The sequence below is a fragment of the Tamandua tetradactyla genome, chromosome 16 (genome assembly GCF_023851605.1).
Source record: "Tamandua tetradactyla isolate mTamTet1 chromosome 16, mTamTet1.pri, whole genome shotgun sequence".
Classification (NCBI taxonomy): Eukaryota; Metazoa; Chordata; class Mammalia; order Pilosa; family Myrmecophagidae; genus Tamandua; species Tamandua tetradactyla.
The window spans coordinates 7,907,630-7,979,718 of NC_135342.1; the positions used below are offsets into that span (position 1 = coordinate 7,907,630).

At 37.1% G+C, this 72,089-nt stretch overlaps 1 protein-coding gene and 1 pseudogene across 1 annotated transcript; both read right to left on the bottom strand.

Moving 5' to 3' along the window:
- Positions 1–20,036: 20,036 nt before the first annotated feature.
- LOC143658683 (vomeronasal type-1 receptor 4-like) lies at positions 20,037–20,978 on the bottom strand. Its single transcript, XM_077130861.1, has one exon. It carries the CDS (start codon positions 20,976–20,978, stop codon positions 20,037–20,039), a length of 942 nt encoding a protein of 313 aa, XP_076986976.1.
- A 14,601-nt stretch (positions 20,979–35,579) lies between these two features.
- LOC143660146 (vomeronasal type-1 receptor 4-like) lies at positions 35,580–36,517 on the bottom strand (annotated as a pseudogene).
- Positions 36,518–72,089: the final 35,572 nt, after the last annotated feature.

Below are 72,089 nucleotides of genomic sequence, written 5' to 3' on the forward strand. Positions count from 1 at the left end.
GTCTACTAATAACGTTGGAAAGTGTTAGTATTAGATAAAATGTCACAAGACACATTTGAGTTTAAAATCTGAAGTCCTTAATTTTTTTCTGTTCTCTGAAACCGTCAATTATTACATGAACTTTTCCTTAAGATCTTCTTCCCTAATTTCAGGAGGGAAACAGTCCCACCATGATCATCAGACCACACATATTTTCAGTATGAACCCATACTATCTGCATGAAGCACATTTCACCCATTGTTATAGTTTGCCAAAGCTGCCAGATTGCAACACACCAGAGATGGACTGGTTCTTAATACAAGGGGGGGTTTATTTAGTTAAAAAATGTATTATTTTTCAGAGGAAAGGGAGCTAAATTTCATTTGAGGTTCTCTCTTACATGGAGAGGCATAAGGTTATCTCTACTGGCCTTCCCTCCAGGCTTCTCAGTTCCAACATCTTTCCCTAGGGCGATTCCTTTCTGCATCCCCAATGGTCTCGGCTTATCTGCAAGTGTTGAGATAAGGTATGCTGAGCTGCTTGGGCTTTGCTGCCTTGAGCTTTCTCTTTTAGGCTTCTCATGAATTAAATGAAACCTCACTCATTGAGGAAGTTACTCCCCCCTAGACACTGCAGATGCAATCAACAATAGATGAGATTCACAAGCTAATGTTTCAGATCCACAGCAACAGAACTAGGCACCATCACCTTGCCTACTTGACACCTGAACACACCCACCAGACCCATATTGCCAAATATTTTAGTCATTGCTGCTAGACTCTGTTTCTGCTGAGATCATTGCACTTGGTCCTTACTATTCATTATCATCAGCATAGTGGCTTTGCATAAATCATTATTACCTTCTGAATTATTGTCTGTGATTTTAGCACATCACAGTAAATCAATTAATAACTAAATTACAATCCTTAAGCGTGTTTAAATTCAGATTTTGATTCCATACCAAGAAGCACTGTCAGTGAGGGTTCCATCCGAATATATTAGCAGTCAGGGGTTGTTGTGTAGGTTGGAAACTTCCAGTCTCTCTGCACAAACTCAGCATATTTCTCTGGAGTTATTCCTAACTCTCTTGTGGCTTTAACACTGAACCAGTTTCTACTGCAGGAGAATCACTTTTCCATGTGTGAGCACCTGCCCAATGTCCTGTTCAGTCTCCTGCCCTTACAGACAATGCCTCTTATCCAGTAATACAACATACTCACTTGAGTCTATCTGCTGCCAGGATGTTGAGCTCAGTGTGACAGTCACTACAGCCCATCTAGTGTGAGAAGGAGGCAACCAGATGGTAAGATATGTGTCAGTGATTTGGCAATTTCATCTCCCTGCAGAGCTATCATTATAGACTAATTCTGAAGCATGTATCAATAAGACTGGAACTACAAAATATATAGAGGGAATTCCAAAAACAGCAAGCAAAAAGCTACTTGTCATTTTTAAGGGAACCACAATAAAATTAAGGACCAACTTCTCATTAGAGTCCATTGAAGCAAGAAGGCAACAGTATGACATATTTATGGTCCAGAAAGAGAAAAATCACCATCCAAGGTTCCTATATCCAGCAAAAGTGTCTTTAATAAGTGAGGGGAAGATTTAAACATTCAGTTAAACAGAAGTTGAGAGAATTTGTTAATAGGCATCAAGTCCTACAAGAAATACTTAAAGGAATTCTTCATGCTGAAAAGAAAAGACCCTAGAGAGAGGCTTGAAGAATAGCATAAGAATGATGATCATGAGGGGGGCCAAGATGGAGGCTTGGTAAGGTGTGTGTGTTTTAGTTCATCCTCCAGAGCAACTACTAAGTGACCAGAAACAGTACAGAACAGCTCCCGGAGCCACGGCAGAGACCAGACACACAGCGTACCCCAGTCTGGACCAGCTGGACCACTGCAAGTCTCCACAGCAGTGAGTTCCCTGAGCAGCATGCACTTCCCCAAGCCGTGGCAGCTGGTGGCTGGCACCCCTCCCTCACAGGTGGCTTCCCGGACCAGCTGTGAGTCTCAGATCAGCAAGTTCACCAAACTGCGGCAGCCAGCTACTGGCACCCCTCCCCCACAGGTGGCTTCCCAGACCAGCTGCTAGTCTCTGGACCAGCTGCAAGTCTCAGAGCAGTGATTTCCCCAAGCCATGGTGGCCAGCAGCCAGCGCCTCCCCCCCACAGGCGGCTTCCCGGACTGGCTGCGGGTCTCCAGACTGGCTGCAAGTCTCGGAGCGGTGATTTCCCCAAGCCGTGGTGGCCACCGACCAGTGCCTCTCCCCCACAGGTGGCTTCCCGGAGGGAAAGGAAAGAGTCTCCAACAGTAGCAGGGACTGAGTCCAACCAAACACCAGTGGTGGCATTGATGGACAAATTCTGTCTACTAAGGATGGGCCCCAGCTCAGGCGAAACTGATTGGGGTGGAGGTGACCTTTTGGGCTGACTGAAAGAGAGGAAAGGGGATGAAATGGAGCCTTCTGTGGCTGTTTCTGCGGAGGCTTGGTTACCTCTGGACTCAGCACAGGGATTGCACAGGCTGCAACTGCCCCAAACGCAGAGGCAGGCAGATTTTGGGGCTGTCTGCCTCCTGGGCCTTCCCCATGGGAGGGGTGAGGCGCAACTCATGTGGAGTCCCTCTCTCAAAGAATTCAGATCCCAGGGCTTCGCAATTTGAAGCCATTAAAACCAGCCTACAACCTTTCCTCTGTCTCCACCATGCCCCCAGCAGGAAGAGCCTTCCAAAGTTAAAAGAACCACAACACAGTTTGCTGGTGGGACCCGCAGACAGACAAGCACCACATATTGGGCAGGATAAGAAAAACAGAGCCCAGAGACTTCACAGGGAAGTCTTTCAACCTGCTAGGTCTCACACTCAGGGAAAACTGACGCAGGTGATTCCTTCCCCCTAAAGGAGGCCAGCTTATTCTGGGAAAACCTGGCTGGAGTCTGTAATACCTATGTAGACCCTCCTAAGGGTAGGAAGGGAAAAGGCACCTTACAAGCAGGACAAGAAACAAGAAAATAAGAACTGAAAATTTACCCTCTGTTAAACAAACTTAAGTGAGAGGCCCATAAAAAGCTGAACTGAAGGTCGATGAACAGATAGACAACAAACTCATCTAGCAAGAAAACCCTAGGTAAGATAAGTGAAAGCAATCTCCAGAATAAACTAATTAAGGTAATTAAATGTCCAGACTCCAGCAAAAAATAACAAGTCACACCAGGAAAATTGAAGATATGGCCCAATCAAAGGAACAAACCAATAGTTCAAATGAGATACAGGAGCTGAGACAACTAATTCTGAATATACAAACAGAAATGGAAAGCCGATTCAAAAACCAAATCAATAAATTGAAGGAGGACATGAAGAAGGCAAGGAATGAACAAAAAGAAGAAATGAAAAGTCTGAAAAAATAATCACAGAACTTATGGGAATGAAAGATACAGTAGAAGAGATGAAAAAAAACAATGGAAACCTACAATGGTAGATTTCAAGACACAGAGGTTAGAATTAGTGAACTGGAGGATGGAATATCTGAAATCCAAAAAGAAACAGAAACTATAAGGAAAAAAATTGAAAAATTTGAACAGTGGCTTAGGGAATGGAATGATAATATGAAGCACACAAATATACATGTTCTGATTGTCCCAGAAGGAAAAGAGAAGGGAAAAGGAAGAGAAAAACTAATGGAAGAAATTATCACTGAAAATTTCCCAACTCTTATGAAAGACCTAAAATTGCAGATCCAAGAAGTGCAGTGCACCCCAAAGAGAATAGAACCAAATAGACATTCTCCAAGACACTTACTAGTTAGAATGTCAGAGGTCAAAGAGAAAGAGAGGATCTTGAAAGCAGCAAGAGAAAAACAATCCATCACATACAAGGGAAGCCCAATAAGACTTTGTGTAGATTTCTCAGCAGAAACCATGGAGGCAAGAAGACAGTGGGATGATATATTTAAATTACTAAAAGAGAAAAACTGCCAACCAAGAATTCTATATCCAGCAAAATTGTCCTTCAAAAATGAGGGGAAAATTAAAACATTTTCAGACAAAAAGTCACTGAGAGAATTTGTGACCAAGAGACCAGCTCTGCAAGAACTACTAAAGGGAGCAGTAGCGACAGATACGAAAAGACAGAAGAGAGAGGTGTGGAGAAGAGTGTAGAAAGAAGGAAAATTAGATATGATATATATAATACAAAATGCAAAATGGTAGAGGAAAGTATTACCCAAACAGTAATAATGCTAAATGTTAATGGACTGAATTTCCCAATCAAAAGACATAGACTGGAAGAACGGATTAAAAAAACAGGATCCTTCTATATGCGGTCTACAGGAAACATATCTCAGACCCAAAGATAAACATAGGTTGAAAGTGAAAGGTTGGGAAAAAACATTTCATGCAAATAACAACCAGAAAAGAGCAGGAGTAGCTATACTAATATCCAACAAATTAGACTTCAAATGTAAAACAGTTAAAAGAGACAAAGAAGGATACTATCTACTAATAAAAGGAACAATTCAACATGAAGACATAACAATCATAAATATTTATGCACTGAACGAGAATGCTCCAAAATATGTGAGGCATACACTGCAAATACTGAAAAGGGAAATAGACACATCTACCATAATAGTTGGATACTTCAATTCCCCACTCTCATCAATGGACAGAACATCTAGACAGAGGATCAATAAAGAAATAGAGAATTTTAATATTACAATAAATGAGCTAGACTTAACAGACATTTATAGGACATTACACCCCACAACAGCAGAATACATCTTTTTCTCAAGAGCTCATGGATCATTCTCAAAGATAGACCATATGCAGGGTCACAAAGCAAGTCTCTACAAATTTTAAAAGATTGAAATCATACACAACACTTTCTCAAATCATAAAGGAATGAAGTTGGAAATCAATAATAGGCAGAGTGCCAGAAAATTCACAAATGCATGGAGGCTCAACAACACACTCTGAAACAACGAGTGGGTCAAGGAAGAAATTACAAGAGAAATTAGTAAATATCTCAAGGCGAAAGAAAATGAAAACACAACATATCAAAACCTATGGGATGCAGCAAAGGCAGTGCTAAGAGGGAAATTTATTGCCATTTACAATTGCAACTAAAAGAATAAAATACTTAGGAATAAATTTAACTAAAGAGACAAAAGACCTATACAAAGAAAACTACAAGAAACTGTTAAAAGAAATCACAGAAGACCTAAATAGATGGAAGGGCATACCGTGTTCATGAATTGGAAGACTAAATATAGTTAAGATGTCAATTCTACCTAAATTGATTTACAGATTCAATGCAATACCAATCAAAATCTCAACAACTTATTTTTCAGAAATAGAAAAATCAATAAGCAAATTTATCTAGAAGGGCAGGGTGCCCCGAATTGCTATATGTATCTTGAGGAAAAAAAACGAATCTGGAGGTCTCACGCTGCCGGACTTTAAGGCATATTATGAAGCCACTGTGGTCAAACCAGCGTGGTACTGGCATAAAGATAGATATATTGACCAATGGAATCGAATAGAGTGCTCAGATATAGATCCTCTCATCTATGGACATTTGATCTTTGATAAGGCAGTCAAGCCAACTCACCTGGGACAGAACAGTCTCTTCAATAAATGGTGCCTAGAGAACTGGATATTCATATGCAAAAGAATGAAAAAGGACCCGTATCTCACACCCTATACAAAAGTTAACTCAAAATGGATCAAAGATCTAAACATTAGGTCTAAGACCATAAAACAGTTATAGGAAAATGTAGGGAGATATCTTATGAAGCTTATAATTGGAGACAGTTTTATGGACCTTAAACCTAAAGCAAGAGCACTGAAGAAATAAATAAATAAATAAATGGGAGCTCCTCAAAATTAAACACTTTTGTGCATCAAAGAACTTCATCAAGAAAGTAAAAAGACAGCCTACAAAATGGGAGACAATATTTGGAAATGACATATCAGATAAAGGTCTAGTATCCAGAATTTATAAAGAGATTGTTCAACTCAACAACAAAAAGACAGCCAACCCAATTACAAAATGGGAAAAAGATTTGAACAGACACTTCTCAGAAGAGGAAATACAAATGGCCAAAAGGCACATGAAGAGATGCTCAATGTTCCTGGCCATTAGAGAAATGCAAATCAAAACTACAATGAGATATCATCTCACACCCACCAGAATGGCCATTATCAATAAAACAGAAAATGACAAGTGCTGGAGAGGATGTGGAGAAAGAGGCACACTTATCCAGTGTTGGTGGGAATGTCAAATGGTGCAACCACTGTGGAAGGCAGTTTGGTGGTTCCTCAAAAAGCTGAATATAGAATTTCCATATGACCCAGCAATACCATTGCTAGGTATCTACTCAGAGGACTTAAGGGCAAAGACACAAACGGCCATTTGCACACCAATGTTTATAGCAGCATTATCTACAATTGCAAAGAGATGGAAACAGCCAAAATGTCCATCAACAGACGAGTGGCTAAACAAACTGTGGTATATACATACGATGGAATATTATGCAGCTCTAAGACAGAATAAACTTATGAAGCATGTAATAACATGGATGGACCTAGAGAACATTTTGCTAAGTGAGACTAGCCAAAAACTAAAGGACAAATACTGTATGGTCCCACTGATATGAACCAACATTAGTGAATAAACTTGGAATATGTCATTGGTAACAGAGACCATCAGGAAATAGAAATAGGGTAAGATAACGGGTAATTGGAGCTGAAGGGATACAGACTGTGCAACAGGACTGGATACAAAAACTCAGAAATGGACAGCACAATACTACCTAATTGTAATGTAATTATGTTAAAGCATTGAATGAAGCTGCACATGAGGTATAGTTTTTTTTTCTCTCTATCATTGTTTTATTTCTTTTTCTGTTGTCTTTTTATAAATCGATGCAAATGTACTAAGAAATGATGAATATGCCGTTATGTGATGATATTAAGAATTACTGATTGTATATCTAGAATGGAATGATTTCTAAATGTTGTGTTAGTTAATTTTTTCATTAATAAAAAAAGAAAAAAGAAAAAAAGATGAAGATCATAATGAATGGTAACTGAAAATATAAAAAGAGAGACAAACATGAGCTATAATGTTTAAAAACAAAGGATAAAATGGTTGAAATAAGTAATGTGTTTACAATAATACCATTGAAAGTTAATGGATAATACTCTTAAATCAAAGGTTTAATAAATGTTCTCAGTTGACTCTTGGGGTGAGGACCTTCTGACACCCCTAGTCCTCAAAATTCATCACGGGTATCACCGGACTTTGCTTCATTACACTCAGTCACACCCTTTTGAAATTACCAGGTTTCCCACAGTTATAACACCTTGTGGAGTCCTGTGCACTCTTGCTCCTTTATTCCCTCTGGTCCAGACTTTCTCTATCTTGCCTCCACCTGTCTCTTCCCTGCTTCCTCACTGATCTCTTCTTAACCATGTAGTCACTATTCTCCACATGACTCTAGCTTTTTGCATCTTTCTTTGCTTTTCTCTTCTCAAGAACACTTTCCGAGAAGTGTTTCTTCTTTCCAGTGGTTTGTCCATTCGCCCATCATTCTGTGCATCTTTTTCTGAATGCCAGGCCAAAACACCTTCATGTAACTGACCTTTAGCATTCTTTGTGCCACAGGGACATTAGGGTCCATTTTTGGCTATTTCTTCATCTGTTCCCTCAACCATTGCAGGTAAGCAGAGGGAGTCTCAACTTTTTCTTGAGTTACCCCAAAGGACCTATTTAGTTTCTCAGATTTGAATCTAGACAACTTTATCCCTTGTCTGGGTGGGTACTGCTTCTCCCATTCTATCCTACTGCCCTCCTCACCTTTTCCCTTGCTTCCCCTGTAAAGAGGCTATTCAAGGTGGACATAAGTTTAGTGTAGCTATGTAAAGTGTGATGGGAAAATTGATCCTGTTATTTGGCTAATTCCCCTGGATTGTCTATTAATAATTTCATTTCTTTCTTAAAGTTCCTTACTTATGTATGCATCAAAGGGCCATTTTCATAACCAATTCCCCTGGTCCAATAAGTACTTCCCTCATAGGGTATAGGGACTCAGTGGGACTGTTTTCTCTCATCCTTTTTCCCTTAGCTGGCCCCAGAAAAGGAACATTTTGTATGTCTTTCTTATACTGTTTGAACTCCTTCCTCAGTTGTTAATGGGCTATAACAGGTGGAGCAATTGGCTCCTACTGACCTAATTGAATGGAAGGATGACCTGCATCCAAGGATCAGAAGGTTAACTACAGCTGGATGTCAATTCTACCCAACTGACATATACAGTCAACGTTATTCTGAGCAAAATTCCAATAGCGTAATTTGAATAAATGGAAATCCCAGGGATTGGGCCATGGGGAAGGTACACAGGCCATAAGCAGAGGTGGTGGTGCTGGTTCAGGTAGCAGTCAGTGGCCCAGCTTCCCTCAACTGTCCTCAAGGTGCTCCAGGCAGCATCATGGTGTGGCCAGAGCCTGGGAGGAAAGTGTCCTCGGTGGGCGTGTTTGCAGCAATCCCCGCAGGTGACCCCTGGCATGGAGAGATAGCAGCAGTGGCATGGGAGGGCAGGAGGCAGCAGGGCCTGTGGAGGTGCTGGCTGAGTCGGCCAGAGCAGCAACGAGCTCTAGGAGGCAGTTTTGTCAGCCTCAGGGCTCATCTAGAAGAATGGTGTCCAGAAGGAAAACCCGAACGATGTGTCTCAGGTGCAGGAAAGTGTGTGAAGAAGGAGACATCACCTCTGCTGTGGAATCTCAGGCCTTCATTCGTTGGGCAAAGCCCAACAACTCCAAGGCGAACTGATACCTGTCTTCCAGATTCAAGCCTTAGTGCTTTTTCAGCTTCTAGACATGGGTAATTTCAAGGAACCAGAGTTTCCTGACAACTCCAATTCACAGAGCATCTCATGAAAGAGGAAGAGGAGGCAACAGAGTATCTGCACCTTTATACCTCACCAGGATTCTAGCAGGTGCCCCTAGGGAATGCGGCTCTTCTCAGTCATTTTTAAAGGAAATTAGTTTTTATGTTGAAAATGGACACTCTGGTTCCACTTATTATTATTCGGATTTTTTTTGATGGTCAGAGAGGGCAACCATCTAGAGATCATGTACATGAAGACTACAGATATTATGCATATAATCACAATGTCTTCCAAAGAATGTCACAGAATCGGGGAGGCATACTTCACGTGACTAAAAATTAGAAATACTATACTAGTTTATAGTTAGATTTACTGACACATCAATTACAAAGATGTTCTTTTCTGAGATTTTTTTTAGAAGCTAATAAATACTCGAAGTGAAATACATTTCCATTTCCCCAGGCCTGCTAAACCAAGTTACAAATAGTTACTGACTGTATTAGTTAGGGTTCTCTAGAGAAACAGAATCAACAGGGAACACTTGCAAATATAAAATTTATGAAAGTGTCTCACATGACCGTAGGAACGCAGAGTCCAAAATCCACAGGGCAGGCTGCGAAGCCAATGACTCCAATGGATGGCCTGGATGAACTCCACAGGAGAGGCTCACCAGCCAAAGCAGGAATGCAACCTGTCTCCTCTGAGTCCTCCTTAAAATGCTTCCCATGATTGCATTTAGCATCACTAATTGCAGAAGACACTCCCCTTTGGCTGATTACAAATGGAATCAGCTGTGGATGTAGCTGACGTGATCATGACCTAATCCTATGAAATGTCCTCATTGCAACAGACAGGCCAGTGCTTGCCCAATCAGATGAACAGGTACCACAACTTGGCCAAGTTGACACCTGTCCCCAACCATGACACAGACCTACAATGGGACAAAGAATTCTCATGTTCATTTCTTTTATTATCTTACATTATACAAACTTTGTACTTATCTCAAGCCTATTTAGATTACTAACATAATGAACCCTGAAAACCTAGAGAAGTTAATGTCTTTAGTTGGATTGAATTCAGATTTATGTTTGGTGGATTGGAAAGTCAGGAATTCAGAGAAACTGGATTTGAACCTGGGAATGAAAAGGAGACTAGGAATAATTGGGCATGTTAGATGACACATGAATGTGGGGAGCTACAACCTTCATTAGGGATGTGAGTGAGGTTAGGTGTTAACTAACCATGGACAACTACATTTGACAGAATCTGTACTCTTTCTCTTAAAATTATTTGCATAGCTCAGAATTTATTTCCTGAATTGGTTAAAAAACACACACAAAACAACAAACTTATTTTCAAATGGTTTATCAGTAATTGAACTTATCTTTTTGTTATTCTTTATGAAACAGGCAATTAATGTTAGCCATATGATTAAGAAAAAATATGCTTCCCATAACTTTTGATATGGAGGTGTTTGCACAAAGACTAGAAGAGAGATGAGACATTCAGTTATACTTTATGCCTAAAAGTACTTAATTACACTAGATAAACTAAAGGAAACAGAATCTCATTGTTTTATCCAAGTAAGTAGTAGGCCCTAAATTTCGGTAAGATTTAAAAAACAATATATAAGACATATTTACCATACAGCACATTAGATTTCTAATATGATGACTTGAAAAAATAATTTGGAGTACAAATACTTTAACTGTAGAAAGCATTTTCATCCATTGACTATTAATCATTTATGTGTCTAGCATTTTCCCTGGCCTTCTTTCTCTCTGCCCTCTGGTACCTTATATGGGAAAACAACATCAAATAAACACAGAATTATATAGTATTACTAACGAGAAGAGCAATAGAGTGTCACAGATTATCACAATGGGCTGGGTGATATTTCCTGAATTGGTTAAAAAACACACACAAAACAACAAACTTATTTTCAAATGGTTTATCAGTAATTGAACTTATCTTTTTGTTATTCTTTATGAAACAGGCAATTAATGTTAGCCATATGATTAAGAAAATTATTAAGAAAATGATTCATGGGATAGAATTTCAATGGGGTTTTGTTCTTAAATTTTATATTACAAGAGGAAAAAAATGGCATTTTAGATTGAAAATTAGAAAGAGCACAGTGAAGGCAGAGAAGAAAGTTTTTTTGCAGGTATCTGTTATAATAGAGAGAAAGGACAAATGTAATACTTTTTAAGGAAAAATGAAAATTATGGATTGAGAAAGTAAATCCCGAAAGTTTTGAGAATTGGAAAATAATGTGGCATTGTTTGGGGAGTGCAGTTTATTTTGTGAAAGTTGACATTGGGACTCATTGGGACATTGAAGTGGATAATTTTTTCTACGCATGTAGAAATATATGATGGGCATCAGTGAGTGCCTTTGTGGTCTAAAAGTAGAGTAAAGGATTACAACAATTGCAAAAAGAAACACCCAATCATCAAATTTATTTGGAAGGGCAATGGGCCCCAAGTAGCCAAACACACCTTAAAATAGAAGAAGGAAGTTGGAGAACTCACACTGCCTGATTTGAAAACATATTACAAAGCTACTGTAGTCCAAACAATATGGTGCTGACATAGAGATGCAAGTAATGATCAATGGAATGAAATTGAGAGTTCAGAAAAATACCCATGCATTTAAATTCCACTCAAACAGTACAGAAAAATCTCTTTAGCAAATTGTGCCTGGAGAACTGGATATCCATAAGCAAAGGATCTTGGGACTTGCCCTGATGAAACTTATTCCTGCAAAGGAGAAACCTACCTAAAATTAAGCAAGCCTATTTATAATTATGTAGGCTTAATTAAGAGCATGTTTATAATTATTGTAATTATGCCTAAGAATCACCCGCAGAGAACCTCTTGTCGCTGAGATGTGGCCTCTCTATATATATACCAACTCTGGAAATAAACTGACTACCCACTCCCACTACATGGAATATGATTCCCAGGGTGTAAATCTCCCTGGCAGCATGAGACATAACTCCAAGTGGTGAGCCTTGCCTTGGCATCATGGTACTGAAGGCCTTCTTGACTATAGGGAATAAAAGAAATGGCTATGAGATTTCAAGTACAGAAGAGATGTATTTCTGTACATTATTCTTATGGACTACATGGATCATCATATTTAGTCTCTAGTGTGTTAAAATGGAAGGAAATACGTGAAACTGTTGAACTGTAATCCATTAGACTAGATTTTTGGTGATGATTGTATAACTATATAACTTTTTCTTCTGTGGCCCTGTGATTGTGAGGACCTTGTGAATGATACTCTGTTTTTGTGGTGTATGAGCAGATAAGTAATAAAATAAAGACAGAAACCTGAATAATTAAATAATATGGGGATAAGGATTGCAGGATGTGTTGGGAGTTCTTATTTATTTGAAATTTGGAGTAATGAAAATATTTCAACATTAAGTATGGTGATGAATGCATAACTATATGATGATACTGTCAGCCGTTAATTGTCTACTTTGGAGAGATTATGTGGTGTGTGAATACAGCTTAAGGAAATTGGATTTAAAAAGATCTCATGGTAGGCAGAGATTTCTTAGACTTGAAAACCAAAGCATAAGCAATGAAGGAAAAAATGGATAAATTGGACATACTCATCAAAATTTTTACACATCAAAATTCTTTCTCAAAAAGTGAAATGGCAACCTATTCAATGGGTGAAAATATTTAGAACCACATATCTAGTAACAGTATGTTAGCAATAATATATATAGAAATCCTACATTTCAATAATAAAAATACACCCTAATTTAAAAATGGGCAAAAGACTTGAATAAACATTTTTCCAAAGAGGAAAACAAATGGATAAAAAATGCATGAAAAGATGCTCAATGTCACTAGTTATCAGGGAAATCAAAATCAAAATCACAATGAGATATAATTTCACACCTCCTAGAATGACTACTATTGAACTGATAGAAAACTACAAGGGATGGAGAGGATGTGGAGAAATAGAAACACATAACCACTGTTTGTGGGGATGTAAAATGTACAACCTCTTTTGAACACAGTTTGGCAGTTTCTCGGGAAGTTAAGTCTAAAACTGTCATAAGACCTGTCAATCCTTCTACTAGGTATACACTCAGAAGAACTGAAAGGAGGGACACGAACAGATTTTGTGCACTAATGTTCACAGTGGCCTCATTCACAATTCTCAAAACATAGAAACAATCCAAGTGTCCACCAACTGATGAATAGATAAACAAAATGTGATTTATGCATATAAAGAAACATCATTCAGCAGTAAGAAGGAATAAAATCTTGAAGCAAAAAAAAGCATGGTTGTACCTTGAGGTTAGTATGTTGAGTTTAGTAAGACAGAAACAAAATATCAAATATCATGTGACCTCACTAATATGAACTAGTTATAATAAGTAAACTCATAGAGTTAAAAATCTAGAGTATAGGTTACCAGGAGTTGGAATGAGAGTAGAGTATGGGGAGTGGATCCTTAATGTCCAGAAGTTTTAATGATGTTGAATATAATGAGTAGAAATGGATGGAGATGATGGTAGCACATTATGATGAGTGTCATTAATGACCTTAAATCATGTGTGTAACTGTGGTTGAAATAGGATGTTTAGAGATGTATATTTCACTAGAAGGAAAGTTAGAGGATAAAATATGGAACTATGTATTTTGGTTTGCGAAAGCTGCTAGAATACAATATATCAGAATTGGGCTGACTTTTATAAAGGGATTTATCAAGTTAGAAGTTTACAGTTCAAGGTCACAAAAATGTTCAACCTAAGACATCCAGAGAAAGATACTTGGCCTAAAGAAGGCCAGTGTCTGTGATGTGGGAAAGCATGTGACTGGCATCAACTGGTCCTAGTTCCAAGTTTCATTGCTTTTCACTTAGTTTAATAAGAGACTGAATTAGAAAACATTATATGTAGGTATTTGATGGGGACAATTTGTCAGGTGATATTATAATTCATTTTTTACTGACCATCACACAGGTGGGGACACTTTCAATTTAAGCTGACAATTTAGAATACTTGTTAAGATAAATTCATTTTTATATATCCATGCCTTTTTATTTGGTTCATTTTCATTTTCCACATATCTATGCAAATTTCTAATACATAATATATCTGTGTGTACTCTCCCACATCCAGCATGCAGGTCAGTGTCTGTCCACACCACTAAGACATCCTCCCCAGACCCTGTTCTTAAACATTGGCCCACTGTAAAGAAACCTGACATGGGCTCCACCTAATCTGCATGGTCCCCTATGTAAGTAACTGAAATGAGCTTCTCATCTCTAGAACAAAATAAGGGACAGGAAATGGATATCCAAAATCCCCCCACCCATATCCAACCACTTTGTCAGCATCCTACCTTCACTGCCAAGCTGACAGGAAGCAAGCCTAATGTATGCTCTCCTAATGTTCTCCAGTCTGCCTCCAAAATGCCTGGACTGTGCCATGACCTCCCTTATAGACACAAGACATGTATCCTAGAGTGAACTAAATCCAACTCACATCCTAGCACATGTAATGAAGACAGGACTCCAAAATCTGTATCCAGGATGTAAGCAAGAGGACATTACAGATCTCAATATGAAGTTGCCAGAATCCACTCCCCAAATTGAGACCCATTCCCTTCCAGAGCGTACTCCACAGAGGACTCAGAAGCCTGACTTGGGACTAGGCACCACCTTCACCTCCTCACGGTAAAACTCAACTTGGATCTAAAACATCAACCCATGTGTTCAGAAAGTCACATTCTCTAGTGTCTGGTGCCGATCTCATTCTTCCATGCAACACCATCAAATGAATCCTGTCCAGGCTGGTGCTGTGCATCAATCTCCACCTTCTAGCCATCTTCGAGGATGGCACCTCAGAATGGTGTTCTCAGCAGTGGATAACAGATGATGGAGCTCTGGATTCTTAATTCCATTCTCCTGAGATCCTTTAACTTCTATGTCAGAAATTGTTCTGAAGGACACTGTCCCTGAGTCCCAGTGAATGTTCTCTCTGAGGAACACGTGGTCTCCAGTCCCTCTCTGAGGAGAGGGACTGAGAGTGAGAAGAACGTCTGTGCAAGAGAAGACACAGAATATACCCTCGCTTAACTTGGAACTGACTGGTGGATTGAGATGGAGATAGATGCAGCAAGCAGCTGCATTTGGTGATTTAATGCTTCTTCATATGCGGGGAATGTGTTAACTGTGAAGGCCAGGTAATGTTGGGGATGGACACAAAAATGGAGCCTATGTTAATGATATATTTTATGTTTTATTTAAGATCAAAATAACTTATGAAAGCCTTGTAATATAATTTCATAAGTAGCTAAGTCAAGAACAAAAGTAAACATTAAGCTTCAATGCCAATAGGAGGCTATGATATTAAAGGGTGTTTGATGTGAAAATGACTGAAGTTTAGGAAACCCTGGGTAAAGGACCTACCACTGGGATGTGCATATTCCAGCAGTGCTTTGCTTGAGGAGATTTGGTGACAATATAGAAGTGTTTCAGTTGAAACTATTATGGCAATATTTTCTTGGCCTGATATATTTTGACTGTTTGGGTTATTAAAAGTCTTTACAAATTAGCATTTTTCTGTTATTTTCAAGGAAAATAAATTTACTTTATATATAACACAGTGTGAGTATATTTTGAATTCTTAACATTGCACTTCAATTTTAAAAATTTCTTTTCTTTGAAATGTATTTACCTTAGAGAAAATACAGCCTTGATACACACAGTTGAGTATTTGGATTATAGTTTGTAAACACAGATGCTTAGGAATGACCCAACCCTACTGCTCCCCTGTGTGTGAAGAGGGTGTCATGAGAAATATGAGATTCTAGGCCTGTCTGCATGTCTGAGCATCACCCACACCCCATATGTTCAGAGCCATCACCTCCCACCTTTCTCTCACGTGAAGCTTTTATGGTGACAAGGAACATTCACTTCCAGTGCTTTCCCAGTATGAGATAAAAAAAAAGTGGATGGGATTTCCCATCTCATTCCTCAGTATCCCGTCCTTTCCCTAACAAGCAATGGCACCTACAATTATATTTTACATTTTTTGTGAGTTTTGCTCCCCTTTATGGGTCAGTAAAAGTTATTTTTTAATCTCTTCTGGGTACAGTTTCTTTCTGGATAATACATTGGAAATATGTTCTTCCATTTTTTTTTGGTATCCTTGAATTTTATTTTCAGGCAGCATTTATTATCTTCTATGTAATCAGACTTCTAATCTTTGACTCCTACTTTGTATCTTGTATCTTCTTCAAGAAAAATTCCCCTCTGCTGTAAACCTAAAGTTTGATTTCTAATTTTTGAAGGATGTTGTCTAATGTCATATTTGGCCCTTGTGGCATGTAGCTGTTCTGCATGTAATTCATATAAGTTACAATATAATTAAATTTCCCCCATGATTATTGAGTAATCCATTATTTCCTTACAGGTATGACAAGCCATTTCTGACATTTCAGTATTTATTATGTTTGAATGCTTTTCAAGAAGCTACTACTAGAAATTGCATCAACTTCTCTGTTAAACTTAGTATGGACTAAACTGTATTAGTTTATACTTTGTGTTACAATCTCAATCCATATGATATATTATTTTGGTAAAAAATTTCCTGCTTTGTTCATTGGGAATTCTTTCACATTTGAAACTGGGTCTCTTTGATATATCTCCAATATTTTTTTTTTTTTGAGCACTTCCATAATTTCTGGCACTACAAGCTGTTCCAGGCCTGATGGAAGTTACAGAAAGCAGGAAACAGACCTAACCATTCATGGCTGATTGAACTTCACCCACCATGGAAAAACAGAGAGCCCCGTCTGCCTATTACTCACAATCTCTGAAGCACATAAAATGTTTACCCACAGACGTGTAACCACAAAATACATTGATCTTTTGTTCTTTTTAATTTTCTTGATTTCAATGAACATGCTCTATAAATATGCCACTCTACTCTGTTTAGCATGGCTCTTGGTTCAGCCAGTCCTCCAGACTTGAGTCCTTCAGACCATCTCTCTCAAGCTCTCTAACACAGCTTGCCATGATCCATTGAGGTCTGTCTGTTCCTTCTTTTCAAACATTCTCCTCTACACTCTTTCATGTTCCTTTCCAGGCTCATCTTTTATCTTTCCTGTTCCATGCATGGATTAATCTATTCCTCCAAGAAGGCTTTGATTAGACAATGGTACTATAAATAAAGTTCTGGGTTCTGAATGTAGTCATTGTTGAAAGTTGTCCCTGGTCTTAGTCCCTCTAAGAAGACAGAGCTAGGATATATACATTTACAAACGTCTGTTTATTTGTTTCTGGATCTATGCATCTGACTGTGTACAGGCATTTATCCTGATGTCTCTGACTCAAATCTGGCACCACAAGCTTCATTCTATCCTTTCCTCCATTCTTTATTTGCACTTTTCTGTGTTTATCTAGTATCATGACTTCACATGCTTTCAGGGATTGGCTTATATTGGTATATAGAGAAAATATTAATTTTATGCCTTTGCCCTTTTAAAATTTCACTTTATTTTAAAGTGAGAGAAAAATCTTCAGGGGATATCATGAATTTCCTCATCTAACAAACAAACAGACAGTAAAATTAATAGACCCATACCAAATATTTGCATTGCACCTGAACTCAACTTGAATCTTCCTGCTGGGGAATTAATAAAGGCTATCTATTTCCTTGTTTCCCTTCTCCTAATTAATCCAAGATGTCTGTTTCTACAAAGGTCACTGAATAATAAACGGTAAGAGGGGATCCAGATAGTTCATATGGGACCACTAGCACTTTAGAAAGAAAGTGAGAGAGAAAAAGAAAGAAAGAAAGAGAAAGAAAGAAAGAAAGAAAGAAAGAAAGAAAGAAAGAAAGAAAGAAAGAAAGAAAGAAAGAAAGAAAGAAAGAAAGAAAGAAAGAAAGAAAGAAAGAAAGAAAGAAAGAAAGAAAGAAAGAAAGAAAGAAAGAAAGAAAGAAAGAAAGAAAAAAGAAGGAAGGAAAGAAGGAAGGAAGGAAGGAAAGGAGGAAAGAAGGAAAGGAAGAAAGAAGGAAAAAAAGAAAGAAAGGAGGAAAGAGAGAAATAAAGGAACTTGAGGCACCCATGGAGAATTTCTCCCAATAGAGTGTAAATTTCCCTTTAAAAATTAGAATAATCCATTCTCCAAACAAAAAGACCCATAGCAAATTTTTGAGAAGTCATCTAACTTGTGCTGTGTGGTCTGTGGGTTTGCTAAGGACTGAAATAGTCAGGAAGTGATAGAATTCCCAACAGACATCAGAGAAAATTCAGCTCCAAGGGTGAGGTGGAGTTAACCTGGGTAAGGCAACGAAAACAAATGAAAAATAAAAAAACAGGCTATGATATTATCAGAATAAATTCAATTTGTTAACTCTTTAGGAAAAATTAAATCTTACCCATAATACAATAAATCTGTTATGAATAATTTGCTGATCTAAAGTTTAAAGATAAAGATTATGCTTTTAGAATGAAACAAAGGAGAACAACTCCATGGCCTTAAAATAGGAATAGATGTTTAAACAAAAGAAAATGTAATGAACAAAATCACAAATTATATTATATTAAAATTAAAATCTTCCCAAGAAAACATAATGAGGTAGACAGTGAAAGAGAGACTGGTTAGTGGAAGAGAAGAGGGAGAATGGGCACTAAGAAAGTATTCTTATATAGCATATAAAAAGATGTTTTGCTGATCATCTAAGGAAAACAAAGAGAACAAAATAGGAAAAAATATGGGCAAAATGAACTAACAGACACTAAAAAAAAGAAAGGTTTTACCCAATGTCTAATAAACTTATGAGAAGTTCTCAATCTCTTTAGTAAACAAGGGAATGCAAATAAAACCACTAGTTGCTACCGTCCAACATCTATGAGATATGAAAATGACAGAATGTTTCAAATGTTGGCAAAGATATGGAAAGAGAAGTAAATCCACATGCTGCTGGTGGGTGATAAAATTGGAACACTAATTTTGCAAAACTTTTGGTAGTGTTTCTTAAAAGTGACCTGCAAACATATGATGCAACATTTCCATACCATGTACATACCCAACAGAAATACATACCTGTGTCAGCAAAACATTTTCTCCAATTTACATGCAGCATAATTCATAACAGTCACAAACTGAAAAACACTCACATATGCAAAAACAGAATGAAGTAATCTGGTATATAAACAGGAGTTTCATGCAGGAAGCATTCAGTTCACTTATGACTTGAGCATACACCTTATTTTATATTATAAAAACATCAGAATTTGTTTTAAGAAATGGATTGTGTCACGTCAGGTTATTTTTCTTATATTGTCAAAGTAGAAGTTAAATGTATTAAATAACTTGATGCTGTGATTAGTTTACATGTGTAGGTTGTGCTCTGTAGGTTAAAAACTGAAAGATATTGCATCAGCTTCCAAAGAAAAAGGTATAATCCAGTATTATTTAAAAAATTAACAGAGATGTCAGACAGACCAATTAAGAAAATAAAACAAGCGTCATGAGGAAAAGACAATCAGATGATAAATTCACTTCCACATATCTCCATTATTAACAGTCTAGTTTCTTCTGTTGCAGTAAATGATTATTTGTATTCAATTGGAAATGTTTAAATAGTAGCAAAAACATAAAGATTAAAATACAACAATGAAGAAATATTTCATGAAATTTCAACCAAAGGCTTGAGTATTATGATGACATAAGTTGATAATATATACTGTAAATAAACAGATATATAGAAAAAATCAGGTAAAATACACTTCAGGATTCATGCCTCCCTTCCATGCGGGAGACCGGGGCTTGGTTCTCACACTATACATCCTCCCCCACACAAAAAAAAGAAAAGAAAAGAAAAGATTAATACATTTTAACTTTGTAATTTGCATTACTTTTACATTTCTTAATACACAATCTTCAAATATCACTGCTTGATTGAAAACAATGTGTAGAAATGTATGTGTGTGTATATATATATATATATATACACAGACAAATAAACACACTCATATAGTACAAATTCATACATATGGAAATGCATGCATTGTGTGTGCACGCTCCCATTCTCTTGTACATGTGACAGCTACATAATCACACTTGCATTTCTGTGAGGGGAAAGAGAACAAGCAACTGGATGATATGCCAAGAATTACCATTTACATATATCTGACGGAATTAGGGGATTTTTTATTCCTTCTGCAGGACAAGATGAGCCCAGATACACTGGAGTTACAACCCATGAGAATAAAGGGGCTAACGGCTGGGAAACACATAGAAAATAGTGTACCCATCTTCAGCAGCCACAAAGTGGGATTATGAAAAAGAGCAATAAATATCTGGAGGATGGCAGAGATGGTGTAAAAGAATACAAATGTGCTCACCAGTAAAACGATGGTTCGAGTAGCTCTGGTCTCAGGGGATGTCCTGGGGGAGAGTTTGGTTCTGTGAATGTGCTGGACCTGCTGGTTGTGTGTGTACAGAATGGAAACCGTGGAGCAGCTGGTAAAAAGCATGAGTCCCAAACATAAAGCATCAGGAAATGATAACAATGCAGTGTACAGTGAGTCTCGAATTTTGTCATGAACTATAGCAGAGCAGTACCCTAAAGCTTTTCTCCTTTTAGTGGTATCATTTCGCCTATTGGCAGTCACAAACATAGGGAAAATTGCATTTACCAGCATGAAGAGGAGACAACACAGAGATATGGAGAAGACGACATACTTGGGAGCTTTCACTTTAATCTTTGCCCACCTGGAGTTCCTGGGGCTGATGGTGATGGCCTGGAAGATACTCAAGAGGCAAGTGCTGCCAATGGACATACCCCTGCCCACTCTGCGAAGGTAGGAAAGAAGTTTGCATCCAAAGTCATTGAGGAAATCTTTCAACCCAAATGCTGCCAATGTCCTGGGGACTCCATTAGTGAGAATGAACAAGATGTTGCCTAAAATCAGGTACTTGATAATCAAATCTGTGAACCTTAGCCTGTACCCAGTGATGTAAAGGAAGAGATAATGGTAAAGAAGACAGAAATTTCCCAGGACTCCAACTAAAATCTGGGATAAGAAGACCAAGCCTGATGCCAAATCACTGGAGGACATTCTGCAAGTTCCCAGGCACTGATATTTGTCTTAAGAGCCAGAAGATTCTGCATGGGGATAGGAGATGTAGGCTAAATGTCAAATGAATTCTAATCTTCTCCATTTACCATCAGTGCCCACTAAGAAATGTGTGCATTATGTTTGTCCTTTATTAAGAGTTTTCCTACAATTGGATGTGTAACACTTAAGGTGTGTGTTTTAATGAATAAATCACTGCTGTGAAGATTGTACATGTAATAACTTCTCCATTTTTCACAATCTATGAGATGGGCACATGCATTGCTTTTATTATGAGGACAAGAAGAACTTAGGCACAGGAAGATTTGTCTACATTCACATGCTGGTTAGGGGCAGACTGAGACCTGAACTGGGTGTGCAGTTAACCACTGTGCTATGTTAACAAAACCAGTTAGCTGTGTTCTTGCAGCAATCCTGCTACATTTTGAGTTTTGTTCTTACACCTTGCAATTTGAGTTTACACTCATGATATCGCACTTTACCTTTTTCGTGGTAACAAATTTCTGGTCATGTAAAAATGTAATCCAGAGGCCAATAATATTTACAATAAAGCTTTTGAAGTCCTAATAAATAGAATAAGATAACTGGTTGCAGAATAATACTAAAGGAATGGCTTTATGACCACGTTGGATTTAATGAAAGCAAGACTGGGTCAATATTAGGATGGCAACTGAAATATTCATATGCTTTTATGCCAGGAACAAAGATATGACAGTGCCTACCCTAGGAATTATTAAATAATCTCATATTATGCAATAAACTGCAAGGCCTGACATTCTAATATGTTAAAATCAGTGCAGACTAAAAACCAAAGCATTACTCTTTGCATTTCATATACTTAGGTATTAATTAACATGACTTAAAACTACTTGCAATGAGATGAGAATATTATTAAAAATATAAGACATGGAAAATGGCATCTACATGGCATGGAAACTTGTGTGTTTTAAATATTTAAATGGCACATTTTGCAGTTGATATTAGAATATCCTAAGTCAGTGAAAAGATCACAAGATACATTTGAACATGATAGCAGCTGTCTGAAGCTCATAATTATAAAATTGTATTTTCCTTAAATGCTGCTTCCCTAATTCAAGAGTGAAAACAGTCTCACTGTGACCACCAGACCATTTACATTTTTGGTAGAGGCTCAATTACTGCCTTCAAAAAGCACTTCATAGACTCAGAATTAGAGAAAACATTTCCATCTCAGCAGTTGCCATTCACATAAACTGCTTCTACACATATCAAATGATAATTGTAGATTCCCTTGACATTTTACTATAAGCATGAATTTGCTATATACACCTCTCTAGTAATCCCCCACATTTTGTCTCTGATTCCTGTAAGGTTGGCAGAAAAATAAAATCATTTCAGAAGCATCATCTTTAGGCACCTATAAAATCAAGTTCTCTTATCACTTGCATTACACACCAAGGATCATTGTTATTGAGGATGACACTACATCCCACTAGGAATCTTCAGGGATTGGTGTCAGGTCTGGGATGCCCATCTCTGTAAACCAGCTCAGCCCTGGCCTGAAGAATGATTCCTGTCTCCAAGGTGACCCCAGAAGATTCCCTTTCTTTTCCAATACGATCACTTACAAAGACACCTCGTGTGCCTTCTTTCTTTACAGAGTCTCATTAGACTGATATGAAAAATACTCACCCTACTCCTTTCCTCTGCTAGGACAGGGGGCTCAGTGTGACAGCCGTGAGATCCAGGCAAGTGTAAGTGGAGCAGCCTGACCTTGGGTTAAGGGCTTGTGGCTCTGTGACCTCACCTCCCCACAGCACTGCAATTATCATGTCACCTGTGGCAGCAACGAGACTACAGGCTTGGGGTGCTGGGGAATATTTCCAAAGAACCTTTCCCTAGGTGTTAACTACCAGAAAATAATTATCAGCTTCTACTTAACATCTCCAAAGAGAATTTGGAGGGTTTGGGAGGGGCTCTTTCTTTCCTAAGGGATTTGGAGACAGACAGGGACTCATGTGGATGGAACAAGTAATGCTGAGGTCTGGGTGAGAGGGACTAGCAGCAAGGTAGGTGCATCCCACTGGAGGCTCTGCTTTCCTGAGAAGTCCTTCCAAACAATGAAGAGCTCTTTCCAAATTTTATTCCATTCAGCTGCATCATCATTTAGGTTATGATCAGAGTAATGAAATTAGTAATATTGCTTGAGAAGTTTATGTAAAGTGATACAAGGTAAAAGAATGGTATGATGTCAGTAGTTTACATTAGAAATCATGGACGTTATATGAACAGCTCAATGGCAATTAATTCTGGTCCATCCACACAATTTTGTTGGAAAATATACTCTCCCACTATTCGCTCCTCCAGCAGTGGTCAGAAGTCTAAACAAAACAATAACAATAAAAGTTAGATGTTTATGAATCCTACAAAATAAAAACATGCAAGTCAGATGTTTTAAAAGGCAGATTCTACCATTTCTCAACTATCACTTAAGCCAATGCTGCGTACTCACTTTATGGGCACTGCATGGTTGACTCAGTCCTCTACGCACACTCACATATTTGCTTTATTGGCAATAATGACAATTATTTGTCTCTGCAAATAATTGAGAAACTTAAAATCTGAGTCCAAATTAGTCTTTTGGTTTTTCCTACAAAAGTGCAAAATTTGATCCATTTCTACTATTTAATTCCCCCAATGTCCTACTCAGGGATTACAGCCATAGTTCTGGACAAGCCCTATTTCATATACAAACACACACAGTTACCAATTTGCATTCTGATGACAATACATGTGTGTACACACACTCACACAATCATATAATCACAAATTTTAGTGCATTATAAATGTATATACTCATATGCACTTTCCATAACAATCTCACACTCTTTGACACCCTTACCACAAACTCACACATTTATACACATTCATTATGGTACACACTGATCACTGATACAAGCTCACACAGTCCTACTCACACTGATAAAATCACACCCACACAGTCTGCATGTGCATATATATTTTGACAATCTGTCCAGCTTGTGAAGAATTGTGGTATCTTCTTACACACAGCTGCCCCAAAAGGGGACTTCTCTGCCATTTATATTTCTTCCAACTGTGCAAAAACCCAAAATGGCAGTAAGCTCAGTGTCACAATCACAAATACCGCACATAAGATTTTTGTCATGTGTGTCTCTCTTTTTATAGTTTCAGTTACCATTAATTATGATCTTCATTTTTTTTTTTATTTTTTTATTTTTTTATTAACGGAAAGAAAAAAAAAGAAATTAACACAACATTTAGAAATCATACCATTCTACATATGCACTCAGTAATTCTTAACATCATCACATAGATGCATGATCATTGTTTCTTAGTACATTTGCATCGGTTTAGAGGAACTAGCAACACAATAGAAAAAGATATAAAATGTTAATATAAAGAAAAGAAATAAAAGTAGTAGTAATAGTAAAAAACAACAACAACAAACAAACCAACAAGCAAACAAAAACAAAAAAAACCCTATAGCTCAGATGCAGCTTCATTCAGTATTTTAACATGATTACTTTACAATTAGGTATTATTGTGCTGTCCATTTTTGAGTTTTTGTATCTAGTCCTGTTGCACAGTCTGTATCCCTTCAGCTTCAATTACCCATTGTCTTACCCTGTTTCTAACTCCTGCTGAACTCTGTTACCAATGACATATTTCAAGTTTATTCTCGAATGTCCGTTCACATCAGTGGGACCATACAGTATTTGTCCTTTAGTTTTTGGCTGGATTCACTCAGCATAATATTTTCTAGGTCCATCCATGTTATTACATGGTTCATAAATTTATCTTGTCTTAAAGCTGCATAATATTCCATCGTATGTATATACCACAGTTTGTTTAGCCACTCTTCTGTTGATGGACATTTTGGCTGTTTCCATCTCTTTGCAATTGTAAATAATGCTGCTATAAACATTGGTGTGCAAATGTCCGTTTGTGTCTTTGCTCTTAAGTCCTTTGAGTAGATACCTAGCAATGGTATTGCTGGGTCATATGGCAATTCTATATTCAACTTTTTGAGGAACCGCCAAATTGCCTTCCACAGTGGTTGCACCATTTGACATTCCCACCAACAGTGGATAAGTGTGCCTCTTTCTCCACATCCTCTCCAGCACTTGTCATTTTCTGTTTTGTTGATAATGGCCATTCTGGTGGGTGTGAGATGATATCTCATTGTGGTTTTGATTTGCATTTCTCTAATGGCCAGAGACATTGAGCATCTCTTCATGTGCCTCTTGGCCATCTGTATTTCCTCTTCTAGTAGGTGTCTGTTCAAGTCTTTTTCCCATTTTGTAATTGGGTTGGCTGTCTTTTTGTTGTTGAGTTGAACAATCTCTTTATAAATTCTGGATACTAGACCTTTATCTGATATGTCGTTTCCAAATATTGATTCCCATTGTGTAGGCTGTCTTTCTACTTTCTTGATGAAGTTCTTTGATGCACAAAAGTGTTTAATTTTGAGGAGCTCCCATTTATTTATTTATTTCTTCAGTGCTCTTGCTTTAGGTTTAAGGTCCATGCAGAGGAATACTTTTCCAGATATTGTAACTTTGTAATTTTGCTTAGGCAAAGTTAGAAAAGATGTTGAAGAAACAAGGCACTGAAATCCAGGCTCCTGAGCACCAAAGCAATATTTCTTATTTAGTGGCATCTTTTATTGTGAGGACTACACTGTGGGAGAAGAAAAAGATTTAAAAAAATACAGTGTACCATTTTCTTGTTCTGTTTTCTTAGTTTAGTTGTATTTATATCCATATCCATGTGTCAGGAAAACCATTTTCACTAGTGATATTTATTAAAGAATGTACAATGGATACAGCAAAGTTTGAAAATGATAATTTGTGTTGTGCAGCACAAAAACTCAATTAAAGCATTCATATGAAAGTTTGAATGTGAAATCCGGGAGGAGCTTATACAATGATTTAATGTTTCTGTACCATTATATGGAAATGATTATAACTAATAATCTTATAAAACAAAAAACTCCCAAGCCCATCTAATTGCATCAGAGGGAAGAGTCTGATATATGAAATATCAGTATGTTGATCCAATGTAAAGACTCAATAAAATGAGAAAGTTAAAAACTAAGTTTTATAAGGTTTGGGGAAAAATAATTTTATTTCTTTTAGCTGTAGTTAGGTAACAGTTGATGGGTCTATCTATGAGATTTTTAACAGTCATGATATGAAATAGTATACATATACAAAACTAGTATTTAGTTTCTCTCTATTAATATGACAAAGATCTTGTGTATTATTTGTCTGCAATTAGTAAGATGTCATAAATGTTTGTTCTGAAATATCAATGTCAAAAGCAAAGAGTTTGTCATTTTTGAATAACTTTTTATACTTTATTTTGATTTTATCATGCCTTTGTTTATTTAAGAGAAAGAATTCTCACTTTGGAAAAAAATGTTTTTGAAACAACATATTATCCCTTACATTTACTTTAATATCTTTTATTGGCATTTTGATTAAAGAACAGAGAAAAGCATAGTTTCACAGTAACCTGTAATCCTGTTTAACCAAGTTGCAACCATCAGAAAACTTCTGACATTTTGCCGTCTCAAATCAAATGATATATAACAGCTTTTTTTTTTTACTTTAAACTGTCCCTCAGATTTTCCAGAGAGCCTGTGAAATAGCACGGAATACCTTCTTATTCTTCTTTGAAAAAAGAGACATGCTAGAAATAAGTTGCAATGATAAATAAAAAAACAAAAACAAAAGCAGAAATAAAGAACCAGTGTGTGGTATCAGTCACAGCAGCCCTGGAACTAATACCGTCACTAAATATCCCAACTGTGAGGGGATGTTATTATACTTCTTTAGGAGGTAAGGCTCCTGAGGCTCACAACCTTTAAGGAACTTGTCTGAGGTAGTTACTGGTTCTGTCATGTTTCCAACATGGGAAATACTCTATGAGGTATAAAGTGTGTGAAGCTGCCTGCCTTCTGCACTCTGACACTGTGGGCTTTTTACCAGGTGTTTTTTCTAAGGACTTCAATATCCTGCAACTGGCTGCAGGTTCCAGAATGGGCAGAAGACATGACACAAATAATAAAACCCAGCCACCACCAGTGCCACCCACCCCACACAGCGAGCTCGCAGGTCCTTGTGCACACTCAACTAGAAAAAGCTAATCACTGGTGATCTAGGGAAGACCCAGGCCAGTGTCTCAGCCAAGGAATCACTGACACTGCATGAGCCAAGGCATGCAGCAGCTGGCATCTGTTAGGAATCCTGGGACAAGGGATGGCAATGAAGGAAAGCAAATCCATGGCAGCTCTTCTTGGTTTATGAACAAGAAAGGCAAGCTCTGAGGCGGCTCTGAATTCCTCAGATTGAGGAAGTTTACAATAACTATTCAAACACACATCTTTTAACTGACAAAGTCAGCTTTTAGAAGCTAATGACCCAGAAAGATTTAATATTTTGATCATGTAAATAGGAAAAGGGATACTAACATTCATGGAGTACCCATGAAAGAACCAAACATTATTAATTGCTTTATTTTGTTACAGTGGAATTAGAAGAAAACATTTAAATGGTGTTGCAATGAATTTATTTTACTACTGACATGAAAAAGGAAAAAAGAGTCCTTCAAAAATATTTGCTTAAACAATTGTTCTTTTTCTATGCTACAGGACCATAACACTGTTAAACTGAATTAAGAAATTTGACGTTGATATTACCAGCTATCCACTCTGTTAAAGGTCTATGTGAAAAGCAGCTAGGTTTTTGGGTGATGTCACATTTAGGGGGATAAAGTGGTGGGAAGAAGGTTTCAAGCATCTGTATTTTAAAAATATTTATTCCTTAATTTACATATACCACTTCAGAAGTTCAACCACAGTAACTTCCAAGCAAATACAAACTGTTTAAGGCTTGCTGCAAATGATCAGCAGATAAGAAACACCATTTTGTTCTATCTTCATACAAAAAAGCATCAAAATCAAAGCATGTTAAATATGTATAAGAAGGAGGTTAATGAGCAAGATTGCAACATTCTTTTTGAAAAAAGCCAAGGATTGCTGGTTCACACACATCCCCTGAGAATTCATAGCTTACTACTTCTGGTGTCTTTGATACGATGTGTTCTTTTCATTAGCTGTAAATCTGGGGAATCTCACTCCTGCCCCTCAGCTCCAGAGCCACACAACTCTGATGTGAGCAATGTTAATAAGCAACTGGGGGACAGTGAATCCTGCAGACAAAATACAAGCATCTCCTCCTTTAGCAATGATCACAATGTAGATGCTAATTCTTTCTGGAAAGTAAACTGCTAGAAGCTAAAAAAAAAAAAGAAAAAGAGATATGTTGTAAATTGCATAGGAAATGTGTTCAAATTAACAGGGATTTTCTAACCTTCATTTGATTGGATTTGATGAATAAAATGTCATGTGTGCGCATGCATATGTGTGACTATGTGTGTGTGTATTACAAATATATAAAAAGTTCCCAGAGATTTGTCTCTGCCATCACTGTCTGTAAGGTATCCTAGAACTGATCTGCTTCATATGAAACAACTGTATAATACTGTTAAACATAATTCAGGTATTATTAACAGTGCTACATGTGATCAAACCAACCACAATTCCTTCTCATTTACATTATTTTATAATAAACCCTTACTACATCTTTTGCCATTATAAGACAGTAACAAATTAATCATCCCCTTAATGAACAAATACCTACACCTCTTCTGAAAAATGATGATTCTGTGGATTTTTTAACACACCATGGAAACAGCCAATATAAAGCAAAATAAGAACTGTTGGTACTAAGTCTTGGTTTGTATTTTTCAAAAAAAATTTTTTATCTCATTTGTGCTGACTTCTTTGTTAGCATTTTGAAAGTGAATAGGTAATAATTGCATGTTTTTTCTTATAATATAAAATGGAATACAGAGCATGTGACATGAGTGTGGAGTAAACTAGAAACCAACAGGACAGAGGCCTTGTTCTAGAGCCTTCACTTTCCAAAGCCAATATCTCCAGTAAACAAAGGCGAACATCTTTATTTTACAACACAAACTACAAATAAATAAACATTCTAAATAAGAAAGTAGGGTTTCCAGATCAAGGATGGTAGCTTATGCACATCATTCTTAAATTTCCTCAGGACACTTATTAATCACAAGGAAAAGCATACTAACTTTAGAACAGAGAAGTCTGGCAGGGAGTGCTGTAAGTGAGCAAAGTTAACAGCAGGCCTGATGAGACAAATTGGTGCCATATTCTTTGGGATAGTATTACCCCAGATGGACACCTCATTGCCGTGGTATTCTGGGCAAGAAATATAGTAAATCTGAAACTGATTCTAATCATGAAAAACACAGTCAAACAGAAATTCAGTCCCATTCTATATAAATAATAGGAAGTCTTCAAAATGACAAGATAACAAAAATCGAGGGAAGGTGGAAGGATTCTTTATATTGAAGGAGACTGAGTAAACATGAGAACTCTAAAGGTGCCTCTGATAGGCCTTAGCAGAGATGATGCATGTGTTATTGCAATCTGGAAGAAAGGTGGTCCTTGTTTTAAGTAGCAAAGAATCTTATAAATTTGACTATTGATTTTGGATGGAAGACAGATTTTGAAAGCCATGAGGTGGGATACATAGTTGAAATGATTTCCAAATTAAATGTAGAAAGTGCAGCCTGGTTTCTCCTTGCACTTTATAGAGAACTGTGATAGGAAAGAGATAAGCTGACACATGAACTTTTGGGTAAAAATTAACCAAAAATTCATGGTCTGAAAAATTCTGGGCTTCCAGAAAGTGACACCCAGAGAATAGTTCTCATTGTGAGGATTTAATCAAACATAGAACCAGTCAGCTACTACAAGACAACCCAGGATTGGAGATTGTGTTATCCAGGAAGGATCTGTGGGAAGCCTAATTGTCCAAAGCTTATGATCCCTGCATACTACATAAATCAACAACAATGTTGTGAGATCTGTATAAATGGAATCACTGCCAGTCTGGGCTAAAAGGAACAACAAAAGGACAAATTGAAGACAACAGTATCTTCAAAGGAAGAACCTTGGAAGTTAGGGTTGGAGAGGATGAATTTGCCCTGAAGGCAGAGAGTATGCCTTCTGCCTCCATGTTCTGTAAGGTTCCTACTGCCTCACATCATGGAGAAAGTAGTGTTCATTCCTTGGGGGGTGGGGAGAGCCTTGCTGCCACCATATTTTTTGAGGGGGTTGAGTATGTACCCTGAAGATGACAGAGAGCCCAGATGCTGCCCTAATGCTTGCAGAGGGTGAAGCCAAGGAAAAGGTTGTCTCCCCAATTTCCCCCATGGTTGCATTTGGAGAGAAAAGAGCTGTTTCATAAACCCTTAGAAAGGGTGGGACTGCCATTTTCTACAGCCAAGAGGATAAATGACACTCAGAATATGAAATCTAATGGAATTTTCTCTACATGTTCTCAGAACTATTTGGGTCCTGTGACCTCTTGTTCCTTGCAACTTCTCCCTATAGAAATGGAAACATGTATCCTATGACTGCCTTCCTTTGATTGTTGCCAGTAAATAACTTTTCTGAGTTTTATAGCTCCAAAGCCAGAAAATTTAGCCTTATGATAGACCATGTCTTTGCTGACTTTGATAAGATTTTGTACTGTTTCTGACTTTGTATTATACTTATATTGTTACTGAAATGGTTTAAGACTTTCCAATATTGTAATGAATAAGTGCATTTTGTGTATGGAAAGAACATGACTTTTGGGTATCCAGAGAGTAGAATGCACTGATTTGAAATCATTGTGTACCCCCGCCAAAAGCCATTTCTTTGATTCTCATTCAATATTGCTGGGCAGAATCTTTTTTAATTGTTTCTATGTACGTATGATCCAGCTGATTGCACATGTTAATTTTTGATTAGGTGATTTCCATGGTGATATGCCTCTGCACTTCAAGGTGGGGTTGCTTTCTGGAATCCTTTAAGAGGGAACAATTTTTGGTAAAGCTTCAGTCCAGATGGAGCCCACATAGTCACAGAACTTTGGAGCTGCAGAAGGAAAAGACACCCAGGGAAGCCTTATGAAATGAGGAGAGAAAGTTAACAGATGTCACCAAGTGCCTTCCCGGCTGACAGAGGTGTTTCATAGCATGAAGCCATATTTAAAGTTTTAAATTCAGCCTTATAGTGTATTCACAGAACTGTGTCACCTTGAACACAATCTGATTTGAGAATATTTTCCTCTCTCCAAAAAGGCACAAAAGTAACTCTTCCCTCCATCCCTGCAACACATTATTATACTAACTACTCTCAGTGTCAAGATTTTCCTGTTGTGGATTTTTTTTATGTCAATGGAATCATGTAATTTCCTTTCTGCATCAGTTATTTGGCCAGGGTTGTGATGGATGTTATTGACATTAACATTCTCCTAGCAGGTCAATGTGAAATCTGTGTAATCACTAATTCTTCCTTTTGTACCTGAATTAGTGCCTGTGGCCCAGCAGAAACATTAATGCAGAAACTAGGAGAAAGCCACCTGACCATATGAGGTAGACCCTGATGGCTGATGACATTACTTCATCAGATTGGGTCCAAATCCTTAGGGGCAATGTTGAGGTCTATATTACCTGATGAATGCATCCCATTTCTTGACACCCTGGTGATAATATTCTCCATCAAATAGAGCATGAGGTGAATATTGTAGACTTGTTCCCAATTCCTAAGACAGCTTAATACATTATGCACTCTTGGGGAAATTTTCCAGAAGGCAGAGAGTGTAGAAAGGGGTTGGTATCATTGGGAGACAGGTGTTCATCAGAGTCTTTCTGGTATATGTCTCTTCTGGGAGAGGCATTGGCATATTGTGTTCTAGACACACATTGGCATGTCTGTATCAAGGATGTTTGTTCAGAAAATAAAATTGGAAGACAGGAATACAAGCTCACTCTGGGACAGAGGGCAAAGTGATTTGCTTTCCTATATAATAAAAATACTGTCTTCTGCCAGGGCAAAGAGTAAGGCAGGTGTGCTATCAGTCCCCTTGAGAAGACTGGAGTCTCCTAAGTTTAATTAGTCCACAGTGACTTGACCCAATGGAGAAGCTTTATCCATATGTGATTCTCTGCATCTTTCTTATTGGACTCAGAGGGCAAGGGAAACTAAGCATATGTTAATCTCACACTGTCTGCTGTGCCATGACTAATAGAGAGTTTTGTCTCTGCCCCAGGAGTCCTATGTCTTCTTCTAGCATTGATGAACTATTTAGGTTAACATTTTTACTTTTAGATTGTCTTAAATTTTATATTCTTTAAACTTCCTGGGGGTAGCCATAGGTGTGAAATGAAGCAACATGTTATTAGTTTGTGTTTTATATATCATTCCAATCAGTAGCATTAAGACTTTGATTACATTAAAGATAAGAGGATGGTCATCAAGTTCATCTTTTTTGTGAAAGGGTATTATTCTGGGGATCTGTGTGTCAGCTACAATCTATGTGTTTGTTGATGTGCAGCCAGGGAAGATTAGACTAGGATGACTAAAGTGCAGATTAAGGAAAGTCTAAGACTGCCGGTCCCTGTAAGGTAGCAAAATATCATTGGAAAAAAATCATTTGTACTTGTGTTTTCATGAAGATTCTAGGAGTTATACACCAGCACAATTTATAATAGCTCTAAACTGAAAACTATTCACATGTGCATGAGATGGAATGATTAAAGAAGCTGTTAGAGTGTCACATAATGGAATCCTACTCAGCAATGCCAGTGAATGTTATAAGAACATGCATTCACAAAGATAAATTCAAAAACAACATATGGAATGAAAAGCAAATTGAGATTGGTGATTCTCTGTAACTCCATTCATGCAGGGTATAAATGGGTAAAAGTGATTCTGCCATCAGATGTCCTCCTTAGTCCTTTCCAAGGGCGAAGATGGGCCCCTTGAGGAGTCTTCAATCTCACAATATACTATTTTATGAACTAGAAGCTATATCCAGGGCTGATTTGGTTTTCTGAAATTTAATTATGCTATGCAATAAGTTTTATACATTTGTCTTAGAAAATTTTTTTAAATCCTTATCTCCAAATTTTAAAATTGAGAGTTAGTATTGATACTTCCTTCTGTAATCAAAATGAAACTTAAAGGTATTAAATAAATTATATGGTAATTAATTAATTGATGAATTACTGTTTCAGAATATATTTATTCTTAAGTAAAACCATCATAAAATGTTTCTAGACAAGAAGAATTTCTCCACTGCATAATTGAAGCAGCAACTGACACATTTCTGCATCATAACCTGCTCAAAACATCTGATCTGATTAAGTGTTGCTTCAACAATTTTAATAAGATGCTGAATTCCTTTATTCTGTGAAATAAGAAAATGTGTATTTATTACTTTCAAATCTCCTGTGTTTTTTTTACAGTATTCAGAAATGTTATATGGAAAATAACCAAATATAAGACAATATGAACTTTTGTAAAACATCTTTAATCTCTTAAAAAATTTTATTCCAAAACATGGTGTTATTTGCTACTAGGTGTATTGGTAACTAATTTACCTCTCAAATAAAACTATCAATATCTGGAAGGTTTCAAACAAGGTATTTCACTTCTCTTTTATATGCATATCCTCAGATCTATAATGAAGCTCAAATTCTTTTTGAAAAGTAAAGTTAATTCGTGATTCTTATATTACCGTAATTCTATTCAAGCAACCCACAAGAACCATTGGATTTTATTTTTAAAGGATGTTGTAATTTCTAGTTTAAAACCCCCTGAGATACATAATAGGAAAGCATGAAATCAAAGAATAAAAATTAGAGTTCTTTTTTTAAAAACTTATGAAGCACAAAAGAAGTTAATAGAGTTACAAAATAGATGAACACTAATTAAGAACACACAAATTGGTATATCTAGCCCTCAAACTATCCATTTTCACGTTAGATATATAGAATGTTTGTTCCTAATTGGGTAGCATAATTGGCTGATTTTATTTAATGGCATTTTTCAACATAAATAGCAAAACTTTGGATTAAAATAGAATAACGAACAATGCCTTAGGCATAATATCAAATAACTATCATGACTGTCTAAATGTCAGATAACAAAGCATTAAATTTAAAGTAACTTATTACTGCAATTAGTGTCATTACATTTCTTTATATTATATTTCTTAATGTAATAATTCAATATACAATTGACTGATGGGAAAAATATTATCTCACTTATGCACAAACATATATAGATACAAATACACATATATCTATATCTATAAATGCATATACATACACATACCTATATAACCCACGTACACATATATGCATATTGACAAATGTAGGTATATGTGTCTGTATACACCTGTGCATCTGTGTGTGTATGTATATAAAAACATATAAACATCTATATGTTCATATATATTTCACGTCTGTATACCTTATTTTGTGGTCTAATAGGTAAAAAATACTTCTATGTGTGTCATGTGAAATAAAAAAATATGTTTCTCTATTTTGGTACTACAAGATTCAATACATATGCATTAGCTCAGAATAATTCTTATTTTTCAATATGAATGATTAATTTTTCATATAACCCTTGTAATGAAAATACAGAGATAGCTGTACTAAAATCCCTCCCACTCATGACAAATATCTATTTTGTTCCTTTGGAGATCCACAAGTCACAAGTTCAGCATGAAAAGGATTCATGGCATAATCCCCATCCAAATGGCTATTCACCCACTGCTTCTTGTTTCATGAAATTCTACACATAATTCCTCACCTTAAAGATGGTAGAGTGCAACCCCAAGTTCTTTCTTTCTAATGTGCCTCATAGATATCCTCACATTATACAGAAATATCTGCCTTCTACAAATCCCTGAAATCCATGCAATTTTATTCCAGACACCACTTGTTTTTTAACACTCAACTTTTACAGCTTATTTCTTAATTAATGAAAGCATATTTTTGCATTGTCCTTTATAACACTGCAGTTGAATTTGGACATTTCTGCATGTGGATGTTTGAAATATGCTAATACCACCCAATACAATTTTATCAAATGACTGCCATTTCTCTAAGGATTCAAGATATAAATTTCATAATTTTGTCCTCAATGCTTCTGCAGAAACTGAAGTTGTCCAATTCCATCCCTTGCTAATTCGATATTCCTTAAGAACATGTTTTTCTTCAGATTTCTCAATGACTCTCTCACATGATCCTTTCTCAAGGAACTCCGTTAACATCTCTGCTTAGTTAATTGCAGGAGAAGCTTAATAACAGATTGAAAGATGCACATGCCAAGATTTCACTCATAAACTTCAGGATGTTTAAGAATCTACCGGCTTTTTATTGCTTAGACTCTGAGTAACTCCACTGCAAGTAATATTAAAATTTTAATTATAAGTAATTCCATAGAAATTATTTAACATTTCATTTATTTATTCTATTTCTATTTATTGTTACATTTTGGGGACATGGGATCACAATGCTGCTCACCACTCTATTGTACTGTAATAGTTTCATAATTCTGCTTCCAAGTCTGTGGGGATGGCAGAATAAATGTATGATCACTGTGCAAAAACATATGCATTATATATTAATAATAAGATTAGGAGACATCACATTCCTTACCCAGGTGAAGCAGATTCTGAAGACACTGGAGTCTCGGTCCATGAGAACAAAGGGGCTGACAGCTGGGAAACACAAAGCAAATACTGCACCCATGTTCACCAGAAGCCAGCTGGGATTAGGAAAAATAGAAAGACAGACCTGAAAGATGGATGAGAGGTTGTAAAAGGATACAAAGGTACCCAACAGTAGAAGGATGGTTTGTGTAGCTCTGGACTCAGGGGAGGACCTGGTGGAGATGTTGGTCCTGTGAATATATTGGACCCACTGCTTATGCCTTTACAGGATGGAAACAATGGAGCTGCTGGCCCAGAGCATGAGCCCCAGACATACAGCATCAGGGAATGATAGTAATGCTGCAGAGATTGAGATTGTGATTTTGTCACTAACATTAGCAGAACAGTACCTCAAATCTTTTTTCTTTTCATTGGTATCATTTCTCCAATTGCTGGTCACAGACACAGGACAAAGATATTTACTAGCATGTAGAGGAGACAGCATAGGGCAATGGAGATGCTGATGAACTTGGAACCTTTCACTTTAACCTCTGCCCACCTGGAGATCCTGGGGCTGATGGTGATGGCCTGGAAAATACTCAAGAGGCAGGTGCTTCCAGTGGACACACCCCTGACCACGCTGTGAACGTAGAAAAGAAGTTTGCATCCATAATCACTGGGGAATTGTTTCTACCCCAAAGCAGCCATTGTTTGGGTTACCCTCCCAGAAAATAGAACTAAGGAATTTTCTACAAGCAGTTGCTTGAGAATGAAGTCTGTGTTCCTTAACTTGCACCCAGTGAAATGAAAGAAGAGATAATGAGAGAGAAGAGAGAAATTTCCAAGGACTCCAAGTATAGTCTGAAATAAGACCAGCCCTATTGCCAAATCCCTGGAGAACATTCTACAAGTTCACAGTGACTAATTTTAATCTTCAGAATCGGATGAGCCTGCAGGGAAATAGGAGAGGTATGCTATAATTAGCATAAAATCCAGTATTCTCTGCTTACATTAATTCCTGCTTAGAATATTTAAATTTTCTCTTTTAGTAAGAGGCACTTAAGAGTTGAGTACAGGATATTAAAAAGCAAAACAGAAGATAGGAATCTGTGCTAAGAAGACCATACATGACATAGCTTCTTTATTCTTCACAAATCCATGAGCCGAGCATTACTAAGAGTTTCATTAGATAGATGAGGAAAACATACACAGAAAGTTTAAGATATTTGTCAAAATCCCCATAAAGTGTTAACTTGAACCTGGATGGTGTGTTGCAAAACCAGCACCTTAATGGCCATATTATAGGAACAAAGATAAGTAGGTACATTTTTCCAATAATGCAGACCGATACTAGCTTTGTTTTTGTACCTTGTCATTGTGTTTTATCTGGTGGTATGTTATTTCACAATTTTGGTTATAGAAATTTTCCATTTACATGTAAATTTATTGTCTATCATCCAATATTATCTATGAATAAAGATGTAGAGATCTTAATAAAATGGAGATCTTAATTAATGTAGACTGTAGAAAGGTAGTATTGCAGCCAAACCCATGAACTGGTAGGGCTTTATGAATGAAACAATGCTTCCATGTTATGATAGCCACAGAAAGACTCATTTGCATTCATGTCAGGAAGAAAAGTACAATGTCACCTATGAAAGGAATCATGGAGGGCGGGCCACAGTGGCTCAGCAGGCAAGAATGCTTGCCTGCCATGCTAGAGGACCAGGGTATGATTCCCTGCCCACGTAAAAAAAGAAGGAATCATGGAACAATCTCAGGTCTTGTCCTATACTGAGTACCATGAAGCACTTACATTAGATAAATATTAGAGGGTATAAAATACATAGCCCCTTAGGTATATTTTTGTGCCTGATTTAACTATTAGCTATTCAGTGAGACTTCTGAAAGATTTTAAAATGAAGACACATGCAAAATAGAATCCGTAAATTGTAAAATATTGTGCATACCATGAATCAAAAGAGTATTTTTTGGATTGCTACTAGAATATTTCTGAACCAGAGATTGATCAGAAGATATATATGAACCTAGCAGCTGCTGTGTGAAACCCACAATACAAAGATCAATTTTCCCTTAAAATCTGCTTACCTGGCTTCAAGAGAGAAAACAAACTAAACATAATCAACAGACTCTGGATGATTCCAAAGTGAGTGCTTTTCTAATCTTTAGACCACTGTGCCATACAAGTATTCAAGTTATTATCCGAGATATGGAATCAAAGTACCTGAAAAATATTTTCAGAAATCCAAGTCAAAGGAAGAACATAATAGCAAGCAATCAATGCCAGATAATTTGGAAACCTAGATGATATGGAAATTTCTAAGGAAAATATAATGTACCAATATAATGTCCAGTAATGATAGGATGTGTAAAAACTCAATAACTATAGAAAGGGCAAATTTATAAAAGACTCAGTAATAAAAGCACCACAATCAGATGTTTTAATATTATTAATTTAACTGTTAGATAAATTATGCTAGTTCTTCTATTTAAGAGCACTGAATTGTCATCTAAGTCTGCAAACCTTAATTTTTGGCTGAATTTTCAATAATAAGCTCTGATTCTTTTTGTAAACAATTAATATGAGTTCAAATTATTCCTTTGGCTTTACCTACAAGTAAACTCATGTTTTACACAGGTCCAATATAAATGATTCTAAATTTCCAAATCAAGTTTTAGAGCCTTCAAAAAGAGCAACACCTATCATGTATACTCACACACATCTACACATGGACACACAAAGTGGACACTCATGCATACCCACCTGCAAATACACATATATTCTCACATACTTACAAACATACACCTCACAGCACATTTCCTTGCAAATGTATACTCTCCCACACACAATGTATTAACACACACTCACATTTATACAGATCAATGTACACTCCCACAAACTCACACACTCCTACTCATATGCATCAAATCACACTCACCCTGTCAATGTCTGTATGTGTATGTTAATAAAACGTTCATGTGTGAAAGAGTAGTGGTAGCTTCAGTTCTCATTTATAAATCCAAACTTTATACTCTTTCCAGTGGTCCAACAGCTCTCAAGGATGCTATCACAATGTGTAAAGTGTAAAAACTACTATGAGCATTAAGTACTAAGAGAAAAAGTTGTGGTGTTGGTAGAATGGCAATGCAAGAGTGTTTGATAAAGATGAATAAAAATAAGGGCCATTGGGAAGTGGTGGAAGAATAGGGAGAAGTTGAGAGCTTGATTATGTGGAGGATGAACAATGAAGATGGGGAGAGAAAGTCAAAGTGTTTAAAGTCAGCAGGTAAAGTCCCATTTGAGTTCAAGCATACTGTCATGTTTAAGGGTAAGAATGGGCTAGTATCCAAGGAATTTAGGGGGAATGCACATTTTGAATGCTGAAGATATTAGGTCATGTCAAAGCAGGGGATTGTGCAGATGTTGAGATAATGAACAAAGGTTGGTAAAGAGCAGGAGCAGCTAAAAGGCAGGAGAGACATAATATTTATGAGTAATTAAATAAAATGAGAAGGAGAGGAGAAAAACAGTAGAGTAGGCAGTTATTACTGAGTGTTATTACTGACTCAAGGCATAGGTGGAGGGCAGGAAGGGACTATGAAATTGTGGAAAGTAAAGGGCCCTAGGAGGTAAAATGAGAACAAGAGGATGAAAGGAGCTGGTTAGGAAACTAGGCATGAGTGAGATAAATGGTCTGAGAGAAACAGTTGGGATTTTACTGTGGGAGTGGCACTTGGGGATCATCAGGAAGTTATGGATGCTCAATGGTTGGGAGCTTGAGGTTGAGAGGCAGAGAGGTCTGAGAGATGGTCTAACATCAATGGAATGGGATAGAAGTCCACTGGATTAAGATGAAATCCAATGATAGAAGTCAAGAAGTCTCAGATGAATTTAGGGCATGGAGGTAGAAGTCTAAGAAATGTCTAAAGGCCACCGGGGTGGTGGGGTGGTAGGTAGGGGTGCCTGGGAGAAGTAAAGTAATTAGAGAAGGGCAGGATGGATGGCAAAAATGATGATTGTCTTATGGATCGTTCCAGATTCAGCTTAGGAGGCAAAAACTTGCTTATATAAAACACTCATTAAAACATCCTCAACTATACATAGAGTACAAGATTGTGGGTGGGTTGAGAGTAATATTAATAGATGTTTTACCTATGATCATTTGGGTTAAATACTTGGATATGGTTATTGAAAATGGCCACATTCATCTCGGCCAATGCTTGTAGGTAGCAACCCATTTACAGAAGGTGAGGTCTTCATAGGTGTCAAGGAAATAAGAGTCCAAGGTAGATGACAGCTTCAACATATAGATATAAGGGAAGGAATCTTAGCAATAGCTTTCTTCCTTGAAGCAAATACTCAAGTGCTTAGAACATCTGATACTCTATTTACAATGTTGGTAAAATATGGTGAACAAGGGAGCTACATTAATTAAGTTTAATAAAATATGAGTAAAGAGTTCATCAAGTGTCTGCATCTTGTAAGCAGTTCCTGTTTGAGGAGAGTTTTTGACTATACACAAATATTTTAGTGGAAACTATGTTGCTTCCTATGAAATGGAGCTTGAAGGATATTAAGGAATGATGAGAAAAAAAGAAAGAAAGACAGAAATAAAGAGAGAAAGAGACCAACGGGATCAGGGGGTCTGAAGCTTAACCTTAACAAACAACAGACAACTTTATTCTGAAACAGATCCTGCTTATATACTGCAGGGTAACAAAAGGCATGCTTGCATTTCCTGAGGAAACAATGTACTTAACTTTCTTCATACTTAATGTAACCACTTGTGAGTAAACAAGTATTCTCTTCCTCCCAGACTGTTCCAAAAAAAGCAGATAACAATATCATCAATTTCCTGTTGGCACCATAATGCCAGCTGCTCCCAACAAATTTAATTCATAACCCACACTCTATTGTTTTCCTTCTTTGGTCCCTCTGACTTTCTTCAGTGGTCTTTATAAGCTTCCTGTGAAGATCACCAAATAAAATAATATGAATCCCCATTTTGCTTCAGAGCCCAATTTATAGATTTATTTAAGTTGACTTCTGACATAGAACAAAATAATTTATTGGAATACTTCAGAAATAAAATTAGATAGCAGGTATGTCATAGATTGGGAGTTTGTTTTATTACAAAAGGGTATTGAATATATTCCCATCATATTGAGTGCTCATAATTTTCTTCAACTTGTCATAAACAACATATGTAGGCTCTAACTGCTCCTAAGGCCCAGTTCTAAATACTAAACACTCCAATATTTAAATTCTGTTCTCATGGGATAGGTGCATCCTAAATTTGAAATCTACCTAATAATCTATTTTAGGTCACAGGTTGCTAGTTTGTGCTTCTGCATCTGAATCATTCACGCAAAAGTGAAGTTTCCAAGCCCCTTTCTCATTTCCTCCCGTTCCTCATTTCATCCTCTGGCCCACTGGTCCTCCTCCCTCTCATGTAAATTAAGTGGACGGAAGATGATTTTTAAAACTCCCAAACTAGTCTGAGAAGTCTCCTGTTGATCCCCACTTCACATTTCATTTGTGAAAATTCCTTGGCAATTTTGAATCTGATTCTCTCCTGAGATAAAGTATTAAGCAATGAATGATTCTCCTAGTGCTAAAACCCTTTCCAATATAGATAAATTACATTTACCCATTTCCTGGGTGATAATCCTGGAATTGAATTGTAAGAGAAAACATTCACACCGCCTTCAGAATTTGAGATTATGGAAGTTTAGGAAATCCACAGAACACAGTGGGGCTTCCAGGAAGATCAAGGAAGGGTGAAGAAGAGGGGTGAAAGTCTCCAGCCAAAATTTTTGTCCCTCAGGACATTCTTGCATTCATGCCTAATCAAGACCATGGAGTCATGTTTGTCTAATCATCTTCTGCCATCCCAAGGTTTGTTGCAATAATTTCATTGGGGTTTAATTTTCCTGTGCACTGATATTTTATCATCTAAGTGTACAATTGTTATAATCATCCATAATTTGCTTTATTTCCAATCCCAAGAATTTCACATATGGAAACATATCTGCACATATTTTTAATAATTAGTGTCTGAATAAAGTAAATATACCAGTAAATGTAGTGTCTAATTCTAAATAGTGCATGTCCAAGCAAATAATTATCTGGAAATTCTTTTTGATGATATATGTACCTTCCATTAATTCAACTTCACTAATGTTCTACTTGTGTGGATACACTAGGTTTTCCTTTGTTTGCTTTTCAGTCTGATCTTATGATAATATTTTGTTGTTTCCAGTAATTTTCATCCACTGTCAATGCTGCCATGAATATAATTGTGTAATGTCATTTTTTGTGAATGAAAAGTGAGGTCTTAAATTTCTGTGTAGTTTTCACATCTTTGAATTTAGAACATGTGACAACATCTTCCTCTGAAGAGGTTTAAACAAATATAAGTCCATGAACCTTGGTGGGGAGTCCAATTCCCCATATCATGGACCCAGTGTTGTGTCAGGATTTTTGGTAATTGTAAGTAAGTGAAATGGTGAGAACTGAATTCACATCTATGTTATGATTAATAACACTGTACATAGCATAAGACATCAGTCACTGTATGAATTTACTGGTCTATGAATTGCCTGCTTGTTTTGTTTTGTTACTTTAATTCTGGGTCCTCTTTCATTCATGGTGGTTAGAAATTCATTTTCAGCCATACTGGAGGCTGTTCCTTTCTGGGAGATGGACACTGGAAATATGTTCTTCCATTTTCTGGTGTCCTTAAATATTTTCAGACAACATTTCCTAGTGTTCATGTTATCAGAGTTTCAAGCTTTGATTTCTTCCTTGAATTTTATATTTTCTTACAGAAATATCCCTCTATTGCATAAACTAAAGTTCTAAACTTTTTGGTCTCATTTCATGTTTTCCAATTTTATACTTGCCCCTTGATACATGTGAAACTTCTGTATTTAAATAATATGAGGTGGAATATAATTGAACTTCTTTTAACCCATGATTATTTTGCACACAGATATGCCAAACCACTTCTGACATTTCAGTATTTATTATGTAAGAACATCTCTCTCAGAGCTATTTTCCCTGCTTCATTTATAATTACATCATCACTAACTTCTTAAAAGTTTATTTGCAATGTGGTATCTGGATGGCAATGCACTCACACTGATATTTCTTCAATTTGTCTTTGCTATTTTACATGCATCGTCTCAAGAAATTTTACAATTGCCTAACAATACCCTCAGGACAAAAAAAAACTTTTGGTAGGAATCAATTGAATTAGACGTTAGTTTTGGGGAGATGAATATTTTTGTTCCAACTAGAGATATGTGCCACTTAAATTTTTAAATGTTCTATCATGTAAAGGTTACATAGTTTATAATTCTCTTCCTAAACCTTTTCTGAGCTTTAGACTAGAGCTAGTCACTAAAGCATTTAAGTTTGACTGCTGTTTTTAATATTCCATCTTCTAAACTGTATTTTAATTGTTTGGAAACATATGTAAATGCCTTAGATTTTGGAGCATTGTTTTTGCACACAGGGTTTGTGCTGAACCCTAAGCTTAATAATACCAGAGTTTTATCATCTCTGCTTACATTTACAAGTAGATGATTACATCATCAGCCACTAATGAAAGCTACACTAATTATTTTATTGCTCAGAAAACTGCTATGTCTGCCAATACAGTGACATTGAGAAAAGGGATTGTAGGTGTCCTACTGTGATCACACATCTTTGAAGTCATGAATGTACTACCATCAATCATTAAGTATGCTCTAAGATTTTAAACCAATGATTCTGCTGTGTTCTATATAAAATTTATGATTACTTCTCCTTATCAAAGTTTTTAAATTCTGCATATATTAAATGAGAATTTACCCATTAAGTGTTGATGATTAATAGATATGCCAAATGAGAGGTTACTAAGTAATTGAAATGTAGGATACATTTAAGGTGTTGGTTCCATAAAACAACAGGAAAAAATATATATATACAAGCCTGACTGATTTAGGAGAATGTGATTACAAATTGGGTAGATTAGAGCAATTATATTTTAATAATTATCTGTTGTAATAGTTTGGTGGAAATTGTTTGCCTTTTTAAATACATGATTTTTAATGAGAGATTAATTGACAGCAAAAAACATTCATAAGATAGGACTTACTTATGAGAGGAATGACATAAATCAAGGATTTACATTAAATTATCCAAGCTCCATTCCTCCTGGCTAATGGAGATATTTGGAATAGATTTTAGAAGACAAGCCAAATGCCATTCACCCCTATTTCTTTAATTTTGTGAATGGTTAGAATTCCATTTTTAAACTTCAAAAATAAATATATGTATCCCTACCACAAATATGTTTCCAACAATTATTTATACATCATTGCTGGTGTTGTTTTCACTAAATTTTTTGGTATTTTTGAAATATGCTCATTGGCACCATTGGTGTATAAATTTTCCTCAAGTAGAATCCAGTTTTTCCAGATTTTGGGTAGAATCTCCTCTTTTCCCAAGCTTTGGAGTGGAGATTAAAACATATCCCTTGCTGGGGGAATTTAATCTACACTCATGTTTTGAGGGTCAATTTTCCTATACCATGTGTAGGATGAAATTATCAGAGACAAGAGGATTAAAATTAGATGTACAGTATTCCACTAATATAGAGGAATGTTTTCAGATTTGCTTCTTTACTTCTTCTGTCATGACCCTTGAATGGCCCTCAATTCTCATTTCACGGCGGAGGAACTTGCAGAAATCCCAGTAAGTTTTGGACTAATAGATCGAAATTGGAATGAGTCCTTGACATCTTGTCTCTCTTGTCCACTGGCTCTGTTCTCCTGACATTTGACAGCATGACAGGACATTACATATCCCTGGCTTTTTCTGGATCTGGGCCTTCAGTATCAACACAACCAAAAATTTTCCATTTACAAACCATCTGAGGCTCTGATGAGAGTGTGTGAGTGGGGGAAGAGTGAGGGGAGGAATCTATACAGCTAATCAGAGCAAGCCACATCCAGATGTCTGAGAAACTAATAAAGACAAATTCTTCAGGCTATCCTTCATTCTGACCCTGGAGTGGTAAAAGAGAGGACCTTTCCCTCAGGCCCAAAAATGGGCATGGAAACTGGAGAGGGAGACCCTGATTGCCATTCCAGCCAATGGATTGCACACCAACCTTCTTTCCAATGTAGTTCTTTTAAGGAAAAGAGTTTAAATATGAAGGAAAAAATCACATGATAGAGAAGACAAGACTGGCTCATTCAGGCCAAGGGAGATCCACACCCAAAGACAACATAGAGGCTTGGGCTATTCTTAGGAACTTGGAGGGGTAATGGAGACAGGGATGCTGATTCACACATGTTTGCTTGGGTTTTGTTTGGGAGAAGGGATTGTAACAATCATGTAAAAGTCTTCAGAGGGCCTTGAGAAATGTGAAATCCTCACATGGAATGCTCCGCCCCCAGTTCATGGCCAGTAAAGGACCAAGTGTGCTTGAGGATACCTAGATCTGGGAAGCATGGCAGACCAAAAATGGGTCTCAACTCATTCTAGAGGCTGAGAGAGTGGGGGAAGAGGGGGAGTTTCAGGGGTTGGAGGTGGCTTATGGTGAGACACCTGAAAGCTGATTCAGACCACTGTCTCATGCACATACTTTTCCCACAGCATCCTGCCTGGGCACTGAGCAGAGCATGATTTGGGGAAGGATGAGATGAAAGGCCTCCTATGCTGACTGCTACAGTGAGCTCCAGAAGACCTGAAAATATCACCAGAGCAGTCACTCAAGGTACTGCACTGGGTGCAGCAGGCAGCCAGAATCTGGGTCCCCAGGAAATCAGCCACTGCCTCTTCAGAAGAGCCTGGTATCTCTCATGTGGACTCTGTCTGAGGGCGTTTTTCAGAATGTGTTCCGGGTGTGCGTCCAGCAGGTATATTCTTCACTGACCTGGGACCACCTCTCTCTAAGCTCATCTAACTCCAGGAGCTCTGCTTGCCTTGGTGCAGACATTGAATGCCATGACCACCCAGGAGACTAAGAATCCTCACCTGTCCCAGTGCAACTGTCTGATACCCTGGATCCAGCAAAAGAGAGAGAAGCAATTCAGACATCTTCTGAGGGACAGAGGGCCCTTTCCTTCCTTTAACAGGTGGGAACCAGCACCTTTAGTGAATCTGACTAAGCTTGAGCAAGGGCATATGCAACACTAATTTCCACTGGACACACTCTTACAGTGAGAACTAAGCCCTGTTGCTGCTCAAAATCATACAAATTACCCAGGGAAGATTTTAGATACAATGCCTGAATAAATTACAGAAACTTACAAAGAACTTGTTTACTTTCATTACAGAGAATGGTCATTTTTCTGGTTGCAAAAGTTTATGTTTCCAGATAAGTCTTGTTCTTTAATCCTGATTCAATATTGTAGAGTTGGGACATTTTGATTAGGTCATTTCCATGGAGATGTACCACATTTAACTGCGGGTGTTAACTTTTGTTTAATGGAGATGTGACTCCATCCATTCAGGGTGGGTCTGGTTAGTTTACTGGAGTCCTTCTGAGAGCTCATGGAGAAAGAGAGATAGGTCAGAGCTGACAGAGGTGCAGACAATTGGAGATGACTGGAGACTGAGAGAAGTTGAGAGAGGAGGCCACTGGGACCAGGAGCTGAAAGCAAGAAAACCCATGGACAAAGGGCTAACCCATGGCCATGTTCCCATGAGATGCACAGCAAACCAGAATCCAAAGTTTTGCAATAGAGCAGCTAAGTAAGAACCTCAGATGCAAGCCACATGCCCTCCCAGCTGACAGAAAAATTCGGGATGCCACGCAACTTTTCTTCTGACTCGAGTTTACAACTGTAAACCTGTAACTTAATAAATCCCTTCTACAACAGCCATTCCATTTCTTACATATTGCATTCTGGCATCTTTAACAAACTAAAGCAGTCATTGACCTATTTCTATGTTTACTTTGATTGGATTTCTGAATATATACCAACCATGTTAAGTTATGTTATATTTGAGTTTAATTTACATAATGTAGAACTCATCATTTTTTGTGCTCAGTTGTATGAGTTTGATAAATACATATAGTCCAATAACTATCATCAAAATTTAGGTATAGAGATTTTTCATGACCCACCCCCCACCCCTACATTTTCCTCCTTTTTGTGGAAATCAGCCTCTTCTCCTAAACCCATATCCAGGGAAACTGATCTGGTTTCTGACAACATAGGTTTATATTTGTCAGAATGTCATATTAATTGAATTGTATATGATGGAAATACTCAACCTGGTTCATGCCACTCAAAATAATGTCTAGGATATACAATTGTGTTCTTTTACATATTACTCATTCATATTTTATTACTAAGTTTAGTTCATTAAAGGCATGTAGCAGTTTGTGTGCTGGTTTAAGAGTATGTACCCCAGAAAAGCCATGTATTAATTCTGATGCAAAATTGTTGGAGCAACCTTTTCTTTTAATACTTGTGTAGCACTGTAAGTTTGAAATGGATTAGATGATCTCAACAGAGATGTGAGATATACAATTGTGGGTACTAACTTTTGATTAGATGGAGATGTGACTCTACTCATTCCAGGTGAGTCTTGATTAGTTCCCTGGAATCCTGTAAAAGAGGAAACATGTGGGGGAAATCTGGGAAACAAAAGAGCTTAGAGAAATGACAGAAGCCTCAGAGATGACAGAAACTTTACAGCATAACTGATATATGTGGACATGTGGAGAACAGAGACATTGATGTTTGGCGGTGCTTGGACCCCAGCAGATATTGCCATGAGATGTTAAGCAAGCCAGAACCTGGAGAGATCCAAGTGAAGCCAAGAGATTAAAGCCTGCCCTGGAGAAGCAAATTGAGGAACCTCCATAGGAACAGAGGCTGAAAGTAACAGGGCCAGGGAGGAAGGGACCAGTATGCCTGCCCAGCTGACAGATGTGCAGCAGATGCATTGGTCTTCCTTAAATTAAAGTATCTTTCAGTGGATACCTTAGTTTGGATATTTTCAATGGCTTAGAGCTGTAAACTTCTGACATAATAAGTTTCCCTTTTTAAAAACTGTTTCAGTTCTGGTATATTGCTTTCCAGTTGGTTGTAAACTAACACAGTTTGTTTAACCACTGCTAGTTGTTATACTGTGCCATTTAAGTCTTGGAGATTATAGTATATTCCTGTGCTTCAGAATGTGAAACATCTCTATAACAATTGCCATTCCAAGCCACCTTCTCATGTTTCCTCCTGTCACTGATCTCATCATTTGACCTATTGGTACTCAATTTAAGTGGATGCAAAATTGTACTTAAAAATCAAAACCAGTCCCAGAAGTGTCCTTTTGGTCCCAATTTCTCATTTCACTGGTAAAAATTCCTTGACAATTTTGAAGTTGATTCTATCTTGAGATATAGTATTAAACATTTAATGATTAAGTAATGCTAAAAACTTTCCAACAAAGCTATCTGCCATTTACTTATCTCCTAGGTGATGAAGTCTGGAACTCAATCATAAGGAAAAATATTCTCCCTGCCTGTCTTCAGAAGTTGAGATCACAGGGGCTGGGCCACTGCCCCCAGAATTCCACAGAGCACAGTAGGGCTGCCAGTAAGATCCAGAAAGGATGAAGTAAAGGGGAAATTCCCTCTGCAGGTGAAATTCTGTTGCCTAAGGACATTCTTGTTTTCATGCTAATGTAATCAAAATGGTACAGTCTTTTATGATCTAATCATCTTCTGCTATCCCAATATTTGCTGTGATAATTTCTTTGCAGTCTAGTTTTCTTTGCTCTGCTACTTTATAATCAGTGTGTACAGCTGATACACCCACCTATAATTTGTTGGTTTTTTGCTTCCCAACATAAGAAACATACCTGCATATACTTCTAATATTATATATTATTTTGTGCTTGACTGAGGTACTACGAACATGTAAATATAGTGTCTGCCTCTACACAGTGTTTTCCAAGCAAATTATTTTCTGGAAAGTCTCCTTCTTGATACAAGTACTTTTAGGTGATTCAACTACACCAATTTTTTCCTTGTGTAGATACACTGGATTTTGATTGTTTCTTTGTTTAACTTTTTTATTGTATAATGTAACATACATACAAAGCAGAGAAAAAAAAAGTTTTCAAAGCACTCTTCAACACTCAGTTACAGGAAAGATCCCAGTTTGTCATGCACCATGATACAATTCTCTCAGATGTTTCCTTCTATATCCTCCAGAATACAGGAGGCTAGACATTATAAATATATTTTAACAACACAATTGATGTTTTTTCTTTTTGTGTGTGTGAAAAATAGCACATATACAAGAAAGCAATAAATGTCAAAGCATAACAGCACAGTAAGTTGTAGAACATATTTCAGACTTTGGCATGGGTTACAATTCTACAATATTAGGTGGTTGCTTCTAGCTGGTCTATGATTCTGGAAACTGTAAGAGATATCGATTTTATGACTCAGAAGTCATATGCATTTGTTAAATCCTGTCTTCTGTGTATAACTCCACCATCACCTTTGATCTTTCAATTTCTCTCTTTAGGGGTGTTTGGGTTATGGCAATTCTAAATTTTTGATATTGGAAGGATCTGTCACTAATATGGGATTAGGAGATGGAGCTATCTGATGCTCTGGAGAGGCTGGGCTAGGTTTCAGGACTTATCTGGTCCAAGATCCCATCTGGAGTTTGTAGGTTTCTGGAAAGCTACACTAGTGCATGAAACCCTTGTGGGATCTTATATATTGTCATCAGTGTTCTTTAGGATTAACTTGAATGTTCCTGGTTGGAGTTTGTCAAGTTATGATAGGGCCATGTCTAACAGTCTCCAGAGTTGCCTCTCAATTCTGTTTGAACTCTTTCTGCCACTGATATTTTATTAATTACACTTCTTTTCCCCTTTTTGGTCAGGATAAAATTGCTGATCCCATGGTGCCAGGGCCATTTTCATCCCTGTGAGTCATCTCCCATGCTATCAGGGAGACTTTCACCCCTGGATGTCATGTCCCATGTCGGGGGGAGGGTAATGACTTCACTTTCAGAGTTGGACTTAGAGAGCATGAGGCCACATCTGAGCAACAAAAGAGGTCCTCCAGAAATAACTTTTAGGAATGCCTATAGGTAGGCTAAGCTTCTCTGCTACCTACATAAGATTCACAAGAAGATGTCCTAAGATCAAGGGCTTGGCCTATTGATTTGTATTTCCCTAAAATTTGACACAGTATCAGGGGATTCCCTGATGGTAAAGTTTAATAGTACCATATTTATTCTCCCATCTCTCATTTGATTTAATATACTTTAGGATGTATCTAGGCATTACCTTAGGCTATGCCAGATTAAAAGACCTCTTTCTTATTCAGGGCTCCCTGTAATTTAATTGTTCAAATGAATCATGCAGATAGGCTGAGTTAGAGTATGTGCTTCAGAAAATTTAAGTTCCATGCCAAATAAGCCTTTCTTCCTTTGGTCTCAAAGAGTATGTGTGGTTCTAAAATATAGACAATGTCTTGCTTACCACTCTGTTCTGAATTACTTTAATCCCAAGTGAGCTGGTGCTATCCCTAGGCAAGTCCCTCTCCCTTTTGCTCCATGCCCATCCCATAGTCAAACAACACGTTGAGTATGATCATTCCTTGACTCTAGAGGGTGAACCAATGGCTCGCTAGCAGGTCTGCCAGTATATTGCATATATGGCATACACGCCAGAGGAATTCTGAATCTCAAAAACCTGTTGAGACACTCCTAGCATGGCTGTTGCAGCTGTGATATGGTGGAATGACAGCCTGGAATTTGCAGAAAGTGAAAAAGCACAGTTACAAAAACATAGAGGTACATGAGCAGGAGAAAAAATGCACCTGTTAAAGTGAGAAGTGGAGCTGCCATCGGGATAAAAGCTGCCATGCAAGTAGAAAGGGACCGGTAAAGCTGGCAGTCACACCAAGGTACTGTGGATGCAAATGTGGGTGATTTAATAGCTGCAGGGGTGAATCCAAAAATAATTAATCAACAGCCTGATGAAGTTTTACTGGTTTTGTAAAAAAAGTTGTGCCAGGAGCAGTGATTCAGTAAGATAAATGGGAAATAACAGGCTGAGTTCCAACCCTTGCACTTAACATGAAGTTTTATGTTCGCACAGTCAGGATAATGTGACTTGATTGACTGATGCACCAGCCATGGGGGTCTGGTGGATCAGGGAAATGGGAGATTGAAGGAACTTTCAAATTATAAGTGCCCCCTCCACACTGTACATCATTTCTTGGACCTAGTGGCTGCAGTGGCAGAATGCATTTTGTTGTTTAGAAACCTAAACTGGGTTGATGGCCCTCTGACTCAAATTGATGGATAAAGGTGCACAGTCTGTAGGAAACAAACTATGGTAGTGCATAACATTGGACGTTTGCTACCTCAAGCCTACACAGAACATATCTCTGTTATTCCTGAAAATATATTAGGCATGGATATTTTATAAGAACTGGCTTTAAAAACCACCCAATGAGCATTTTGGTTATGGGTGTGAGTAATAAAACCTGTGTTTAAAAACCCTCCCCACCATTCCTCAGCATACCTGCCTGAGCCCCCAAAAATTGTTATAGTGAGGCAATAGGATTTTGATCCCAATTATGGAAAGTAGAAAAAAATAAGATACCCTCCAATTGAGCAGCAAATAGCTGCTATCTATGCCGCCCTGCAAGCGAGTTCAATACAAGCCTATAAGAGAAGACCAGCAAAAATTGTAAGTGATAGAGGCAACCCTCCACCCAATTAAATGTCAGTGAGTTTTTCATCCAGGATTGGGCCACAGGTGTAGCCAGGAGTGGGCCAAAGGTCTAGATATACAGTGGATACAGCATGTCCCATATAGACAGCAAGTAGTGGAAATAATTAGAAGGTACAATGGTCTCCTGAGAGAGGAGTCTCCAGTTTTAGCCCCAGCAGAGCTGACACTGAAGAGGTGGGCTACCAAGATTGGATACTAGTGTTCACTTATTAAATGAACAGCCTCAGTACACAAGTTATTCCCCTTTAGGCTTTATAAATAAAGGGATGAGCCTTGCCTTTGCATATACAAATGAAAGGAAGTGATGGGTTGGAAACAGCCCATGTGTATAAAGGAGGGTTGCTATTACCAGCTCCCCATGTTTTGTAACCAGGGACAACAGATAAAATGACCTGGACTTGGAACATATTAGCAGATGCCCTTTCCTAGGAGGCATGTCTTTTGCCTTGGGGTAAAAGGATAACCTAAGGTTTGCAAGTGTAAACTTAGGTTAAGGAGTGGCCAACTCCTGTACTGGTTCTTTGCTTCAAGGAACTTATGTTTTGCATTCTGATCATGCTAGCATGGCCCAAGGAAACCTTCTACCTGGGGTAGAAACCCCTGGTTACTACTATTCTTTTGCGGGATGGGCAGGTAGCCGGTATTATGCCTGAAAAATGAAGTTTGCCTCTAGTGATTTTTAAAGCTTTATTATCTCAAAACAGGCTGATTACAGATAAAACTTTGGTGGAATAGGGTGGAATAGGCACACACCCGTGCAAATGCACATGATATCTCTTGTTGCTGAGTGTGTACTAAGCTTCTGGAAAGTGCAGTTGAGGGGCCCCTATGGCAGATAGCACCAGCCACTGAACAGAACTGGACATAACTACAAGAAAATGATCCCATTTCTCCAGCTTGGGAAAAAGTTTGGCAAGCATTTGATTCTTTGCTCATTTGGAACACGGACAACCACCCCCTCCCCCCTTTTTGATATGCCATCCAAAATTGTTGGGGATAGTTTATGCCTAAACATATGGTTTTAAGAGAAAAGCACCATAGTGCATTGAGCAATATCAGGGAGGCCTCTGGCGTGTATCTTTGTATAATAGACTTCTGAGTCATTGTATAATAAAACTACAATATTTATTATATATAATATACATTGCATAGTACTGCATAATAAGCCTATAATATCTACAATTCCCAAACAGTGGAATGGATGCCCATATGTAGGGATCAAGCCAACTGATTAGCTCCTAAGGGATATAAATGGGTTTGTTGACAATATAGGTGGCCCTATGTGGTAGTTAGATTCAGTTTTTAACTTGGCCAGGTGAAGGTACCTAGTTCTGTTGCTGTGGACATGAGCCAATGTTACCCAAACCTCATCTGTTGCTCATCACATCTGCAGTTGGCTAAGAGATGTGACTGCTGTAATGAATGTTTGATTTAATTGGCTGGTGCTCAAATGAGAGAGCTCAATGTAGCACAGCCCAAGCAGCTCAACATACCTCATCTCAGCACTTGCAGCTCAGCCCAGGCCTTTGGGGATGCAGAATGAAATCACCAACGGGAAAGTTTTTGGAACCCAGAGGCCTGGAGTAAAGGCCAGCAGAGATCATCCTGTGGCTTCCCACATAAGAAAGAACCACAATTGAAGGCTGCCTTTCCTCAGAAGAACTAACGAAATAAATTCCCTTCTATTAAAAGCCAATCTATCTCTGGTGTGTTTCATTCCGGTAGGTAGCAAACCAGAACACCCTACTTATTTGCTAATTTGTCAGGACAGTGCACATAAAAATGACCCTCCATAAAAGTGCAAATTCTCACCTCCCTCCCAGAAACACCCCAGAATTGGGATCTGGTACATAGCCATCAGCAATGTGAAAAATGAGCTGCCTCATGTTTTTTTTTTTTTTTTCCCTCTGGCTATATTTCTTCCAGGAGGTGGAGTTATTAAAGTAAAATTGAAAACTAAAGTTTTAGCAAAGCACACTGGCTTTAACTTTAATGTGAATGAAACTACCCAAATGAGAAGGGTTGCTTTGCAAAACAAATGTCTTTAGGTCTCTTTACACCTGCAGAAAGAGAAACTTGAGCAATGTTATGTACAGAATGTTCTGTATGTGTTCTTGACAATCAGGCTTCTGTTAAAAGTGCCTTGCATGAAATGAATGAAGAAGCCATTTACTCCCTTTCACAGGATCCTTCATGGTGAGACTCCATTACAGAGACTTGGCATTGGGTAATAGTAACCTTAGCATGCCTGTCCAGGTTTTTAGTAATATTTTGTCACTCACTTTATTGTTGTTGTGGCCTATAGGTCCAAAGAGAAGCCATATGGGATAAGGTATCCCCTAGAATGCAGGCTGTTTAAAGGATAGAGTTGGGGGCCTGAGAAATTGCTCATTATAAACAGCCTGCTAAGATGGCTGCCACAAGTGCAACTGGGTCTGAAGTTCTGGGAAGCATGATACAGTGTAACATATGTAGCATGCGTGTATCCAATCACATATCCCATGAATGATGTCACCCATTGGCAAAGTGCCACCTTTGAGTAATTTAGCATATAAGGGACTACTGCTTCTAAGCATCAGAGCAGAGGGAATGATTAAAGATGACCACTCTACCAGAGGTTCCTTGTGCTTTCTCTCAATTTTTTACTAGACCAGAGTAACTGAGCCTTAAGCTACCACCAGACACCCTACACCCAGCAAAATGAAGGAAGAGATAATGACTGAGAAGTGAGAAATTTCTAAGACCCCAACTATGGTCTGGGATAACACCATCCCTATTGCCAAATCCCTGGTGGACATTCTGCAAGTTCACAGTGACTGATATTTAACTTCTGAGTCAAATGAACCTACAAAGAAATAGGAGGTATGGGCAATAATTATCATGTCTCCTAAAATACAATATTCTCTGCTTACGTTAATTCTCCATTATAATATATTTTTGTTTACATAGGTAGGCAATGGGAATCCAAACTGGGTCTATGGCATGGCAGATAAGAATTCTGCCACTGAGCCACCATCGCACTGCCCTTCCATTAGAATATTTAAAGTTGCTCTTTTATTAAGAGATGTTTAAGAGTTAAATGTATGATATTTAAAAGGAAATTAAAATGTGGGAATTTGTGCTAAGAAGGTCATACATGAGGTAACTTCTATATGCTTCACAAATCCACAAGCTGGGCATTACCATGAGTTACATTAGAAAGATGGGGAAAACATTTGTGGAAACAATTAATGGTTTGTCAAAATGCACATTCTGCTTAGATGTAGAGTGGTGACCCGAACCTCATGGGTTCATTGCAGTAGCAGTGCCTTTAACAACCACGGTAGGGGAGCAAACCTAGTTAGGTGTCTTTTTCCAATAATGCAGACCTATATTTAGCTTTGATTTTAGACCCTGTCATTGTTTTTTTTTCTTGGTGGTATGTTATTTCATAAATTTGATTATAGCATATTCTATTTATTTGTAAATATATAGATCAATATTGTCCAGGAATAAAGATCTAGGCCTTAATAAAGTGTAGATCCTAACTAAATGTAGGCTGTATAAGTGTAGTGCAGGAAACAACCCATGAGTCAGTAGGACTTCATGAATGAAAGAATGTCTCCATATTCAGATGGTAGCAGAAAAATTCAGTTGCATCTGCACCAGGAAGAAAAGTACAATGTTAACTATCAAAAGAATCATGGAAACATCTCATGTCATCTGTTCTACTGACTGCCATGACATATTAACATGAGATAAAATATTTTAGAATAGAAACTAAGTTACTGCTCAAGAATATATAAACACTTGATTTAATTAAAATGATCAGTTATGCAGTGAGATTTTTGAAAGATTTTTAAATGAGGACATATGCAAAATAGAATATGCAAGCTTTAAAATATTGTGCATATGATATAGATTTTTGGATTGCTATCAGAATATTTTTAAACCAGAAGTTAATCATAAAATGTAATTGATCCTGGCAGCTACTGTATCAAACCTAAAATACAAAGTTCCTTTTACTTAAATTCTGCTTCCCTGACTTCAAGAGGAAAAATAGACTGAACATAATCAACAGACTCTGGATGATTTCAGTAGAGACATAATTACTGATTTCACTAAATGCATCACACCCTTAGGGTTAGTGAACCATTTGCATCCCAACAGTTTCCATTCATGCTCATGATTTCTGCACAGGATGAGATGATTCTTATAGATTCACCCTACTCTTTATTACAAGTGGAGAGTTATCAGAGGTACACCTCTGTAATCCTGAGAATTATCCCCATGAATCTTACAAGGGTGATTGAACAGGAATTTATTTCAAAATTATAGGACTTGAATACAGTTTTAGAAAAAAGGTTTTATTCACCTATATTAAATCACCACAATCCCCATCAGTGAGGATTACATTAAATTGCATCAGAGGCCATCAGAGATGGGTGTCTTCTCTGTAACCTCCACCTGTCTTTACTAACTCAGCCCCTGCCTCAGGATTGATTTGTTCTTTCTGTGAAGCTTTGGCACTGAACTGAATTCAAACTCTGGAGGATCCCTTTTCTGATAGGGTCAATTCAAAAGACTCTCAATATGTCTCCTTCTTTTACAAACTCTGCCTCTCAGACTGAAATAATTGACTGATTGCTTCCACCTGTTAGTAGAGTGGACTCCATGTGATGATCATGACAGCCCATGTGTGGGGGGGAGAGAAATACCAGATCCTGAGCTATGGGTCTGTGATTCTGTGACCTCAGCTCCCCATGAAACTGCAATTGTCATTCCACCTGGTGTGTTCTTGACAGTGTAGACTTGGGAACTGAGAATATTTCTGAAAAACATTTTTCTCAGTTGCTAGTTACAAAAACTAATTGCAAGTGTCTAGTTAGTCACAGGAAAGAGGCCACTGGAATGTTTTTTTCCAGACTCCTGTATTCCAGGCTCCTGGAAGCAGGCCAAGGCCAAATTCTGACACCTGAGGGACTGGCAGTGAAATGGGTTTATCTCTGAGGATGGTCTGTCTCCAGAAGACATTCATTCACCCCAAAAGGAGTACTTTCCTAATCGTTAGACCACTGGGCCACACTCATTTAAGTGATTACCTGAGATATAGAATCAAATGATTACCCAAGATATGGAATCAAAGCACTTGAGAAATGTTTTTCAGAATTACAAGACAAGGAACAAGATAGAAGGCAATCAAAGTCAGCTAATTTTGAAATCTAAATATGGAATATTTTTAAGAAAATATACCTTGCCAGTATTGAATAGATGTGTAAATGAAAAGGTGTGTAAAATATCGATAAAAGGATAAATTTATAAGAGATTCTCAGTAATAAAAGCACCATGATCAGATAGTTTAAAGTAATTCATTTAACTATCAGATACATCATGCTCCTCCCTCAATTTGAGAGCATTGAATTGTCATCAAAGTCCTCTGCCCTTATTTTTGGCTGAATTTTCAGTTATGAGCACTCATTTTTTTTTGTAGCCAACTAATATGAGTTCAAATTATTACTTTGTCTTTGCCTTCAAAGAAACTCATGTTTTACCCAGGTCCACTATTAAATGTCTCTAAATTTCCCATTCAGGGATTAGAGCCCTAAAAAAGAACAACCAGACCATGCTTTTGCACACATTTACAGACTTACACACATATTTGACACTCATGCATGCACACCAACAGATACAGAGTAATATATTCTCCCATAATTGCAAACATACACCTCATGGCACATTTAATCACACTTACACTCTGCCAAATGCCACATATAAACCCACTCTCATTTATACAGACTACTGCAGACTCCCACAAACTCATACAGTTCTACTCACATGCATCAAATCACACTCACTCTGACAGAATGTGTATGAATATCTTAATATCATGTTCATCCATGGAGGAATAGTGATATCTTCAAGGCTTGTTTATAAATGCATGCTTTATATTTTCCATCTGTCCAACAACTCTCAAGGATGATATTGCGATGTGTATCATGTAAAAAGTACTGTGAACATTAAGTTCTAAGAGAAAAAATTATAGCATTGGTGGAAAAACAATGCAAGACTGTTTGATAAAGATGGGCAAAATAAGGACCATGGGATGGGGTGGAAATGTAGGGAGAAAAAAGAGAAGCCAAGAGCCTGAATATATGGGAGTATAGAAAATAAAGATGGGGAGAGAATAAACAGGTTAAAAGTTGGCACATAAAATCCCATTTGGGTTAAATATACTGCTATGTTTAAGAGTAAGAATGGGAAACTGTCCAAGGAAGTTAAGGGAAGTGCAGACTTTGAATATGGAAGACATTAGACCATGGAAAAGCAGGGGATCATTCAAATGTCCAGACAATGGTCAAGTTTGTTCAAGAACAGGAGCAGCTAAGAGATATAAGAGAATTAATATCTGTAAGTAATTAAATAAAATGAGGGCTAGAGAAGACAAAGGGCAGGTTTGACAGGTCAAGAGGTTTATTAGTGGTCCAAGGTTCAGGTAGACTGTGGGAAAGGAATATGGAATTAGGAAAAGCAATGAGCCTTTGGAAGCAAAATGTGAACAAGATGATGAAAGGAGTTGGTTAGGAAACTGGGCAGGAGTAAGATAAATGGCCCAGGAGAAAACAACAGGGATTTTAGGGTAGGTGTTATGCATGGGGATCATTAAGAAGTTGTGTATGATCAATGGTTGGGGACTAAGGAGTTTGAAAGTTAGAGGGGGAGAGGTATAACAAATGGTCTCACTTAAGTTGAACGGGGAAAATGGGGGCAGTGAAGGGATGACAGTCAAAAAGACCACTAGATGAAGGTGGAGTCCAATTATAAAAATCAAGAAGTCTCCTATGAGCATAGGGGAGAGAGGTAGATGTTTAGGAAATGTCTAAAGGTCACTGGAGTGGTGGGATGGTGGGGAGGAGGTCACTGGGAGATACAAGAATTATGGAAGTGTAGCATGGATGTTAGAATGATGAATGTTTCATGGATCACTACATATTTCAGCCCATGAGGAAAAAATATGCTTACATAAAATACCCATAAAAACCTCCTAAATTATAATAGAATTGTGGATTATAGGTAAGTAGAGAGTTATATTAATAGATCACTTAGTTATGACTCTTGGGGTTAAACAATGGCATATGATGATTGACATTGGCCGCATTCACCTTGGCCAATAATATCTGGTCAATTCTACTTGGTAAGTAGAAGCCTATTTGCAGAAGGAGAGGATTTCATAGGTGGCAAAGAAATAAGCAGTCAGGGAGTAGATGACAGCTTCATTATTTAGGTAGAAGGGAAGGAATTTTGGCAATAGCTTTGTTCCTTTCATCAAATGCTCATTAACTGCTTAGAATATATGATATTCTATTTTAAATGCCGGGAAAATATGGTGAAGAAAGGAGTTATGGCCATTAAGGTTAAGAAAATATGGATGAAGAACTCAACATTTGGATCTGCATCTTGTAAAAATCTGTCTGAAGAGTTTGTGACTGTCTGGAAGTGTTTCAGTACAAATTGTTAAAGTAATAATCTCTTGGTTGATCTTTTTTTTCCATTTAAGTTATAAAAAATCATTGTAAATGAACATTTTTCAGTTATTTTCAAAGAGAATAAACTTACTGTAAATGACATATTTTATACATTTTGACTTCTAAATTTTGCACTTCAATGTTTAAAAGCATCTTATTCATTAAAATGTATTTACCTGAGAAGCCAAGGGGAAGGAAGCTGGAAGTCAACAGCATCAGTAGGAGAAAGCAGAAGATGCCTCCACATGCATGGGCATACAACAGAAAAGTCAAGCACCCGAGGTTTGCAGGCAGCTTGCTCAGAATGCCAGTGCCATGTCATGGGGATACTCAAGCAGCCTATGGTGAGGCACCAGAAGCAAAGAGCTGAAGTCCCTGCCAGCACCCATCATAGAAGTGAAATCTCTAAACCCTGCATAGACTTCAGAGAACTGTGGCTCTGGATAACATTTTGACTACAAAGTTCTGTGAGGCAATGAATAAGAACCACCCAAGTAAACTGTTCCTGAATTCCTGAGATACAGTTACTTTTAGATAATATAATCCTGTTATTTTAAGCAGACAGAGCTGGAGGTAATTCAATATACGGCAATTGAGAACTAATATAAGACCCAAAATGTGAAATAGAAATATTCAGAATTATAATGATGTCAATGGTTTTCTCTAGTAATTTATAGAAAAAATAAAAGGCAAATGAATAAGCATGAAGAGCGATCCTATTAACCAACTTCACCTAACTGATGTTTATAGAACATTCCACCTAAGAGCAGTAGAATATTAATGCTTTCAATTGCACATGAAACACTCACAAGATAGTACATATGCTGAAATAAAAACAAGTCTCAATTATTTTCAAAGCATTGAAATTATCTAGGGTATGTCTTCTGACAAAAGGGAATTATATTAGAAATTAATAACAATAAGACATATATTAAAACTCCAAATGTTGGATATTTATATTCCACTTCAAAATAACACATAAGCAAATGAAAAGTCACAAAAGAAATGAAAAAAAGGAAAATGAATGAAACATTTTAAATAATCCTAATTAGTGGCTGCAATTAAATCTGTGCTTAGAGAAAAACTTACATAAGGAAAGGAAAAAGGCCTACAATCAATTCTCTAAACTTCTGTCATACCATAAAGAAGAGTTAAGTAAAACCAGAATAAGTAGAAGGAAGAACATTAGAGAGATAATATGGGCAATCAATGAAAAAGAAAATGGACAAACAATAGCAGACATCACTGAAACCAAAATCTAATTCATTGAAAGAGTCAACAAAATGTACAACTCTCTAGTTAGAATGATACCAAAAAGTAAAGTAGAAACAAATTATCAAAGATGTCAATATCAGGCAAAAGGGGCCACTCTTACAGATCCTACAGATATTTATTGGATACTAAAGAATTATTATGAATAGCTTTATGTTAATAGATTTGATAAATTATACAAATGGATTAATTGCCTAAATACACTAATTATGAAAAAATGATACAGGAAGAAATAGCCAATCTGATTCAACCTATTTAAAATATTGAATCTGTAATTTATAATTAAAAGCCTTCCAAAAAAAGGTAATTGTTGGCCTGTATGGTTTCACAAGTTCATTCTATCAAACATACAAGATAGAAATAATGAAAATTCTACATGAATTCTATGAAGAAAGATAATTTTCCAAGTAATTGAATAAGGCCAGCATTACTCTAACAACAAAATCAAATAAATGTATTGCAAGAAAAAGTATTATAGAATCATATCCCTCATGAACATAGACACAAAAATACTTCATAAAATATTACTGAATCAAAACTAACATACATAAAAGGGATAATATTGTATGACTAATTGGTGTTTACATCAGGATTGCAAGTTTGATTTAAAATTGAAAAATATAAGCCACAAAAACTCCTCAAATTAAATGAACAAAGAAAAAAAACATGTCTATCAAAACAGATGCAGGATGAGATCTTGACAATTTTTAATAATTTCATCATCAATACTTTCAGCCAACTAAGACAGCAGGGAGCTTCCTCAACTTGATAAAGAACATTTATCAAAAACTTATAGCCCTCATCATAACGGTGACAGAATGACTGCCTCTTCATTATTATGAGAAACAAAGCAAAGATGTCCACTTTCTACATTTCTACTCAACTTGGTACTGGAGTTCATAGCCAGTGAAATATGGTAATACAAAAATATAAAAGGCATACAATTTGATACGGAAGAAGTAACACTGCTTTTATTTGTGGATGACATGAATCTGCACATTGAAAATTGTAAGAAATTTACAAAAATGCTACTTGATATGAATTTAACAGCATTTCATGGTACAATGTTAATTATATTACTATTTGTAGGAAATTTTAAATGTAACATAACTGTTTACAGTAGCATCAAAACATGAAACTGGGATAATTTTGATCAAGACATACATTGAAAATTACAAATCAAAGCTCAGAATATTAGAGTTAAATGAATGAAGGATTAGTAGACTCAAAATTTCTAAGATAGAAATTCTGCCAAAATTAATATGTAGGCTCAATCCAATTGAAATAAAACTTCCTGCTTTTTTTGGTAGAAATTGACATGTTGGTTCTGAAAGATACATTAAAATATTAAAGAACTTAGAATAATCAAAATTTTCTTTTTGAAAAATAAAGCTGTAAAATTTATATTACCTAACTTTTAGCTTACAATAATGCTACAATAATCCAGACTGCAACATTGCTATGAGGATACACATAAATACATATATGCATACATACCTAAACACACCAATGAAACAAGAGTTCTGGTTTTCAATAAAGGGGCTGAAGTAACCAGATGAGGAAATGATCTCTTTCTCAACTACTAATGCATAAATGACTGGATACTTGCATTGGGAAACAAAAATGAACCTAAACTCTTACTGCATAGCAAACACTTGAAATAGGTTATAGACCCAAATATAGAAACTAAGATGATTAAAACCTGATTAAACCTGTAAAAGAATCTAGAAAAATCTTCACAACTTTCGAGTAGGCAAAGATTTATGAACAAGTAAACATTTCTGCTTTTTGGAAACACTCAACAAAAAGAAAAAATGAAACCACAGGCTGATAGCAATATATAATGTACTAAACATATTTGACAAAGGATGTTCCTTATAAATACCTATCTAAATCGTACAACTTAATAACATGATGAGCAAAACAATTTTGCAAATGGGCAAAATATTTTAACAGACACATTTCACAAAAGAAAATACAAAAATGTCCATTAACCTCATGAAAACATTTTCAATATCATCTGAGAAATACAAATTTCTCCTGTGATATTCCACTACACCATTGCTAGAGTGGCAATCTAGCTTGCTAGCTGCTGGAATGGGATATACCAGAACTAGAATGGCCTTTAAAAGGGGGAATTTAAAAATTTGCTGGTTTACAGTTCTAAAGCCAAGAAAAAGTCCCAATTAAAGCAAGTCAATAAAAACATCCAAATTAAGGCCCCAACAAGTCTTGCCTTCACTCAAGAAAGTCTGATGAAGTTCAGGGTTTCTCTCTTAACTGGAAAGGCATGTGGTGAACATGGTGACATCTACTAGCTTTCTCTTCAGGCCTCTTGCTTCATGAAGCTACTGGAGGTGGGGTGGGGGGTGCAATCTTCTTCATCTCCAAAATGTCCCTGACTGTGGGACTCTGTGGGTCTCTCATCTTTCTCAATCTTTCTCCAAAATGCTTTCTCTTTTAAAGGATTCCAGTAAAGTAATCAAGACCCACCTAGAATAAGTGGAGTCACATCTCCTTCTAGTCAAAAGTTAATAACCATAACTTGACGAGACACATCTCTGTGGAGATAACCTAATCAGGTTTCCAACCTATAGTTCTGAATAGGGCTTAGAAGAAAGGTTTGATCAAACAAGATTCATTAGGATTAAAACATGGCTTTTCTAGGGTACATAAATCCTTTCAACCTTGCACAAGTTATAGAAGTAAAAAGATGAAAAATATTAGTTATTTGTAAAAATGTGGAGCATCTGAACCAGGCATGCATTATTGGGGTATATGAAGTGATACAACCATATTGGAAAACAGTTTCTCAATTTTTTAAATAGAATTAATTGTATAACTACCAACGACTTCACTGCTAAGAATTGAGCACTATAAGCAAGTGTCCTAAGCATATAATATACCCAAATACTCACAGCAGCTTTATATTTAAGAGCCCTAACCTAGTACAATCCAAGTATACTTGAATGGGTGACTAGACAAACAAATAGTGATATATCCATACAATGGGATACTAGTTAGCAATAGAAAGGAATGCAAATTGCTGATATAAAGCAACATCATAGTTCCATACTTCAAAACATTATGCTGAGTAAAAGAAGCCAAGTACCAAAGACTTATGCATATTTATTCCATTTATGTGAAACTTGAGACAAGTTATTGGGGATTGAATCATGTTCCCCACAGAAGGTATGCTCAGGTTCCACCTCGATTCTATGAATGTGAACCCATTTGTAAAATTTGGCATTTGAATATGTTATGATTGGGTAAGATGTGATCAAACTGAATGAGGATATACCTTAATCCAATATGTCTGAAATCCTCATAGGCAAAGACATTTGGATACAGAAGGAGAAGGCATGGGATCTGAAACCTGGAAGTGAAATCAGAAAGAAAGGAGAACACATTGCCACATGATAAGAATATATCAAATAGACATCTATTACAGATAATCTATTACAATCCAGGAACACAAGGATTGCTGGCTGGCCAGAATGCTACTGGCCCACAGAGAGACCAAGACTTCTTTCCTCTGAAACCATGAGCCAATAAATTCCTCTTGTTAAGACAACCCACCATGTAACATTTTTCTTAGCAGCTTGGAAAATAAGACAATTGCTAAAATAAGTACATAGTGACAGAAATTTTTTTAAATGTATTTACTTGAGAGGAAATACCATTTTGGTACAAACAATTGAGTCGTTAGATCCATAGCTTTTTTGTAAATACAGATGTTTAGGAATGGCCCAGCCCTAGTGCTCTCTTGTGTGTGAAGAGGGGGTCATGAGAATCTAGTCCTGCCCTGCATGTCTGAGTGTCATCCCACACCCCATATCCTCAGAGCCATCACCTTGCAACTTTTACTGATATGAAGCCAATGGCTATGGAGTCACAGCTGTCAAAGTTCCAGTATTGACTAGTTGCTGCTTACAAGGTGTGCAACCTCTCATGAAATGACACATTTACTCCTCAGATACTTATGTCCCCCATTTAATCTCTTTTATAAGAAGAAGTTATTTACTGATGAGTAAACAGAAAAATCATCCACCTTACTCATACTGTTTCTGGTGAGAATTAGATAATTCAGATTAATTCCATCATGCTTATGATGACATGTACAGAGTTTTACCGAAATAACTACAGTAATTCTCAGAAGTTTTTGGTGAATTTTGCTCACCATATGGAATAGTAGATTAATTTCCATATAATAATCTTTAAGCAGCTGAAAATTCAGATACTGACATCACCTAGGTTAAATACAAAGACCAACTGTCAGTGAAGATTTCAGTATATTGTATCAGCAACAGTCAACAGGTGGTCTATAGTCTGGGACTTCCTCTCTCTCTCTCAAAATTTGAACTCATGCCTCAGGCATCATTTCTCCATCCTATGTGGTTTTGGCAGTAGATAAGTTTCTACCAAGAGAATTACTTTTCCAGATAGGAACTCTTACAAACATTCCTAATATGCCCCTTCTCTTAAAAGCTCTGCATCTTAGGCAAAATTGGAAATATTCATTGACTCATTCATGCTGCCAGGATGGTGATAACAGTAACGATCACAACATTCAAAGAAATTGTGAAAGGGAGGCAGCCAGACCCTGACATACAAATTAATGATTTTGTGACCTTAGCTCCCTACAAAATTGGAATTATCACTTCCCCTGTAGCAGTAATGACAGTTTATGCTTGAAGAACCAAGAATATTTCTGAACAGCTTTGAACCTACTTTCAATATAAGAAAATTTTACTGGTTGCTTTGAACTTTTCCAAAGAGACCATTGGAGTGTTTGAGATAAGTTTCTCATTTTTACCATCAACTTTTAAGGCAGACAGGTCTCACATGAAATGGGAAGGAAATGCAGGTGTCTGAGTTGTGAAGAAGTGGTAGGTAGCAGTTTGTCTCCCTGGATTCTCTGCTTTCCTGAAAGTTTTCCTGTCTTAACTCCTGAATATCACCAGCATTCCATTAATGGGTAGAAAAATGAAATCACAAAAAAGACCTGAGGAGAATTTTAAATTTAATTGCAAATGGAAGACCATGATATTGTTAATTGACAAAAGAAAACATTTGACAACCTCAGTATAAATAAATTAGGAAACCTAGATGAAATGAATATCTTCTAGGAAAGTGTGTTTACCAATGATGACTTCAGTAGAGATGGGAATTCTAAACAGAACAAAATCCAGGAAAGAGTTAAGATTATATAGTAGACTTTTGCAATAAAAACACCAGAATCATATTGTTCAAGAGGCGGAGTCTACTATTCCTTCAATAATCAGATAAACAAAGTCTTCTTACTTAATTCAAGAGCATTGAAAATGAATACAATGTCCAAATGATCTTTCTCATAAATCAAATAGAATATTGACACAAAACATCCCATAGGTTTTCCATATTCAATACTACACAAAGATTCACATATACTTATAAATGGAAAACATCTAAAATGAAATGTAACAGGCTGAAGAATGAGTCACTATCAAAATAATATAGGGTAGTAGCTGCAGGTTATGTGTGAAATTGAAGAGTGTGACCTCGAGAATTAACCCCTGATGCAAACGGGAATGCATTTAAAGGTCAACATGATGGACAAGTCTGAAGAATGTCCTGAGTTTGCTGTTTAGACAAAGACATAAATTTCTTTCACAGCCCTTTTCTATTGATATGAGCCAATTTGTGAAATGTTGTGGGATCCTGTATTACCCCCACAGGAGTATCTGCTTGCTGATGTTGTAAGGACAAAGGACCTGGAAGATTAGTATGAGCTCTTCTATGCATGATGAAAAGGGATTAATTTGACTTCTGAGTAATGTTTGTAAATGTGAAAACACTCAGAACAATTCATCTCCTTTGAACAAAAAAGCTGTCTCAATGTGAGTAACTGTTTGGCAGACATACTCAGAATCAGAAACAATATTAACAGATTGTGGAAAATTTTGCAATACTTGAATTACAGCTGCTAATTCAGTGCACTGGGCTGAGGTATAAGGTGCTTTCCAACTTTTGTTTTCCCCTGGGGTGACATAGGCAGCCTGCCCATTACTACTACCATCAGCAAAGACGGTAATGGCTCCCTCTACTGGGTAAGCCCTAAATATTTTAGGCAAAATCCAGTGTGTTCTTTTTAGAAATTGTAAAAGTTTACTTACTTATTTAAAAAAAATTAACAACAAACGAACAAAAAATTTCTAATATATCATTATTCCATTCTATATATATAATCAGTAATTCACAATATCATCACATAGTTGCATATTCATCATCATGATTAGGAAATTGTAAAAGTTTTGACATAAGCAAATGATTATTGATTTGTCCTTTAAATTACTTAATGCTATTTGCCAAGAGGTATTTAAGATAAATAGACTTTGAACCTCTTCCTTTGTGAGGTTCACACATTATGCAATTAGGATTGCGACCTCTTAATTGATATCTTTGGTGATCTTTGGCTGTTAAAGAAATGATTTTTTGCAGATAAGTATTTAAATGTTTGTCAATTATTTGGTAAAAAAATCTATTTTAAAACATTATTTTGCCAAAATAGGCCTGTGGGAGATTGCAAGGTAAAGAAAATAATAAAATCAACAGGCTTTTCTAGATCTATTTGAACAAGCTGTCTTTTCTGGATGCATTGTTCAATTAATTGTAATTCTTGTTCAGCCATAGCTTTTAACTGCCTTTTGCTTAATAAATCAGAATTTCTGTGTAAAATATCAAACAGGTTCTGTAACATATAATTTAGAATCCCTAAAGTTTCAGGTAGCAAAAGTGAAAGCAAAGTGTCAATAGAGACACGTACCTATAGTAAATGACTAGATTTTGTAAAAAGGGTTCATTGGATTGATTGAAAAAGAATGCAGGAATGAGGATTTTTTATATTTGGCTGTGGATTTTTGGTAATTTTAAATTTATTGCATGCAGTTTTTATGATACTTTCCCTTAATAGTGGCCAAATTTGAATTTGCTTACATGAACGGGCCCAGCTGGGTCCTCTGGGAACTGGCTAGGGACCAAGTGGAGCTTCCTGGGACCTATATATCTTTATTAAAGTACACCTCCTTCTGGGAGGATAGCCAGTCCTCCAAGCTAGAATGCACATTTTAACCATTTCTTACCTAGGTCACATGATAACAATATCAGTTGCATGTAATGGCAAGATCAGGTGAACAGAACAGACTCCACAAGTATATTTTTCCTTACTTTCAGCCCTCAAACCTGATCTATTCCCAACATAAGCCATGTTTATTTGGGGATAAATTTAGTTTAGACATATGTAGTTTATATAGACACTGGACAAAGGATTAAGATATTTTGGCTTAAAGGAATTAAAGTATTTATATGATTGGAATATTATTTAGCCAGTAATAGATTGATTTACATTAATATTACTTAGATTAATAGATTAAACCATCTGGTTTGGGGGAAGCAAAGAAACATTTTTTGCCAGTATAATGATACCAAGGAGAAAATCAGTATTTTTCATACAGATAATGACATGATAAAAGTTAACATAATTTATTTTGATAAAACACAGACTCTTTGCTTTTTACACTGGTTATCTAGAAAATTTTTAATATCTTTTCATTAGAACAGGGTAAGAATCCAAGAAAACATTGTTGTTTTAGACTCAATAAATCTTTCTTTTGTTTGGCATGGCATTGTTCCTATGGAATATTTTCTGACTCAGGTGTATATGAATTTTTATATAAAGGCAGCTCATTAAGAACAAACTGAGAAATTAATTTTTCTTTATCTTGCTCTACTAAAGGTATGGTAAATAAGCAATTTTTAAAATCTATTATAATAATAGAGCAGTTTTTAGGAATTATAATGGTGTGGGCAAGCCAGGTTGTGATGGCTCCATAGGTTGAATTACAGCATTAACTTTTATCAAATCAGTTAACATTCTCCATTTTCCTGATTTCTTTTTATAATAAATACTGGAGAATTCCAGGGGCTATGAGATTCTTCATATATCCTGCTTTAAACTGTTTTTGAACTGAGTTAGAGCCTCTAACTTTTCTATAGATAAGAGCCACTGCTCAACCCATAAAGGCTCATTTGTTTCCCAAGTTAAAGGTATGGTTTGGAGTGATATGTGAGCAGTGGGCTCAATTATATATTTGGATAGCTGAGAAAAAGTACAAAAAGCTGTACTGTATATGATGTATCACATTCCAGTAGCTTACTAACTAGAACACTTGGTCACTCAGCTAAGACGGGGCAGAACTGGAACCCATCTCATGCAGTACTTTCAATCCTTGGTTTTCCTGTACCACTGTACCACCTGGACATAGATGCAGTGAAAATTAGAGAAAAAACATTGGTTCTACAATATAAGTGTGACATGAGAAACCAAGGAATTTAAAGACAGCAAAGAAGTTTTAATGAAACGAGTTGGAGGCCATGCTCATGAAAGTTTTGATTAAGTTGTGTACTCTTCAGATGTTAGAGAATTCACTAATCCTATATAACTGAGGAGTTTTTTGGTAGTTTGAACCTGTTATGCATCTTAGAAATATCATGTTCTTTTAATCAATTACTGTGGTGTAGAATTATTGTGAGTGGGGCATGGTGATTAGTTTTTTCAATTGAGGTGTAACCCACCTCATTCAAAATGGATTTTAATCCTCTTACTTGAGTCCCTATGACAGGATTAAAGATGGAAGAAGTACAGAAGCTGAGAGAGAAAGAAGTTAAGAAAAAGAAACACACAGAGAAGTGGAGAATCTAAAGACAATGAAACCTGGGAGAGAAGGACCAGCAGACATTGCCACATGACTTCCCAAGTGACAGAAGTATGCAAGATCACCAGCAACCTTTCATTTAGGAGAAAGTATCATTCTTTCAATGTCTTGATGTGGACATATTCATGACATAATAATAATATTTTGTAAATTAATAAATCCCCAATATCAAAGCTTACTCTTTTCTGGTATATTGCATTTTTACAGATGTTGGCAACAGTAATGAAGTGTTGCAATTTGAAAATACAAAAAAATGCTAGGGTGGCTTTATAAAAGGGTTAAGGGATGACTCTGGAAGAATTGTGACATGCTTCATAGAAAAGGCTTGGATTGTTTTAAAGAGATCACTTGTAGAAATATGGATAAAATTTCCTTCCAATGAAATCTTAAACAAAAATGATGAATGTGTCATTAAAAACTCGACAGTGATGATCATGAAGGTGACAGAGAATTTGGAAAAATTGATCCTGATGCCAAGTGGAAGGCAGAATTTGAAAGAGATGATCTTGGATAGTTAGCCGGAGAGATTTCCAAACTAAATGTGGAAAATGCAGCCTACTGTCTTCTTGAAGTTTATAGTAAAATGTGACAGGAAAGGGATGAGGTAAGAAATGAACTCTTGAGAACAAAGAACCCAGCAATTGATAATTGGGAAAGTTCTGAGCATCTGAAAGTGAGTCCCTAGGGAATAGTGTCCCATGTGAGAATTTAACTGAACATGGAATCTTTCAGCCATTTCTGTGTGAGTCAGGATTGGAAATGAAGTTATCCAGAAGGCTTTCTGGAAAGCCTGATTTTGGGGGTCCCAGTGTATGCATGTGAATCTGACAAAAGGGACAAAACAGGGAGGAATTTAATTAGAAATGATTACTAAGGTGAAATCATGGAAGCTAAGGTCTAGCGCTAACACATCTTCATGTGCTGAAGGAACAGACCCACTCATGTTTGTGGAAAAGGTCAGACTGTCCAAGAGTTTGCAGAGGGAAGACTTTCTTCTCCATTTCTCAGGAAGAGTGCTACCACCCAAAGCTTCAGAGAAAGATGAGCACATTCACTTGGGATTAGGAAGAATCTGGCCACAACTCCAATTTTCCAAGGGAATATAACCTGTGTCCTTTAAATTGGGGGACCACTGCCTGTCATCCCACTGTTCTGAGGGTGTTGATGATGCACCATGGAGATTGGAGAGAATTCTGCTGCTGCCTCCAGTTCCAAGGTATGCATATCTGAGAGCATTCTATCCTAAATAAGTAGGTCCTGTATAAAATAGCTAAGAAGTGGGGTGTAGAGAGCTAGGGAAGTTTGCTTCATTGGGACTCCACTGAGGAGAAGAAGCCATGCCCAAGAAAGTGTCTGCCACTGAAGCTAGCCTAAGATGTCAGCCCCCTAAGTGCCACAGCCTATAGCTCCTTTGATGAAGCTAGAAACCCATAAACGATCATTCTGTACTCATAGGGACCATCCAACTAGTGCACTGAGCTTACCAAGCACCTTTACAAATGAAGGTCAGGAGCCCTCAGGAGTGCACAGACAGGAAGGTGGACATAAAGAAGCAAGCCAAGCTGCACCACGTGACTGCCCCACACCTATGAGCCCATGCCCTCTGCACCACACTTGACCAATTCCCCACCCACCACACCTTACCACCTGCACCTCAAGCACTTCAATACTGCCTCCCCCATAGCACAAGCACCCGTGAAACATTCCACTGCTGCCACCCATGCACACATGCACTGTTCCCCCATTGGTGCCCCACACATGTGTTTACCACCTCTCTGCTGACCCCATGACCTTTGCATGTATGTACCCTATTCCACACCACCCACACCACTCACACATGCACACCTGCACCTCACCATCTGCCCTGTCACACACATGCATCTGCACCCTGCCCTCCACCATGTCCCATAGACATCTATACCCATGCCCCAACCCTTGCACTCCCCATGATAAGAACCCTCTTGACCTCTGAAACCCCATACTTCTGGGCAATGTCTCACACCTGACCCTTCAGGGTACTCAGCCACCGCACCACTACACTCTGTCCTATGTCTTGAGACCTGCCCCACAACCACCCCATATACAATAAACCTCAGACAAGCGAGAGGATAAATTTCCAAAGTAACCTTATCAAGATAATTAAATGCCTCAAATTCAACAAAAAATCACAAAGCATATGAAGATGAAGACAGATATAGCCTAACCTAATGACAAAATTAATACCCCAGAAGAGACATAGACTTTGGAACAACTAATCAATGATGTTCGTACAAATCTACAAAGTAAATTCAATAGGTTGGCTAATGACAAATAGTACATTGAAAAAAGACAATAGAAGAGCATAAATAAGAATTTTAAAGAATGATCAGAAAAAATAGTAGATATCAAAGAGATGAAAAATACTGTAGACCAAATCAAGAATATACTTCAGATATGCAGCAGCAGATTTGAAGAGGCAGAAGAAAGAATAAATGAACCAGAGGACAGGACCATTGAATTTGAACACACAAATAACAAATGATAAAGAAGATGGAAAAATTTTAATTGGATCTCAGGGAAATCATGGGCAATGTGAAGCACACAAATATAAGAATCAGCAGTGTTCAGAAAGAGAAGAGAAGTTAAAAGGTCTGGGAAGGTTCATTGAGGTGATAAAGGTGGAGCACCTTTATTTCATAAAAAAAGGTGAATCAATGATGTCTAAATAACTGCAAATAAAGTAAATCCAAATAGGCCTACCCCAAAACACATACTAATCAGTCTGTCAAATGTTGAAGAGAAGAAGAAAGTCCTAAAAGAAGCAGGAGAAAAGTAGCTCATCACATACAGGGGAAACCACATAAGGCTGAGTTCAGACTACATAAAAGGCACAAATGAGGTGGGAAGGCAGTGGTATGATATATTAAGCTCTTTAAAGGGAAATACTTCCAGTCAAGAGTTCTATATTCAGCCAAATTGTCCATGAAAATTAGGAGAGAGATTAAAATTTCCACAGACAGACAAAGGCTGAGAGAATTTGCCAACAATGGATCAGACCTTTAAGAATTACTAAAGGGAATTCTGTCAGCTGAATAAAAGACAGGAAAGGGAGGCCTGGAGGAGGGCACAGAACTCAAGAATACAAGTAAGGGTAATTAAAAGCCAAAAAGAGAAAG

What these genes read in the sequence shown, in the direction of transcription:
- LOC143658683 (XM_077130861.1), bottom strand. Translation starts at nt 20,978, where the DNA reads ATGTCCTCCAGTGATTTGGCATCAGGCTTGGTCTTCTTATCCCAGATT.